Below are 63,731 nucleotides of genomic sequence, written 5' to 3'. Positions count from 1 at the left end.
GAATGCAAGTCATGGCAAGACAGGAGTGCTTCCTGCACAAGACAGGGGTGCTCCCTAAGACAGGACTGCTCCCTGAGCAAGAAAGGGATGCTCCCTAAGACAGGAGTGCTCCTGAGCAAGACAGGGGTGCTCCCAGTGCAAATTCCGTGGTGTGGGTTTGACTATAAATCCAAAAGGACAATAAGGAACAATTAGAGCTCTCGCTTCAGCACTTTATAGGACATCCCCACTTCCGCAGCTGCCACAGTGTGAGTCTGATTCCCCGCTGGCTGGGAGGTGCCCCAGCTGCACGGTCTTTCATCCTGGCCTCGTGACCCCGGCTAGTGCCTGACCCGCCATGGGCCAGTCCGCATCCCGGAGGCAGAGCCCACTGGTGTGCTCAGGGTCTGTGTCTTTGGCCTGGGGTGGGGGAGATGCAGCTTGAGGCCCCCTGGTGAAGGGCCTCCCAGTTGAGAGCTCTGAGGAGCTCTGATTGAATTTTTTCAGGATTGTGTCTGGCCTCTGTGTTTAGGGTGGGATGGGCTGTGCACCCTCTTGATCAGAGGGCTGGAAGATCTGACCCCTGGGGTGGGGCCTCCTGTGCTCCAGAACAAAGGTGAGGGGTCTGGGTGGAGATGCCCCCCGCTGGGCAGGAATGCTGCACTGAAGGCCCCTTCCTGGAAGCAGAGCTCTGGGCCGGGATTGCAGCCCCCCCCCCCCCCACCGGGTCCTGCTGGAATAGGACGGATGGGTTGACCGTTGACTGGAGACAGCTGTCCCCCGGATCCGCCCGGCTGTGCTCACAGTGGAGCACAGGTTGGGCTCCCCAGAGAGGAGACGCCCCTCTCTACGCTTTTGGGGAGCCGGATGGTTGGTTTGAGTCTCCGAGAATTCTAAGGGTCCCGGGATTTCCCAAAGGACAACCGTGAGCCTGGGTGAGGTGCTCTTCTCTGTGACCTGTGGGGCAGGACCACCTGGCCCAGCGTCCTGAGCGCTTTGGCGGCTCCACCACGTGGCCAAGCAGGGCATTGTGGCTCTGAAACAAGAGAAAGCTGTTCAGCAGCCAAAGGCTTTGGGTGTCAGCGACTAAACGGGGGACGTGTGCTGAGGGAGGGGGGTCTCAGGCAGCCGCAGCCCTAGATTGCAAAGCCCTCAACGGGACCTGGCCCACCCTCCCCTTTATCTCCTCTCTAATCTGTCTGTCCGTCTTCTGTGTCTATCTATCTATGCCTGTTATGTCCGTCTATCTAGATATCTCTTATCTTCTATCTATCATCTATCTATCTCTCTATGTCTGTGTATCTAGGTATCTCTGTCTATTTATCTATCTTCTATCTATTATCTATCTAAATCAATAATCTATCATCTATATCAGTTAATCAATCAATTGATCTATTATCTACTATCTATCATCTATTTGTCTCCTTTTTTAAAAAAAATTTTTAATGTTTTATTTATTTCTCAGAGAGAGAGAGAGAGACAGTGTGAGCAGGGAAAGGTCAGAGAGAGAGGGAGACACAGAATCTGAAACAGGCTCCAGGCTCTGAGCTGGCTGTCAGCACAGAGCCCGACATGGGGCTCAAACCCAGGAACCGTGAGATCATGACCTGAGCTGAAGTCAGATGCTTAATCGACTGAGCCACCCAGGTGCCCCAACATCTATTTGTTTCCTTCTCTCTCTCTCTCTAGATATCTATTATCTACTCTCTATTATCTATCTATCATCTATCTATCTATCTATCTATCTATCTATCTATCTATCTATCATCCATCTACCTATCATCCGTCTCCCTCTCTCTCTTATATCTATCTGACCATTACCTACCACCTGCTTACCAATTGATCTGTTGATCTGTCCATCCATCCACCTGTCCATGTAATTTGTGGTCAGGTGTAGCTCTGGGCTGCAGCTGTGAACAAGGGCTGGGCTCACAGGGGATTTAGGCAAGTTAATGGGGGACTGTGATTAACTCTGATCATTGCTGGGTGGGATGTGCATATTGAGGACCCTCACGAAGACTTTGGGGAGATGTAGAAGGTTCCAGTGAAGAAGTCATAGCCAAGCAGAGGCCAGAGCTGGCTCACCTTCTGTCAGGTGCGCAGACTGGTGGGAGAGGCCGCCAAAGAGCAGGAGCTGTCTGCTCAAGTCCAGACCATGAGCACAAGGCTTCAGCTGATGCTTTTAACTTGAGTGTGGCGATAGGGTTTTAGGGCAGGAGGACAGTCAGGAGGCTGGGTGCCCACCTCCCCATGGCAGACACATCTCTGTGCTCCCCAGCTAACAGGCCTACTTGAGGATTTTTGTTTTTAAATGAATGGGGCCCCTGGGTGGCTCAGTCGATTGGGCGTCAGACTTTGGCTCAGGTCATTTTGTGGGTTTGAGCCCCACGTCGGGCTCTGTGCTGACAGCTCAGAGCCTGGAGCCTGCTTCAGATTCTGTGGCTCCCTCTCTCTCTGCTCCGCCCCCATTCACGCTCTGTCTCTCAAAAATACATACATATTTAAAAAATAATAAAAAATAAAGAAAACAAGTTTCCCTCTCTCTGTATTTCTTTTTTTAAAAAATGTTTTATTTATTTCTGAGAGAGAGAGAGAGAGACAGCATGAGCAGGGGAGGGTCAACGAGAGAGGGAGACACAGAATTTGAAGCAGGTTCCAGGCCCTGAGCTGTCAGCACAAAGCCTGATGCAGAGCTCGAACCCGTAAACTTCGATATCATGACCTGAATTGAAGCTGGACGCTTAACTGACTGAGCCACCCAGGTGCCCTTTAATTGGGCATCTTGATTGATCAAAGATTTCTCTGGCTCACTTTGCTGAAGATTCACTTACTGAATTTTCCACAGAACTGAAATCACCATGGGAATTTACACTTTCAGGATGCTGAGCAAAGAGCGTGAAGCCGCGTGGGCCCCTCAGAGCGCACGCACGCAGGGCTGGCCTGCCCATGCTGTTGCCGGCTGCGTTCTCCGGAAGTCCACCCTGTGCTGGAGTTCCACATGCATTGTATTACCGGGATCAGTATCTGTGGGTGGAAGGGGAACAGACGGTCTTGGTCACAGGGAGAAGTCAAACGCAACACAGTTGCGACGGAGATTCAGCCAATCCCACAGATGCCCTGGACCAACCCGGGCCCAGAAGCGATGTGAGGTTAGGTCAGAACCTCTTTACAGGCTCATGCCTCCCAAGCCCTGGGTGCGGCACCCCCATGCAGGGAGTATGGTTCCCCCTCTGAGCCCCTCTATGGTCCCCCAAGTTGTAGACTCACCTGGCGTGAGGACATACCCTTCCCAGGTGACCCACATCCTTCGGGAGAGAATGCGAGCAAACCGAATGCAGCTGTATACACGATGATAGCCACAACCTGCAACACAAGGCTGTGTGTTTCCCTACTTTGGCTATTGTCAATAGAGCTGCTATAAACATTGCCCCGCAGACCCTGCCCCAACCTCCTCGTTTTATCGTCCGTAGGTGACGGCTGCTGAGACCAGCATCCCACTGAGGCTGCAAGCCGTTGGCTCGTCCAACTGTCTCTCACCCCTACCCTTATTGGCCGCAATTCTTCTGTAAAGAAAAGCGGTGCTGGGGTGCCTGGGTGGCTCAGTCAGTCAAGCATCCGACTTCGGCTCAGGTCATAATCTCACGGTTCATGGGTTCAAGCCCTGTGTCGGGCTCTGTGGGGACAGCTCAGAGCCTGGATCCTGCTTCAGATTCTTGGTCTCCTTCTCTCTCTGCCCCTCCCCAACTTGAATTCTGTCTCTCTCTTTCTCAAAAATAAATAAACATTAAAAAAAATTTTTTTAAAGCATTGCCCAATCAACTATTTAATCCAAAGCACATTCTTTCCCTTTATCAGTTTTCAGAATGAGCGAGTCATGTAAAGATAAACATAGGTGTAAATATTCTTTATCAGAAAACAGCTAGCGGCCACCCTCTGCGAACAAAACAGGAAAGCGTGAGTGGATTGCTGCGGAGACAATGCTGCAGGAAGCGCTGGTTTAAGGAGTCCCCGAGGCTGGGGGTGGCCCAGGGCTCCGGGGGAGCAGAGACCAGCAGCCACAGCCCCTTTACAGACTCCTCACTGCTGAGCATTGTTACTCCCAGCCCTTGTCTCGGCTAGAACGTCAGGGGGCGCGAGGCCACATGCAGGTCATGGGTGCAGGAGAAGTGGGGGGCTGTCCCTAGTGTCCCCGGTGTCCCTGGTGTCCTCAGTGTCCCCGGTGCCCCCAGTGTCCCTGGTGTCCCCAGCCCATGCTCCCTGCAGCTGGAAGAGAAGGGTCTTACCTCCATCAAGCAGCAGGAGCCCAGCAGCAGTCCCCCCAGTTCAACCCCCATTTTTCATCGATTGTTTGTCTCTTTAAACAGTGTCAATATAGTGTCTTGGAAAAGCACAGGGGCTTTTAGGAAAGACAAGCCTGGGTTCAAATCCCCCACCTGTAATGTAGGACTGGGTGGTGCAGCTGTGCTCTGGTCTGTGACACCTGGTTGGCACCGGCGGCTGTAGCACAGACAGGGGATGATGTGAGCACAGGGCTCAGCCGGGGCTCCGCATGTGGCACGTGTGTGCGTGTGTGCGCGTGTGTGTGTGTGCACGTGTGCACAACCGCGGGGTGGAGCCCTGATCTGGTCCCTGGGGGGTGGGAAGAGGAGCTCTGGATCTGGTCACAGAAGGCGTGGCAGGAAAATTTCAGGCGGTGGGCAGGGGGCGGGGGGCCTCTCACCCTCAGTTCTGCCCCAGGAGCACCTGATGGGGCTGCGAGAGCATCAGGTGGTGAGGGTCCCGGTGCCGACCCCGGGACATGGGACATTGAAGAGCCTAAGTAACGTCATTTTGAAATTAAGGCCTCCATTAAGAGCAACCTCGGGCTGCACGTAGCCCCAGTTCCTCAGATTGCTCAAGGCTAAAGCCATCCTCGGACTGCCCTCAGATCAGCTAATCAAAAAAACATTCCTGTGGTCTGAGTCAAGGCTGGGAACTGTAGACAGTTATTCTGTACAAACTAGCCAATTTCTCACCGCTTGCCTGAACCCCACGTGGGTCCTTTGAACTCACCTCATAATTGGTCATTTTCAAAGGATTCTCAAAAGTCATGATTGGGTCCCACCAAAAGTAATGAACACCTCACAGATACTGATTGGTCAAAGCTGTTACCAGGGGTGCTGGACAATTGTAACTGGTGCTTATGTGATGATGCTATATGTACAACGTGTGCACTGTAACACCCCCGTCCCTGACCCCATAAAAACCCTGCTCGCTGTTGTTCGGGGCTTCACCTTCTGCCACTACACCGGTAGGCGGGTGAGCCCCTGCTCGAGCTTGTAATAAAGACCCTTTTGTACTTGCATCGGTGTCGGCTCCTTGGTGGTCTCTGGGGACTTGCAAATCGGGCACAACAACGTCATCCTCAAGGCAAGCTGAGGGGCCCCGAAATTTCTCAGGTAACAGAATGATCCAGACATTGGAGGGATTTGGGAAGTCTGGGAGGCTGCTGCTGCGATCTGGGCCAGAAGGATAGAGAATTGTGCCGAGTCCGTGGTGTGGGGTGCAGGGAAGGGAAGGGACGCTGGTGATGATATCGAGGGATATTCAGGGGAAAGACCAGATGGGACGTGTGTCCTGATGCCCCTCTTCCCCATCTGAGGGTCCTGGCGGGGTCCCCAGCCCACGCACGCCACCCCTCTGCCTGCTGTGTGGTTTTGTGCTTATGATCAGTGATCAAAACTGGATTAATTATAATCCTTGATTCACAGCACGTTCTCATCATTAGTCCATGTCTGGCTTTAATGGCTTGCTTTAATTAATTTACTATTAATAGTGTGACAAACTGCTATACATGTATCCACCACCCCACCAAGACCATTAGCTAAAACTCACATCTCTCTCTGCTTTTCCTGTCCCAGTTCCCCTCCTCAAGATGGAGACCACGTTTCTGATCTTTGTGTTTATCTTTCCTTTTTGGTGTGTTTTATTATTTATTTTTAAACATTTTATTAAGGAATCTCTGTACCCTACGTGGGACTTGAACTCACAACTCTGAGATTGAGTCACATGCTCCACTGTGTGCCCCTGGTATGTGTTAATTCACATATTTGTATGTATGTGCCCCCCCCCCCCACATTTGAAGTTGCCCCACTCCTTAAGAACTTAAAAATAGAACTACCCTATGACCTGGCAATTGCACTGCTAGGTATCTATCCAAAGGATATAGGGGCACATGCATCCCAATGTTTATAGCAGCGCTATCGACAATAGCCAAAGTACGGAAAGAACCCAAATGCCTATCGATGGATGAATGGATAGAGAAGATGTGGTATATATATACTGTGGAGTATTACTCGTCAATCAAAAAGAATGAAATCTTGCCATTTGCAACTACATGGATGGAACCAGAGGGTATTATGCTAAGCAAAATTTGTCAGAGAAAGACAAATATATGATTTCACTCATATGTGGAATTTAAGATACAAAACAGATAAACATGGAGGAAGGGAAGGAAAAATAAGATAAAAACAGAGAGGGGGACAAACCATAAGAGATTCCTAAATACAGAGAACAAACTGGGGGTTGGCAGTGGGAAGCTGGGTGGGGGTTGGGCTAAATGGGAGATGGGCATCGAGGAGGGCACTTGCTGGGAGGTGCCTGGGGGGCTCAGTCCGTTAAGCGTCCTTTTTGGCTCAGGTCATAATCTCAAGGTTTGTGAGTTCAAGTCCCGTGTGGGGCTCTGTGCTAACAGCTCAGAGCCTGGAGCCTACTTCGGATTCTGTGTCTCCCTCTCTCTCTGCCCCTGCACCATTCTCTCTCTCTCACTCTCTCTCTCGGCTGACAGTTCAAGAGAACATGTCATGTTTCTGCTTCTGCATGTCACCAAGCACCCGAGGGCGCAGGTCCCCGTGAAGGCATTGCTCTGACAGCCTGGAACAGCGAGGCCTCCAGCAGCGAACCACGGGACCAGCGGACAGCACCTCGGAGCCCATGTGCGTGGAGGTGGTGAGGGGCTCTGTGGGGTCTGGACTGAGCATGGACATCATGCTGCATGTGACCCATCTGTCAGCCTGGTCAGCGACGCAGGACCCGTGGGCTGGACAGGTTCTCTCTAGGGACCTGTGCCGAGGAGCACCAGAAGCGTCGCCTGCAGGTTAGTGGTGGGCTTGTCCTCGACACACCAGAGACAGAGCTGGAGCGGGGGTGGCCCCGGTGGCCCGTGGGGAAGTCCCGGCCCTGCTGGCAGAGACAGCGAGGGCTCCGAGGAGGCCGGCTGGTCGTGGGGTGGAATTAGAGGGCTGCCCGGGGCCCAGGCTTGCTTGGTGAGGCAAGGGCAGTGGGGCTCACACGTGCTGGCGCCGAGCCGGGCCGTGCGTATTCCATCTCCTGAGAGCCGGCTGGGCCTCGTGGCTCTCCTGCCGGTGGGCGGGACAAACCAGAGTGCGAGCTTCGGGTCGTGGAAGGCCCCGCTACTTTCTCTCAGGTCTAGGGGATCCCCTGCCCTGGAGGAAGGAGGCTGCATGTCACGGGGACACTCAGGCAGCCTGCGGGGAGCCCGCGGAGTGAGGACCGGAGGCCTCCTGCCCACGGCCACGTGCACGCGCCATGTTGGAAGCCATCTGCCGTGGCCACGCCTTCAGCCGATGGTGGCCCCGGCGAAGCCAGCCCTGACTCCCTCACACACAGAAATCCCAAGATGATACATGTTTGTTGCCCCAGGCCGCTGGGTTGGGGATGGTTTGTTGGCAGCAATAGACACCGAACACGCGCGCTGATTTGTCTCACTTTTCCATGGTGATCGGTAACTCGGCTGGGCTCATTCACTTCCTGGTGACCACACTACCCGTCTCCTGTGTCTCTCACGTAATGTCCTCCTCTCCTATGTCCAAGAGTAAACGTTACAGCCACCTGAAAAGAACTTCCCAGGGCCCCCCTGTCTGCCCTCACAGGCATGCCTGCCTTCTCTCCTGTGAAGGGACGGACCGTGCATGCTCCCAGGAAGATCAGCCTCCCTGCCTCGGGCTCTGGGTCTGAACTCAGGGACACCCTCATGCAGGTTTTCTTCCTCTCTGTTTCTAGAAGGACAGAGCGTTGACCTGTATCCAGTGAGATGGAGGTGAGGAGTAGCCACTGGTTTGGCAACATGAAGGTGACGAGGACCACTGGCCGATGGCCTTCGTGGAGCATGTGACTGAGTGGTGGGAAGAGAGGACTCGGCTCTGTGAGGGTCGCCCCTCTCTGGCCAAACTGCATTCTGTGTTGTAACGAGAGAGGGAAGGACAGGGGTGGGGTGCAGGGCAGCACAGGTTAGAAACAGGAGACGCTGAAGAAAAAAGTCCAGCCAAGAAGAAGCCAGACAATGTAGGGCGCCCATGGCCACAGGCAGCGGGCTCCGAGTGCAGGGAGCGTGTGACACCGTGATGCAGTGACAACACAACCACCTCAGAGAATGCGCAAGCAGCGCCCAGGTCACATGTGGTGCTCTGTGTGGTTAACGTAACAGACTTCACATGTACTGGACTCCTGTCTCCCGTGGCCTCATCTCTGAACAGGCCAGGTTGGGGTTCCCCGCCGGCCCAGCCCCTGCCACTGGCCCACGTGGTTGCCATCAGCTCTTGTCTGGTTTCCAGCAGCTGACTCCCAACTGCGCCTTCCTTCCGGTCCCCCTGCTGCTGCAGCCACTCCGGACATTGCATGTGCTGCCCTCAGGTCCAGAATGCCCCCCGTTATGGCCTCTGTCAGGACCCTCAGTGCCATCCAAGTCTCCCGTTCTTCAGGGTCCAGCCGCAAGGCCCCTCCTGTCTCTGGGGGTTGCTCTGTCTCTCCCACAGCACCCACATTCCTCGGGCAGGACAGGCATTTGTCTGTCCTTTCACCTGTCTACCCTGTGTCCACCTCTGCCCAGGTCAGGGCTCCCTTCCAGCAGGCAGGGCAGGTCCTGTGTTGGGGCAGGAACGTGGAACTGGAAATCAGAAGACCTGGGGTCATGTCTGCCACGAAGTGACCATCTACCTGTAGACCTTCTGTGGGTCTCTGATCCACCGTGGACCTGCAGGGGCCACGTCAACTTGACCTTTTAATCCCTTGGTCATGCTGGGTCAGCAGGATCTAGTTGGCCACTGGAGGGCATGTCAGCAGGGGTGGGGCCCTGGGGTGGTGAGTGATCCCACAGGGTGGGAGAGGGACTGGCCTGCGCTCCGGACCCCCCCTTCTGCCTCCTGAGGCTGGTGGGACAGGCTTGGTCTCCCCCTGGGACCCTTGCTGTGCCAGCGGATGGGGCCAGTCCTTCCACCGAGACAGGTAGCGAACACGTGGATTACATCGTGTCTTCTCTGCCCTACTGTTTTCTTTCCTTTTAAATTTTCTATCGAGACGAAATTCACCTGAAACGAAACTCGCCATGTGAAAACACACAATTCTGTGATTCTTGCACTCTGTGCTGTGCACCCGTCACCGACATCTAGTCCCAGGAAACCCCCACCGAAAGGAAGCCCCTGTCCCGATGCCCCTCTCCCGCGAATCCCGGGCTCCAGTCATCTTTGCTCCATTCCTGTGGATCTGCCCATTCCGGGAGTTTCTCATAACTGGAACCACACGTTCTGTGGCCTTTAGGGACCGGCCCCCTCACGTGGCCCTGTTTTCAGGGTCACGCATGTTGTAGCATGTGTCGTACCTCCTTCCCTTTTACGGCCTTCTGTCGCTTGCCTCTCCGGGCTGCCTACCGACCCCTCCATCAATGGGACTGGGGCCGTGCCCTTCCTCATGGTCCCTGAGGGCTACTGTGAACAGTGCGGTCAAGAGTGTTTGGGTGCACATCTTTGTGTGGACCTGTTTCCAGTTCCCTGCAGTGGAGGGTATGTGGAGTCACCGTGTGGCATCTAGATGGCCTGCAGACTGTTTCCCTGAGTCCGCACCACCTCACACTCTGGTCAGCAAAGCCGGACAAGGGGACCTGCGTGACTCAGGTGCCGTGTGACAACCTTGCCTGGTGTCCCCAGCTTCCGTAAGGGACCCGGGCTCCGTGGAAGGCAGCTGGCGGGGGTGTTGTGGGGTCTGGAGCACAAGGCTGTGGGGATATCTGTCCCTGGAAACAGGCTGCTTCCTCCAGGCATCCACTGGGTCACAGACACGCTCGCTGTCTGCTCAGGAGGTCGGTGAGGGGACTTGCCCCGGGGGCTTTGTGCGCTCCAACCACATGGCACCGCCAGCAGAGGGGGCAGGTAGAGGCCCCCGGGAAAGCCTGTTCCGGGACTCTAGGGTCGGAAGGATGAGCACAGCAGGTGCACAGCCCTGGGGCCCACATTCCCGCACCAAAGGACAGCCAGTAGGTGGGGAGGGGAAGGGAAGGCCAGTCTGCTCATCCAGGAGGCCATGGGGACCCCTCCTGCCTTGCTCCCCTGAGGGCAGCGGGCAGCCCCTGGGGCTTTAGCTCTGAGCAGCAAGGCCAGTTTGTGTTTGAAGTGAGAGCTCAGGTCAGTCTCGGCTTTGGATACTTGGCTGTAGATTCAAAGCTGAAAATGCATATTTCCCTTCCTTTCCCAGAGAGACTTGCTGGATTCTCCTGCAGCCCGATGTACGCTGCAAGGTTCCGTGTTGACTGAACGGAGCTGCGGTCCTGGTTCTGCAGGATGGGCCACCGGGAGAGAGCAGGGTCACCGTCGGGGGAGGAGAATGGGCCGGTGGCAAATCCAGGGAAAGTGGGTGTCCAGCAGTGAAGGCAGGGCCCCCGAGGGGCCTGGGCCGCAGCCCAGTCTTCCTGGGGAGGCCGGACAAACTCGGCCTTACTGTGGGCACCGGGCCGCTTGCCCAGGCCTGCCCGCCTCACTGAGAGCTTAGTGCACAGACCGTCCCAGCTCAGAAGTCAGGACTGGACACTGCAGAGGTCCGTTGGCCCAGAGCTGCCAGAGTGTGGTCCCCGGCCCCTGCGTTGGCACCGTATCTGCCAACCCGGGTCCCGCCTCAGACTCTCTGACTCAGAACTACTTTGGAGGGGGGTGGGGAGGGGAGAGAAGTAGGGAGGGGAGAGGGGTGGGGAGGGGAGAGGGGTGGGGAGGGGAGGGTGGTGGTGGCAGGGCCTCTGGGAGGCCGCATTTGGAGCCTGGTGTTCCGGGGGTATCTTGCACTCACCGCGTGGTTTCCGGGGCTGCTGTTAGCCATGACCACGAGTGTGGTGGCTTTAGAACAACAGAACCCCATTCGGCCACAGTTCTGGAGGCCGCAAATCCACATTCTGTTTCCCTGTGGCTGCAGCCAAGGCCACATGCCTGCAGAGGCCCCAGCAGTCTGTTCCTGGCTGCCCCAGGGGTCTGTTCCCAGCTCCCCCAGCTCAAGGGCTCGTGGCATCCGTGGCCTGTGGCTGCGACGCTCCAGCTTCCATCCCTGTGGATGCATCCCCTCCTTTCTGTTCTTGACATGTCTGCCTCTGCTGGGTCCTTGAGGACACTCATGATTGCATTTAGGGCCAGGATAATCTCCCCATTTCAAGAGCCTTAACGTAATCTTATCTGCAAAGATCCTTTTCCAAATAAGGTGCTGCTCACAGGTCCCAGGGATTCCGTCTCCAGGCCTTTGGGGACCATTCTCCAGGCTGCCACACACGATAATGTTAAAAAAATCCCTGATGTGTGAGTGGGTGGGTGGGGGGGTCTCTGGAAGGGTGGAGGGAGGGAGTGGAGGGAGGGGGGTGGGGAGCAGTGCAGGGGTGGAGGGAGGGGGTGGGGAGCAGTGCGGAGGTGGAGGGAGGCAGGCTTCCAGTGATTGTGAGTGCGCCTCAGGGACAGGCAGCATGGGGAATGGAGTCAACAACGTCATGATGACTGTCGGGTGGCAGAGGGTGACCTCACCCACCGTGGTAGCACCGCGGGGCGCAGAGAGGTGTCAGGTCAGCCTCTTGTGTGCCTGAAACCAGCGTAATGTGGGCGTCGACTGCACTTCAACAGTGAAAGTACGGTCACGGACGAGGTCCACGTCCTTAGGGAAGACCAGGCCCAGGGAACTGGAGCCACGAAAAAAGTGACCAACCCAAGGTCATGTTTCCTTTCTCAGCAGAGAAGCCGTGACTCCTGGCCCTTCCCTTCCTGGACCCCATGTCCCCAGGAACAGCGACAGCTGACCCTTGCTGGGTGCCTCTAAGCAAGTCCCACACCTCATCTGGTGATGCCCCATCTTGTGACATTCTCAGCCCCACTATTATCTTCCATTTTACAGATGAGAAAATTGAGGGGGAGGAGGTTGAATAATTTGCTCAAGGCGAGCTAATTACTGGCAGATATGGGGCAGACACCCGGGCGGCCACCACAACCATCCTTTGCATGTCGGGTGGCCTTTGCCGGGCTCCCTCTGACATTTCCGACCCCCAGCAGATGAGGAACCAAACTCCGGGAGGAGAGGAGCCCCTCCAGCCCGCGCCCTGGTCCTGCTCTGAGCCACTCCCCCAGGGCCCCGGCAAACACTCGACCACAGGACTGGTCTTCCCACCTGGGCCAGGCCTCAGGGCCAAGGGCAGGGGACCAGGCCGTGCCCAGGGTGGGGGTGGCTGTGATGCTAGCAGATCTCCTAGGGAGGGTTCCCAGCCTCTAAGCGTTTGCTGAAACGCTCAAGGGGAAGGTGGGTGAGATTCATTAGCACCTTGGGTACATATTTGCTCCACGGTGACTCACTTCCCAGGGAGCAGGCCCCTGGATAAAGGTTCACGGCAGCCCCACCTCCCCATGGCAGGTGCCCGAGAGCGCGGCACGGCTCTGCCCTCCTGTCCCTCGCGGGGCCCACAACCATGTCGGCACTGGCGACCAGTGTATTGAAGCAGCGGGCGGCAGCTCAAGGTCGTGGCTCCCACCATGAAAGCGTCAAGTATTCGGGCCAGGACTTTGAGACCCTGAGGAGGCAGTGCTTGGACTTGGGGGTCCTGTTTGAGGACCCTGAGTTCCCAGCGTGTCCATCAGCCTTGGGCTACCAGGACCTGGGTCCATACTCCCCCCAGACTCGAGGCGTCGTCTGGAAGCGGCCCCCGGTAAGCAGGCCAGCTTGTGGCTGAGGGTCATACGGATGGAGGGTCCGCGCGCCTGGTTGGAAGTAGTCGAGGGAGAAACCATGGGCCCTAAGTTCTGGGTACCCTATTTTAGAACACCACCCCTCCCCCACAACTTTTTCACAGGCAGTGAGGTGTGGAGGGAAGAGTTCACACGGGCTTTGGGACCAGACACGTTGGATCTGAGCCCTGGCTCTGTCTGTGTGGCCGTGTGCAGATAACCTCACCTTTCTCATCTGTGAAATGGTGCTTCAGGGCGGAGGGTGCTGAGCCATCCTCCCCAAACCCAAGCTGTGATCTCCTACTTCAGGGACCTAAATGGAAGGATGCTCTCCCCCGCCTCCCCACCCCCCCCACCCCAGGGTGAGGGCTGAGACAAGGGCTCCGTCCCGTGTCTGACATAAGGCAAGTCACAAGGGACCACGCACGGTGGCCCTCGGCCCGGCACCCACGACAGGAAAGCCAAGGCGTGGTAGCTGCCTCCTGTGCAGCGTGAGGCACGAACGGCGTGTGGACGGGGTCAGAACCCCCTCAGGCTCCCGCTGCCCCACGGTTTGCTTCCTGCCCAGTTTGTAGGCCAGTTTCTGCTGGAGAAACCTGTCGCTGGGCTTGCTCCTGCCCAACCCGGCCCCGCCTCCGTCGCCCCTGAGACCTGAGGGGCTAGTCGGGGTTTGTAGTCTTATTCCGAGAGCTGACAGCCGTTTTGCTTGCAAGGACGGGTTTTTGAGCCTGTGTTTTGGGCCAGGCGTCAGCCCCGCGCTGGGGAAGGTGGTTGGGGAGACCCTGAGGAGTGAGCTGTGGTCCCAGCTGTGACCAGGGACTGACGGAGGCGCTGCCTGGGTTCATAAACCCTGAGCCAGGCGACCCGGGGTGTCCGGAGGGGGCACCCTAGCAGAGCTGGGGACCTCAAAGGGCCCATGGACGGACGAATGGGGAGGAGGGGTTTCGCTGGGAGACCAAAGCCATGAATCAGTTAGCCTTTGCCAAGTTTTTCTCCTTTCTTTGAGATCCTCAAAGCTCTTACCTCCCCGACCACTTTGTTCTGCCTAAACCGTGTCTTCACTGGGTCTCACTGTCCGAGTAAACACAGTCGCTGTAGAGCAGACATGCGGGTTGTGCGAGGCTGTGCTCACACACTGTGCAGCACACCACAGGTCACAGTTTATCCTCTGAGACCCCACTGACGGTCACACAGACACTCCTGTTAGAAACGGCCCTGATCCTGACTCTGGGGAGCGTGCCCTGGAACGGGGAAAACCAGCCCGTCCGAGATGCCGGCTCCCTCCCCGGACACCTCAGGGCCCCTAGAAGGTGGGCGTCCCAGCACGAGCTGCACGGGTGGGTTCATTTTCCTCTTCCTCCCCCTTCTCTCCTTCTCTCTTTCCTTCCTTTTCTTGCTTCTGATTGTGATAAAATACACATAACATGAAACTTACCGTCCCACTGTCTCTAGATTCACACCCTGAGCTCTTACACTTTTGTGCGCAGCAGGCACACCATCACCCCCCAAACAGTTTGCAGTCTGCAAAACGGAGCCTGTGTCCTCATTAAGCACTGTCCGCCCCACCTCATTCCCCACCCCAGCTCCGAGGACCACTGGGTTACTCCAGGGACCTCACGTATGTGGCACCACATGGTATCTGTCCTCCATGACCCGTTTAGGTCACCCTGTGGTAGCAGGGGTCAGAATGTCCTTCCTTCTGGAGGCTGAGCACTATTCCATTGGGTGCATATGTCATGCTTCTCTCACTCATTCCTTAATCAAGGGACATTCGGGTTGTTTCCACCTTCAGGGTATTGTGGATCGTGCTGTTACAAACACAGGTGTTCAAGAATCTCTTTGAGACAGAGCTTTCGATTCTTTTGGGCGTCTTCCCGGATGTGGAATCTCTAGATCATATGGTAATATTATTTTTAATATTTTTAAAGAAATAAAATGTATTTTTCTAGTTTATTTTTAAAAAATATTTATTTATTTTGAGAGAGAGAGAGAGCGCACGAGCAAGCAGGAGAGGTCAAAGAGGGAGGGAGTGAGAGAGCATCCCAAGCAGGATCCGCACTGTCAGCACAAAGCCTGATGTGGGGGCTCGATCTCACAAACCATGAGGTCGTGACCTGAGTTGTCCAACTGAGCCACCCAGGTGCCCCAGGTTTCTTTACTCTTAAAGTTTTAATTTACATTCCAGTTAGTTAATTTTTTTAAATGTTTATTTATTTTTAAAAGAGACAGAGAAACAGAGCGTGAGCAGGGGAGGAGCAGAGAGAGAGGGAGACACAGAATCCAAAGCAGGCTCCAGGCTTTGAGCTGTCAGCACAGAGCCTGATGTGGGGCTCGAACTCACAAACTTTGACATCATAACTTGTGCTGAAGTCAGATGCTTAACTGACCGAGCCACCCAGGCGCCCCCCAACAAGTGTCCTCCTTAGTGCCCATCACACGTTTAGCCCATCCCCCCACCCGCTTCCCCTCCAGCGACCCCAGTTTGTCCTCTGTATTTAAGAGTCTCTTAGGGTTTGCCTCCTTCTCATTTTTTACCTTATTTTTCTTCTCTTCCTCTATGTTCACTTGTTGTTTCTTAAATTTTATATACGAGTGAAATCATATGGTATTTTTCTTTCTGACTGACTAATTTCACTTAGCATAATATACTCTAGTTTCATCCATGTTGTTCCAAATGGCAAGTTTTCCTTCTTTTTCATCGCCAAGCAATATTCCACTGACATACACACATCTTCTTTATCCATTCATTGGTCCATGGACGCTTGAATTGCTTCTGTATCTTGGCTATTGTAGGTGATGCTGCAGTAAGCATCGGAGTGCATGGATCCCTGTGAATGAGTGCTTTTGTATTCTTTGGGTAAATACCTAAAAGTGCAATTAATGGGTCGTAGGGTAGCTTTATTTTTAACTTTTTGAGGAATTTCCTCACATTTCCCACAATGGCTGCACCTGTCTGCACCATTCTCAGCAGCAGTGCCCGAGGGTTCCCCTTATTCCACATCCTCACCAGCACCTGCTATTTTCTGTTTTCTGACAGTGGCCGTCCTAGTATATATGAGGTGACCTCGCCCCGGGGTTTGGTTTGTTTCCCTGATGAGCGATGTTGAGCATCTTTGCATGTGTCCGTTGGCCACCTGGATGTCCGCTTTGGGGAAATGTCTGTTCAAGTCATTTGCTCATTTGTCAATGAGTCAATAAGCTCATAAATTGACTTATTGGCTTTTTGGTTTCACTTGCTGCTTTTGAGGGTGACGCCTGAGTCCATTAGTCTCTGGGGCTTCACCCCAGCCGCTCTGCTGTGGCCCTAATGATCCTGCTTCCCACCAAGGTGTTAACTTTTACCTGACCTTAGGAGAAGCGGATGGAGTTAGTGGATGGCTAACTACCTATGTATATATGCCTTCACCCCCTTGATGGGAGACGATGCTGGCTATTTAGATGTTTTCTGAAATCATAAAATTTGGCATCCTGACCCTTTCAGGGTTTTTGCCTGTTTTTTTTTTCTGTTTGTTTGTTTGTTTAGCCTATTTTTAAGTTGCTGAGCAGAAGGTCTGCTTGGGCTCTTGTCCCGGTGGTTGAAGACAAGTTTGCCCAGATTGAAAATCTTGGGGCCCAGCTTGTTAGCTCAGGATGAGCTTTGGCTATCCACGATCCTGGCGAGGTTTTCTCTGCTGGGGTTGCACACGGACAACAGACACCACGTGGCCATGTGAGACCAGGGGCTTCCCTGTGGGCCCCCACATCCTGATGGCCCCGTGGCACCCAGATCTGTGGTCTAAGGGACACACGGCATGTGCAGCCCATTTGACTCTGTTCTTCTCCATCCATTTGTTGGCTGTGGGGCAGTTCGTGGGTCCTGAGGAGAATGGCAGAGAGTGAGGAGTCATGTCAGCTGTGTAGGGAGGACCCGGGGGTGGCCGGCCCAGCTCAAGGCGGTGTGGAGGGAATGGCCTTTGGGAGGTTGGGGTGCAGATGAGTGGCCACGCCTCCCCCTGGGCCACCACGCCCCCTCCCGCTGCTGCCTCTGGACTAATGGAGTTGGAATTTTCGATTCGGCCGTGTTTATTAGTGTCGGTCACACACAGATGTGGCGTGGAGGCTGCTGGAGCCTTCTCTGGTTGGGGCTCAGGCAGCATTGCTAAGAGCCTGGGTCTGGGCATCAGCACATCAGGATTCTGGTTTCCTTGGTGCCATTTACTGGCCGGTGACCACGAGTGAGATACTGACCCCCCCGGGCACTCAGTCTTGTCATCCACAAAAGGGGTAATACTATCACTTAGTTGGCGGGCTTACCGGAGCCTCGGATGAGGGAGTGGGAGTGGGTTGAACAGCACAGATTTTCTCCAACTTTTCTGTGAGGGTCAGTCCTGGTTTCCCGTGTCGGCCGGAAGCACCTTGAGTCTCAGGGTCATTTCTCTCTTCACTCCCACCTTCCCCTCCTGCCCGCCTGCCAAGTGCAGTAGTGCTGTGCACGGAGCAGGCTCCCGGACAGGTCCTGCTGGGTAAAGGGGAAGGAAGGACACCCCGCCAGGCCCGTGGCACTCAGGCCTGATGCCACGCTGACGGGTGTGAACGCAGGAAGTGCACCACCGAGGGCTGTCGTCTGGGGTCACTCCCCACGCTGCAGAGCCTGGCTCAGCACGCGCATCACCTTCACGCTGCCAGGCAGTTAATGAGTGTCCGCAGGTGCACAGCGCTGAGCTGGGGGGGGGGACGCTGTCTAATCCTCTCTGTAGGTAGGGGTGCTGCCTGAGAGGTGAGCTCCCGAGCCACCACAGTATTGCCTTGGCCTCTGCCTTTCACCCCTCCTTGCCCTGCACTGCCTTTCACACCCAGCTCGGCACGGCCCGTGCAGTGACACCAAGGGTCGGGCTCCTGCCTGCACCCCTGCGTGCATCCCTGCTCTGTACCCTGGCTGCCTCCTCCCTCCACATCCCTGCTCTGCACCCTGGCTGCCTCCTCCCTCCACACCCTTGCTCTGCACCCTGGGCACCTTCTCCCTCCACACCCTTGCTCTGCACCCAGGCCGCCTCCCCACTCCCTACCCTGCTCTGCACCCTGGCTGCCTCCCCCTCTCCCTCCCCACTCTGTACCCCTGCTCTGCACCCCGCCCCCCGGGCCGCCTCCCCCCTCCTCCAGGCTGCAGTGTCCTCTGCAGGTGACCTGGGCTCCTTACTGGCCGAGCTCTGACTGTGACGCCCCTGTGGCCCTTGCTGCCTCCGGTGCTGGGCGACTCGTGACTGTGACTTGTGTTTGGTCCCCTGGCTTTCAGGAGCTGTGTGCCAGGCCTCAGTTTATCATTGGTGGAGCCACGCGCACAGACGTCTGTCAGGGAGAACTGGGTGAGTAACGGGGACATTCTATTTGTTCCGGGTCAGGGTGTGTGTGGACGCGTGATGAGTAACGGGAGACGGAGCTGTTGGACCTGCCGTCACCTGTGCGATTGTCCGCACGGGTCTGCATTTCTGGGCTGGTTCTCGTCGTGGTGAGTGTGCACGGCTGGGAGCGTTGCTCCCCAGCGTGGTTTCCACGAGGCACTCAGCCCCTCCTAACGCAAGAGCCACGAGCTGTGATGGCGGGTGCCCAGCGGCTGCCGTGCTGCAACGTACTTCAACGCTGGTTGCCTGTAAGTGGACATAGTTTGCCCACAGAATGGCCACGTCCATATAATTGTGGTCTGTCCAAGGGATGCTTCTAAAATTCGTAGGAAAACAAGAGTCCCACTTTCTCACCAAGCTGTGTTTTGTAGCCGGAGTCCTGGAGTCCCTCGTTCCCTCCGAGTCAGGAGATCATTTATTCTACATCTTTGCTAAGCCCCAGCCTCCGGGGTGGGAGCCGAGGCTCCCCTTGATAGCGGCTCAGCCCCGCGGGGTGTGCACACCACGCTGCCCGACGCTGACATCTTAGGGGACGGGGTGGCCCTCGGTCACGGGGCTCCTGACAGCCATCCCGCGCCGGCGGCAAGGCCAGAACTGGAGATCGGGCACGGGGACCCAGTCCCACCCGGAACACCAGCAAGTGAACGCGTCCATGCAGACCTGGAAACCCTGTGCCGGGGGCCCCTCGTCTCCTGCTGGTTCTCGCCACAGGCGCCTGCTCTCCTCAGCCTGCCGGAAGGTTCTAGGAATTCGAAATTCACAGCATTTTATTTTAAATGTTTCCCGAGTTCTGGCTGTCACCCGTGGAGCAGACGCCGCCTCGCCCACGGCCGCGGCCTCCGTGTCCCAAGCCTGTGACTTCTGTGCCCCTTGCACGGGGACTCACGGCCTTTTCACCTGCAGCTAAATGTTTAAGCTAATTAGCGTGTGTCTCAGGGAACCAGCTCTGAACGTTTAACGTTGGGAAAGGTATTTCATAAGTGCCTTTTAACTGTCAGCCTGAATAGAGGCTCCTTGAATAGCTGTGAGCAGGGAGAGAAGAGATTTCCAGAAGAGGCCTGTGTGTTGCTGTGGTGAGTGCGCACGGCCGCAGAGCCAGAAACAGACCAGCCGCTCCTGGGCTCGCCTTCCAGGTGGAGGGGAGGGGAGCCCAGCCTCCGCCGTGGGCACTGGGTGGAGGCTTCTGTGGGGGGCGCCCCGTGGGACCAGGAGCCAGGCGGCCTCGCACAGTCGGGAGATCACGACCTGAGCCAAAATCAAGAGTCAGAGGATTAACTGACTGAGCCCCCCCGGTGCCCCAGAAATTAGAATGGTTTCTGGATCACGAGCTCTGCCTTAGAGCGGGGTGAGTGAGGAGAGCCTCCCTACGAGGAGGCCCCGAGGGGTCCGGGGTGTCTGCCCTGGGCCTACTGCTTTCCCTCAGCCTCGCGGGGGCCGTGTGCACCGGGTGTGGGCTCCCCACGCCTCCCGGGACCCGACTGCCCTCCTCACTCCCCGGAACCGCGTCTTCTTCCTGGCTGTCCTTACTGTGTTCTCGTGGAAGGGGAGTGGCTGGCCCGTTCCGCACGTCTCAACAGAGAACGAGCCTAAATCCGGCTCCTTCTCTGACGCGTTCCCCTCATAGATTTTCTTGTGTAGTCGGCGCTCCCGCGAGGGGCCCACGGCAGAGCTAGTGTCTGCATCTTTGAAAGCACTTTCCTGGACGCCTTTAGATCTGGGGCCTCCTTCGAGGAGAGGGCGAAGGAAGTCAGTTCAGCGGGACCGGCAACCAGGCGGCCTCAGCACGTAGAGAGCCATACCCCTTGCGGACTCTGGAGGGCACGGTCAGGCCTCCAGGAAGCTTGGCAGCTGCAGGCAGCGGTTCCCCCCGGCCAGGCCTGGGCGATGAGGGCGACGTTTGCTTTTGCGAGGGGGGTCTTCTCCTACTTAGGGTGGTTCCCCTTCCTAGTGCTCGGTGCCCCTATGCTCAGACCTACTGTCACATTGTCCTGTCTACTCTGAGGAAGGGGTCCGGGCAATCATTTACACATTAGTATGAATCTGAGCCAGGGGTTACAGGAGGACTGTGTCTCGAGCAGTATTTCAAGAGCCTAAAAGAATTATATGACAGTTTTAGTTATGATAACCCTCAGTAACTTTCTTTCCTTTCCGTATAGATTGAACAATGAGGTACAGTAATAGAAATCACTGATTATTTTCATACCACATCACAGTGGTTGTAAATATCTCAAAATACCATTTCTACTCATCACCACCTCATAATTATGCTGTCATCGAGCCCCGCTCCAAATACAGAACATTAACAAAGAAACACAAACCTGACTGTGTTATAATTAAAAAAAATTTTTTAATAACAGATTCAATACAATTTATTATAGTCCTGGTTTTTATTTTATGCATTTAGAAACACTATTCTACCCTTTCCTCACGAATGAGATGCTGTTCAGCTCCGCCGGGGCCCCTGGGTCTGAGGCCCGAGGCTGCAGCGCCCCCAGGGGCTCTGCCCAGGGGTTGGGGAGCGACACTCACCTAGCTCAGTGTAGGACTTGGTCTGATCCACTAGCGGTGACAGTCCGTCTGGGGTAACCTGGTCTTCCGGACGCGTGTCCCCCTCCCGTCTCCTGCCCGGATGTGCTGGGCTGGCCTGGCCGCACCTGGCGGGGTGTGTCTGCGGTGGGCGCAGTTCCCATGTGGGCCTTCTGCCGCCACGCACCACAGGTGCCACACTCCTGTGCTTTGTTGTGGCCACGGGAGGCCTTGTAGGGCATCTCCCCCCTCCTAGGGCTCGTCTTCCCCTCACCAGCTGGAGGCAGCTGGATCCGTGCAGATGGCCCATCCACAGTGGGCTTCCCTGTCGGCCCCTACGCCCATGCAGCCCTGGGCACCTCCTCCTGGCTCTGAGTTTGAAGCCCCTGTTTCCACTCACCCTGTCTGCCTTCCCAGTAGCTGTATCTGTGGATGGGGTCAGGGTCAAGAGGGACTGGCTCACATCATAGGGAGTGTTAACCAGGAGACTCAACAGGTACCCTGAGAACATTATGTCTTCTGTTAACACTCGCACCCACGTGTGCTTTTACACCCAGATCCCCTTGGGCAGCTGGGGACCTATATTCATATGTCTTCTTAAATAGTCTTCTTGTTACAAGAAAGTCTTTTTGCTCGGTGCCAAATGGTCCCATACAGTGAATCATGAGGTACAAACCCATTTTACAGATCGGAAAACTGAGGACCACAGGAGTTAAGTGGGGGCTGGAGGTCGCACTGCAGACAAGCCCAAACCCATGTTATTTCTGCTCTTCTGAGCTGGTGGGGACCGATTCTCATCCAGCTCATTCTGGTCCCAGTGTCATGCAGACTGTCCCCAACAGTGCCGGGCACGTTGATGACACACAGAGCAGGGCCCCAGCCTGAGGGCAGGACGTCCCATAGGTGCGTTCTCCTGGAGGCCGGGGCAGGGCTGGGACTCTCAGTCACCATGCGACTGTAAGGGCTGGAACGTCCACGGAGGCTCAGGATACTCAGGGCGCAGACACTGCTGGGTTACTCGCTTGCTGGCCCCATGTGCACCCAGCCCACCTGTGCAGACACCGCGACAGAGTGGCACTGTGGTCAGGGAGCAGGTGACAGTGATCGGGTAAATAGGAGCCGAGGCCACCAGAGGCCACGTCCCAGCTGGACCCACGTATCTCAGGCTGCCACGCCTCTGAGCTCTGGGCAGAGATGTGTCCATGGGGCGGAGGCCGCAGAGGAGGCCGGGGCTGTGGTTTGGGGCTCTGGGGACCCCATCCACATCCACCTGGCTATTCCGAGGTTCGGATCTGTTGAGCTTTGTCTCTGCTTGCAGGGATGAGGGCTGGCGGCAGCGTGCGTTGGAGGGAAGGAAGAACACTATAATTACAGGGCTCGAGGGCCCCAGGAGGTCAGGAGGCCACACTCCCAAATACGGGTGGGCCTGAGACTGGCCACACTGTGCCAGGATCTCACGTGGGCACCTGGGTGCAATGAGACCCACCGGGCACAAGCCAGAGCAGCGGGAGGGAGAGAAGTAGCAGGGGAGCGGAGCGGGGCTCCCGGAAAACTCTGGAAGTGATAGGGTTATAGGGATCGTTACCACCACAGGGACCGGTGGACAGCTGGGCCGTGGACCGGAGCCACATAGCCACGCCAAGCTGTCTTGTCCCACCTCCCTCAGGAGGTTCTGGGGCTCCCATGGGCTGTCCTCTGATCCAACCCAGTTCTGATGCTGTCTAGACGGTGTCAGACCCACCGGCTCCTGGCTTAGCCCCATGCAACTATCCCCCGCCTCAGAGTCCAGACTCACATCCACGTGCTGACCTGTGCTTCTGACCCAACGGCTATGAGCACAGAGAACGTGCTAGAGCGGCTCTCAGAGCTCAGAGAAACATTGTATTTGCTAGAGTGCCGTTTCCTATAAAAGGATGCGCCTCACGAACAGCCTGATGGAGGAGAGGTGCCGGGGCCGGTGTGGGGTGGGGGGAGGTGGGGAAGGGGCAGGGGCGCCGTTATCCCTGAATCCACACGTGTGACCCAGCCAGAGCACCGGCCTGGCCTCCGGGGTTCTTGGTGGGGGGTAGGGCTTCCTGACAGATGCCTGATGGGCGAGATCAGCGGCTGCTGGTGATGGGTTCCCAGGTTGGGGAGGGGGATTGAGGGGTCTGTTTCCCTGGTAACCAGTTAGGTCTCCAGGGAGCTTTTCTGAGCCACCTCATTACCATAACAAAAGAGTGACACATCTCCCTCTGCTTAGGCCTGGGTTTCCTGAGCACTGAGCCCACAAACAGGTCCAAGACTGAACCGTCATTTGTTACTATAAAAATCAGAGCAACACAGGCCAGGCCAGTGCTGGTGCCATCCCAGGCTGGTCCCCTGGGAGGAGTCACTCTGCACTGTGCCCAGGCTGGTCCCCAGAAAGTGGGACTCTGTACTGTCCCCAAGCTGGTCCCCGGGAGGTGTGACTGTGCACTGGCCCCAGGCTGGTCCAGGGAGGGGTCACTCTGCACTGTCTGTCCTGTTCTCCTGCTACAGACCTGACCCTGCAGCCACCACAGATCTGGGGGGGGGTGCACCTGCCTGTCCCCTCGTGGCTCCCAGCGGGCACCCCGGCGGCTGGGCTGTCTCCCTCCTCTCCACCCCACCCCAACTCCGGGCTCCAGGCAGCCACTGTCATCCTGTCCCCAGAGTCCCCAGTGCCCGGCAGACGCACCCTCTGCTGCGGGCACCGTCTTCAGCCCTCCTGCTGTTCAGCCTCAACACGGGCCCCCTGCAGGGATGCCGGCACCTGACCTTTCTCAGTCCTCCTCCCGCCTCCTCCCTGCCCATGGCCCAGATGCTGCTCTGCTTCTCCCTCGGTGTCTGAGTTCTTCCACCTACAGTTTCCAGTGACACTAGGTGTTCAGACCTTCAGGCTTTGATCCTGACACGTCACAGGGGTTTTGATCTAGCAACTACTGTGGTAGCAGAGCCTGACTCAGGATGGCTGTCTCTTCCTGGACTTAAGACCTCTTTTGACAGAGCACCTCGTCAAAGTTGGGGCTTGGGTCTGCCTGCTGTTGCCTGGTGGCCCTGAAGTCCACAACCGCAGGGGTGGGGGACCCCATGGGGTCATGACTTCAGTGGGATAAAATAGTCACTTTATTATTTTGATAGACATTGACCCCCTTATAGCATAACCTGAGTGAGCGATGGGGGTGGTTCCCCGACTTTCCCTGAGGTCAGTGCCCCGGGACCCCCCAGATCCAGCCACTTGGTTGCTCTAAACTCTAACCCTCCTGCGGCTAGACTTTGCTGGAAGGTGGATGGCCAGGAGGACTTGTCCGTCATGATCTCCCCACTTTCCCGCTCTCCTTATTCATCGCCTCTGAAAACCGATCATGGCCAGAGATCAAAGCTGTGTCCCTGCTGAGATGCATGCGGCTTCGGCTTCGAGGCAGTTCCCCAAACAAGTGCCTGGAAAGTTCTGAGCAACAGAATAATGTCCACCCCTCCCTCCCTCCACCCCCCCCAGGAGGCCCATCTGAAGGGGCACATGCTCACTGGGCATGTTCCGTACAAAGAGCACCTGCTCATACCTGACCGTCGCTGGCAAGAATACTGTGACCCCCGTGCATGTGCTCCAAGCTCTGCGCGGATGCCAGGGGGACCCAGAGATGTCACGTGGGAGGCAGACAGAGGGGCAATTGAGCTCCTCCAGGTGGGCAGCCCTGTTTGATGTCAGCCATGGAGGGACAATTCATGTCGTGACTTGACTCGGAAAGTCTGAGGTGTTCGAGGCAGGCATCCCAGGGTGGCTCAGCCCGGAGCAAGGAGGTCAGTGCCAATGGGGGGCTGTGCCCAGCTATGAGGGCACCTGCCTCCCGGAGTGGTCACCTGTCAACCCCCCAGGGGCACAGGAGGGGGTGACTTCCCTTGTTACCTCCCCCTGACCCTCAGGTTTAGGGCCGAAGGCCCCGTGTCGGGGGAGGTGAGGTCTGTGGGCCCCAGCATACCCTCTGGGGCCTCACTGCCCCACGGACTGGGGAGATCCAGGAGCAAACACGGAAGGTGCTACTGGGATTTGCACAGGCAAAGAATGTAATCGGTTCATTTGTTTGGTCACTTGCTTATTTACTTTTATTTGTCAAACACTTATTGAGCCCCTACTATGTGTTAGCCACCTGGGGGGGATGCCAGATGAGGAGTCCACGTCCCCATGGGCGCTTCAGGAGGGTGCTTGGCCCGAGGGGGGAGGCCGGGTCACGGCTCTGCTGAGCACCTCATGTGTAGGAGGAGCTCTGAGTCCATGCTGGGTGCCGGCTGTGACCCCAAGGTGCACAGAGAGGTTTAGATACGTTCTTTGGGAAACACAATGGAACAGAGATGTGTGGCTGGTGGTGGGGAGGCCATTGCAGCGACTTGCAGGCTGCGGGACCCAGGGACAAGGGGTCAGCCGCCCAGGGGGGAGGCCAGCGCACGCTCCTGCACATCCGAGTCTGACCGGAGGTCAGGTTCTTGGTAGGAGAGGATGGAGGAAAGCTGGAGACGTGTGTCAAGTTCACGTTTTTTGTATTTCTGTTGTCGACCCCCTGATCAGGTGTTTGGAGGTGACCCGGTCAGTTTTCAGGGGCAGGGGAATTTCAGGGATGGGTTTTTTTTCCAGGGATGGGGGGGTTTTGGGGATGGGGGTTTCAGGGGTGGAGGGTTTTTCAGGGGTGAGGGGATTTCAGGGATGTGGGTTTCAGGGCTGGGGGGAGTTTCCAGGGATGGGGGCACAGAGAATTTCCCATTCGGAGCACAGGACTCCCAGTGAAGCTGCAGGGGCTGCCCGTGATCTTCAGATGCTGGAGGACAGAATCCATCTGACCCAGAATGGGGGGACTGAACAGGACGATGAGGGTCAGAGAGGGCAAGGACCCTGTGGCCGGCCTGACCAGCATCCCTGTGTCCCAGCACAGGTGACTGCTGGCTCCTGGCGGCCCTCGCCTCCCTCACCTTGAATGACAAGCTGCTTTACCGCGTGGTCCCCAGAGACCAGGACTTCCAGCAGAACTATGCAGGGATCTTTCATTTCCAGGTATTGTGCTTTGTTCGTGGGCCTTGAACAGCGTGGAGATCGAGGTGCAGCCAGAAATCTGTGTATGACTTTGGCCCCCCACAAACTCACTACTAATGGCTTACTATGGATCTGATATAAACAGTCGATTCACACATGGTTTGTATGTTACATGTATTATACACTGTGTTCCTAGAAGAAAGTGAGTCAGAGAAAGGATGTTATTAGGAGGATCATTAGGAAGAGAAAACACATTTTCAGGACTGTGCTGTATTTGTTGAAACCAGTCTGCGTATAAGTTGTTCTCACTGTTCAAACCCCTGTGGCCCAGGAGCCCCTCCCACGCCAGACCCATGGAATCAGATACATGCCAGGGGCCCGGCGGTCCCTCCACTGTGCACCTGCTTTCCCGGGCTGTGTGGCCTTGAGGAGGAAAGCCCCTTTGGGGTGAGGGTTGCCCGCTGTGTGATGGGGGCAAGTTCGCTCCTCCTGCGTTCCCTGCTTTCTCGTGGGTGCAGGAGTCCCGAATCCGCTCTTGCGGGAGCGGGGAGCTCAGGGGGCCCCGCTGCCCTGTGTCTGTGCCCGCAGTTCTGGCGGTACGGCCAGTGGGTGGACGTGGTCGTGGACGACAGGCTGCCCACCAAGAACGGAGAGCTGCTGTTCCTTCGCTCCGGGACGGGCGGCGAGTTCTGGAGCGCCCTGCTGGAGAAGGCCTACGCCAAGTGAGTGACTCGGGGGGCTGGGCCCAGTCCTCCCCAGCACCTGGCCTTGGGAACCCGAAGAACAGACCTCGGGGCCAGGAGTTCGTGGCTCAGCTCTGCCCCTGCTGATCACGTGAATTGGGGGCGAGCCCCTCGGCTTCCGTGCCTCATTTTGTCCTCTTGGGACCCCAAGACCCCTTTTAGGTCCACGTGTGTTTTCACAGGAGTGGTGAGGGCACTTAGATGCTGACCCCTGCCCCGAGGCCACCCCTTCCCGCGGGTGCTCCATGTGTGATCTGACACATGTCACTTTCTGGCTTCCTGTCCTCAAACCCTCTTCCTTCCCAGCCCTCTTCCTGAGCAAGCCCCCTGAGGGACTCCCCGCCTGAGGGTGGGTCCCCCTCATCCCTGCCCGTGCCCCCTCACCTGCAGGGTTGGCTCTGCAAAGGCTGAACTTTGCTTTTTAGAGGGGTGGGTGAGTGACTTGGTGAAAGGTGGCCTGACATTCGTTCCTGCGAACGTGACCGGAGCCCCTTGCTGGTCTGGGGCAGAATCAGCAAAGGGTCCTCCCTTACCTTCTGGTCCACGCCCAGCACCAGCCCACGTGGCCCCCCCGCTTGTGGATGGTGCACCCTTTCCCTGTTCCCCCACAGGCTCCACGGCTCCTATGAGGCTCTCACCGGGGGGTCCACAGTGGAGGGGCTTGAGAGTCTCACAGGTGGCATCTGTGAGTTTTATGACCTAAGGACACCTCCGGCCGGCCTGTTTCAGATCATCCGGAAGGCCCTACGCGCGGGGTCGCTGCTGGCCTGCTCCATCGATGTGAGCCAGTGCGGGCCCCCGTTCCCCTTGTGCGTCCGTCAGGGGTAGGGCCGGGTGGGCGAGCAGCCGGGAGGCTTTGGCCCAGAGCAGCACCTGGGCTGAAGGGGCAAATCTGGTGACACACAGGTCCTGGCACATGGGGGTGGGTGGGACCTAAATAGTGGCTTTCTTGTGGGATCCCCTGGGGTAGCAGGGACGAGGCCCTGAGACCAGAGATCTGCTCCCCCCTGTGCTGCCTCCTTTCTGCTTAGTCACCGTGGGCACAAGACGGACATACTCACTGGGCTTTGGGGCCCCCAAGGAAAAGGGATGTGGTTCCGGAACAGGGTGCTGGCTGTCCCGACCCCCAGGGTAGTGTGGGCGTGGGGGCTGGTCTGTTATCGCTGCCCCTTCTCCCACCCTGACCTGGTGGTTTCACACGTGGACGCACGTCTCCGAAAAGTCTCCACATAAGTGTGTGTTCAGTGGAGAGATGGTGGGGGGCCTGGAGAGGAAGGGGAGGCCCACCCAGTGCCAATACTGGAGAACCAGGCTCGCCATCTGGATATATGGCACGGGGTCACCCTGGGGAAGCGGGTGAACCCCCAGTTTCCAGGGCATTTAAAAGCTGTGAGCTTGGCGCTGTGGGCCTGCTTAGAGGGGCTGGATAGGGAGGACTCTGCTCTCTGAGGTCACTGCTGCACCTGCACTCCAGCACCGCACGGGGCCTCAACAGAGTTAGGGTCAGAGTCAGTGTAAGGGTCAGGGTCAGGGTCGGCTACTGGCACTGGACTTTATTCCCAATCAGGTCTCCGGTGCAGCCGAGGCGGAGGCAGAGGCTACCACCTGCCAGAAGCTGGTGAAGAGCCACGCCTACTCTGTCACTGGAGTCGAAGAGGTAGAACCGTGCAGGGGAGGTGACACTGCACACATCCAGGGCGCCCTGAGAGGGGCCACCACTGAGAGGTTCCCTGCCTCCTGAGGTCCCTCTCTGGCTGCCCCTGATGCTCATTGCAAGGGCCCTTCTGACTTACCTACTTGGAGATGGATAATGTGGCCTGTGTGAGCCACAGCTCCATGGACTCAGAGGAATTGCAGGCCCCCTTCTGAGATGTGACCTGGGGGGGGGAGTGTAGTTTGGGGGGAGGCCCTGGAGAAAGTGTAGAAATTGCCAGATTCTACCCTCATTCTAAGAAGCATGTGTGTACAGGTGAAGTGGTGGAAACCTGTAGGATCCCAAAGGGGGTGAGGCAGTGATGTCTGCTCTTGGGAGGGGCTGTAACAGTGGGAAAGAACACTGGTTTCCCTACTCTCCAACCAGAGCAGAAAGCACAGGCTACAGTTTCCAGTATTTTTATTTACTAGACTTTGCCCACTTCCTAAAAGGATTTGCAGCTGTTTACAGTGAAGAGCACACACACAGACAAACCACACCATGAGGGCAGAACACACCAGACCATCCAGGCAAAAGACAGTGCTACCATTGAGAAATGAACTTTGCTTTGGGTCTCCTGATGGCCAAGGCAAAAAGGGAAATGAGATGGGTATCTCAGTGTTTGTGTTTCACAAATATCCTCTTAAGTAAAGCTGGCCCTCCAGTACAGACTGAGCCGGAGTGTGTAAGCACAGGGCTGGGGCATGATGGGAGACACAAACAAAGGAAAGCAGGACCTCATGATTCACTGTGTCTATGGGTGCAGATGCAAAGTGCAGGCATGCAGGCTCCTAGTGAGTGTTCAGGAGCCAGCAGGGAGGCCGGAGGTGCGGGCTTGGAGACAGCTGCCTGGGTGCCCACCCTCCCTCCACCACTTGCTGACCTTGGATAACAACCCTCTGAGTCTAGGATTTCTGAGCTGCAGAATAAAGGTGCTATCAGCACCCAGCTCACAGGACTCCTGTCAGGTTAAATGAGGCGATAATGCCCTTGGACTGCTTAGCGCCCTGCCCAGTCCAGAGCCGTGCTCTGTGAATGCTGACCGTCATGCTATGGGTATTTGTCTGGAGGGCATCTGTCATCGTTGGGTCTCTGTAGTAAGAGCAGAGTTCATCTTTGTCAACCATGAAATCTAAATGCGAGCTCTAGCCGACACCAACTTGTTAGACGCACTAGGTATTCAACCAAATTGTGGGAAACAGGCCGGTGGCTGCATCCTGAAAACATGTGACAGTAAGGGTGTGGTTCTTTAGGCGAATTTGAAAAGTTGAGTGCAAGCCCCCTTGGGACAGGTGTGTCTGGGGCTTGGGAAAGGCAGTCCGGACACAGCGGCTCAGGTGCTTTTGCGTGTGGACCTTGCAGGTGGATTTCCGAGGCCATCTGGAGAAGCTGGTCAGACTCCGGAACCCATGGGGCGAAGTGGAATGGACGGGGGCGTGGGGTGACAGGTAGGTGCTCCCTCCCTGACCTCACCTCCCCCTGCAAGGGCGTCATGAGGACAGGGTCCTCGTGGGACTGAAGGCACAGGGGGGTGTAGTGAGCGCGGTGGTGCGTTCCCTCCACGGACATCCTGTTCGGAGGATGCTGCGTGGCTCCGGGCGGGGCACAGATCGAGGCACTTGGCTGGCGCCTTTGCTCCGAGGTCTCTGCCTGGTGTTTGTAGGTCTGGCAGCCCTGGAATTTTGCGTGTCCTTGAAGGTTTGCCTGTTTCTCACCTGCCACACTGTGGTGGCCCCAAGTGAGGCCAGACCCTCAGATGGACTCCTCCCACCCCACAAATCCTGGTCTCTGGCAAAGGCCAAGCTTGGGAAGTGGGGTCTGACCCCTGGGGCCAGCAGGCAGCAGTGGGCGGATGTGAGTGGCGATCTCACTCACAATGGGACAGGGCTTGGTCCTTCTGACAAGGTCATGAGGGCTCAGACAGGCTCCCCTCCGGCAGGCCTCCCGCCGTGGATGAGGAGTTACCGGAAATGGGAATGAATCCCGCCCCATATGTCCTCAACCTCGGGGGAGCCGTCGTGTGCCTCCCATGCTCAGTGATGGCGCTGGGGCTCTGGAGGGCCTTTGTCATGTGCAGCCACGTGTCACCACCTATGCCACCAAGACACAGGTGTCCCTGGGACCACAGATTCTGATGCTCCTGCCTGAGCTTTAGCAGAACCCACACCTCGCTCTGCCAACTGCCCGGAAAGGGCGTCAGGGCCGAAGGAACCAGAACTCCAAGTTCTGCCGTTTTGGCTGACGGCTGTTTCCCAGGCTCCCCAGAAGGCGTATTTGAACCCATCTCCTTCCCTGACACCACCCCCCACAAGGCTCTCAGAGGCTGGGGCAGCTCCAAGGGGGAGGCATGGGCACAGGTGAGAGCACTGGCATGGACATGGGTATGGGTGTGGACACGGGTGTAGACACTGATGTGAATGAGGGTATGGACAGGGATATGGATTCAAGGTACGGGTGTGGACATGGGTGTGACCAGGGGCATGGACACCGGCATGCATGCCTGACAGGCTGTCTTAGGCCTCCTCTCTCTGACCACTCTGCCTCGGACCAGGAGCCTCAGACATGGGTAGGGGCCCCAAGAGTGAACTTAGGGCAAAGTCCGTGCCGCACTAACGGGGTCACCCCACAGGTGCCGTGGGGCCTGTGTCCCCAGCCGGCACCCTGTCCCAGGTGCGCCCCCACCCCCACTGTCTGTTCTGCCCCTGCCTGCTGGGCTCTCACATCTGTCTGTGGCCCTCAGGGAACATCTGTCCCAAACAGCGTGCACCACAGCTGACCTTGCTCGAATGATCACCTCTGCCTCCATTTAAAATATTTTAGAGGCGCCTGGGGGGCTCAGTCAGTTAAGTGTCAGACTCTTGACCTCAACTCAGGTCATGATCTCACGATTCATAGACCAATCCCTGCATTGGGCTCTGCTCTGGCAGCGTGGAGCCTGCTTGGGATTCATTCTCTCTCTCTTTGCCCCTCCCCTGCTCATGCTCTCTCTCTCTCATTAAATAAATAAACTTAAAAATACCCTGATTTTATGATTTCCCCAGTGCACCAGAGTGGAATCACATAGACCCCAGGCGGAAGGAGGAGCTGGACAAGAGAGCAGAGGACGGGGAGTTCTGGTGAGCGCTGCCTGTGGGAACATTCCGAACGTTCTGGAACGCTACCGGTCTCCTGGGGGCTGTTCTCCGCCCCTCCCCACCCCTCCCCATCCCCGCCGCCTTACTCCCGTGCCTGCAGCATCCAGGCCACCTGTCCGGGCCTGTCGTCCCGCCTTCCTGCCTCCGTTCACCAGGCAGAGTGCTAAGTTGACTTTAGCAGCAAGATGGAGACTCCCCCAGTTGGTGGGCGGAGGCAGGTGACAGGGACAGCCATGAACTTGACCGGCCCGGGGATATCTCCAGGGGGCATCGCCAGAGTTAAGTTGGAGGATGCGTCTGCAGACTCCGAAGTGGCGGTTCTGTCTGTGGTCCATACTGCGCAAAGGGGGTTCCCGACAAAACAGGGGCGCTGACCTTAGCAGGGACTTGGACAGCCGCCCCGTGGGGGTGGGGGTGGGGTCAGACCGGCCACGCCCCCTCTCTGTCCCACCCGCCCGCCCGGCTCCCCTGTGTCGCCTCTCTTCTGCAGCCTGGCTCTCTTAACCCGGAGCCCCCGCCCTTCTGCCCCCAGGATGTCATTTTCGGATTTCTTGAGGCAGTTCTCGCGGCTGGAGATGTGTAACTTGTCCCTGGACTCCCTGAGCGGCGACCAGCTGCACAAATGGAACCTGGTCCTGTTCAGTGTCCGCTGGACGCCGGGCTCCACGGCCGGGGGCTGCCTGAACTTCCCGGGAGAGGCGGAGGGCCGTGGGGGCGCGGGCAGCAAGGTGGGCAGTGGCCCGCCAGCCCCCGACCCGAGGCCTGAGTTCAGCTAACACCGCCCTTCTGCGCGTGAGAGGGGTCCTCACTTCCCCCACCCGCCCCCTGGCCCCTCCTCGTTCACCGTGCTCCTGACTCCCTGTGCGGAGGCCGCCTGCTCCCTCCCCAGGCTCCTCCCCGGCACCTGGCGGACACGCCTCCCCGACTCCGCCACCCCCTGCTGCTTCAACACCCGGTATCCCCAGGGCGGCATTCAGCTTGGCGCGTGTGCCCGGGCGGGCGGTGGACTCGGAGGTGGAGGGGCCTGGGTGGGGGTCCCGAACGGCCCCTCCTCGCTCTTCCGGGGGCCACTGGGGCCCCACCCTGGCGGGGACAGCCTGGTGCAAACACCCGCATCTGCACCCACTCGGGCCCTCGTGCTGCTGCGGGTGAGAGGTCTTCCCGGTTCCCAGGACGTCACGGATACGCCGGCGCCAGGACGTCACCGGTACGCCAGCGCCAGGACGTCACGGATACGCCGGCGCCGGGATGTCATGGATACACTGGTGCGCAGGCTCCAGGTGCGGCAGCACCCGACGGGGAAACTGAGAAACCCACCCCATGTCTCTAAGGAGAAAGGAAGGAAAACAAAGCCCATCTCCACCCCGCGTACGTCCCCTCGCCCTCCCCGCTCTGAGGCGTCGCGCCGGCTGGTGTAGACCCTTAGTCCGGACACAGAGCTGGGCGCAGGGCTGTGTCCGTGCTGTGCGAGCGGCCGGTAATAAAGTCCCGAGTGCGGGCAGGCCCCGTCTCCTCCTCGGTCCCCACCCGACCCAGGGCCCCACGCTGGCGGCCGCCGCTGGACTGAATAGCCACCCGGCCCCAGGTGGCTCGTTTCCCTTTTCCGAGCTTGTTTCTGGATCCTAGCCGTAGGGTGATAACACCCACCTCAGAAGGCGCTTTGTAAACAGGTTAGTGTTATAGGAATGGGGTGTAGAGTGTTTTTACGGGTTGTTCTCTTCCTCTGGTGCCGTTGAGGAGTAAGCAAAAAATGTGGGATTGTTGTAAGGTTGTATTTGCGAGAAATTAAAATATGTTCACCATTAGCAAGCTCTTCGGGAAAGCTAGGAAATTTGCATGGATCACTTCGGGGACTCAGGGCTGTGGGGGGACCTGAGGTGTCTGCACACACAGTCACCATCACTATCCCATTGGCATCGTTCCTGCCCTTTGGCAATGGTGTCAGAGGCCACAGATACTTGCCGTTGAAATCCACATACTTGGGCCTCAATAAACAGCCCTGACATTGAGATGGGAAGGTGGGGTCGGACAGGTAATATTACTACTGATCATCAGTGGCTCCTGGTCACCTGCACATACCTTGTCATTTGGTCCAGGTGGGCCCTTCCCAGAGGATGTGAGGTCCCTGCATCCTGCCCTCCCGCCCCCCCCCCCCCCCCCCCCCCCCCCCCCCCCCCCCCCCCCCCCCCCCCCGCCGCCGTCCTCTCTGCCTCCTGGGCCTGTCCTGAAAGGATGTGAGACGCCCCACCCCATTCCCTTCCCCCGGGGCCCAGCCCCCTCCTCCCTCAGGGAGCCTCTGGGGTAAAGTTTTTGAGGGCCCTACATGGAGATTCCCGTTGGGCCCATCTTCGGTTGGGGTCTGCCCTTCCCTCTGTCACGGAGCGCTGTGTGCCCTTGGATAACCCATCTGACCTCTCTGTGCCTTGGCTTGTGTAGTCACTGCATTGAGAGAGTTTTAAGGTCATCTTTGAAGTGAAGCAGCCTTTTAAAATACCCGTAGGTGGTGCCACAGTTGTTACCCCTCATGTGTCATCGAGTGAGAGGGAGCGTGTCTCCTCATGGCAGCAAGACCACCGCCACGGAGGGAGGCCCCCAGAGCTGCTTCCGTTGTGATCTGGGGCAGGGGCCCTCTCTGCGAGGGGACAGACACCCATCAGACGGGTTGTCTCTGTAGCCTGTCCTGGGGCATGACTCCCCTGTCCCCTTCACAAGCCCCCTTCCTCTGGGAGGTGGTGTCTCCACAGGCCAGGAGTTGAGAACAGGGGGTGTTAACCGATCCCCTGGGAAGTCATGGAGGTTACTTGTGACAGTCCTGGGTGGCCCTGGAGACATCAGGCCTCGAATAGTCCCAGTCCAGCATGTCTGGTCCCCCCGGCTGCTCAGAGGGACCCGTGCCAAGTTTCCCAATGCTACCGGATGGGTCCGCTGGTGTGTGGGAGGAGGAGGGGAGGAGGGGAAGGCTGACTGCCCCGAGAAGAAAGCTCGTGGGCGCCTGCGCACACGCAGCCGCCCGTTCTCCGGGATGAGCGAGCTCCTCCCCTGTATTATCCTGCCCCTCCTCACCCACCACGGGGGCACCACCGGCTTCCCTTCCCATGACTTCCAGCCACTCACTGGACTAATCCGCAGTTCCGAAACCATCTGGACGAGGTGGATGGCAGCCTGCAGGGGGCGTCGGTGAGCCTGCTGTCCGGTGCTGCCAGGTCTGGTGCAGAAGACTCGCAGGCGAGGGAAGAGAATAGGACAGGGCACGTTCAGAATTGGCTCTAGTGTCTACAAAGTACTTTTCGAGCTGGGTCGTCCTCATTCCACACTGGGTGTCTTTGCCTGGGACGTTGTGGCCCGTAGTTCGGGTACATCTTTCCTATCACTTGAATATTCCTCATGAAGTACACTTCTTGCTCCCCTAAATGCCTCTCCCAATAGCCTTACTGAGGCTTGAATTCCACCATTAGAGATTCATTCCTATAGCTTACACCTCTGCTGTTAACGTGGAGATATGTAATTCCTTAAACTTTGCCTGTCATCAAGGGCTCAGTGTTAATGCGCTTTCCAAGTAGAGGCTTCTCAGGGGACAGGAGGCGAGAACATGACACACATGACACACGAGGCACTTGAGTGGGGGGAGGGAGAATGGGTGTGGGAGCCAGAGACACCTGTCCTCCCACGCTGGGCAGCCTTGAGACTCTTCTCAGAACCCACAGGCCTGGGGCGTCTGGATGGCTTAGTCGGTTAAGCATCCGACTTACGCTTGGGTCATGATCTTGCGGTTTGTGAGTTCATCCTCTGTGTCCGGCTCTGTGCTGACAGCTCAGAGCCTGGAGCCTGCTTTGGATTCTGTCTCCCTCTCTCTCTGCCCCTCCCCTTCTCATACTCTGTCTTTGTCTCTCTCAAAAATAAATAATACATTAAAAAAAAAAAAAAGAACCCACAGGCCTGGCTGGGGTGAGGGGAGCCACATGGCCACCTTCAGTCCTCTCTCTGGTTGGGGACCCCCTCTGTCTCAGGCGGTGCCCTGCTCTGGTTTGCACCAGAAACTGCTCCTCTGTGACTGCACAGCCTTGCGGGTTACATTAAAGCAAAGACTTGCTAGCAATGCATCAGAATCTACTTTTTTATACAGGCAAAGACTCCTTGTAGCAAATCCCAGAGGGTTAGTGGTGGCTGTTTTTATGTAATTTTGTTAAGAATGAATTTCTTGGGAAAAATGCAATTTCAATTGAGAAGAACACGAGGAGGCCCAGCACCTCAGAATAAAGTAGCATACGAGAGAGGAAGCCCATGGCCAGCTCCTACCCCCTGGCCCCCTCTTCCTCTTGCTCTAGAACGTGAGGCTTTGCAGTTCAGGGCTTAGTACGTATGCATGCTTGAGAGCGGGAGTGTGCCCGTGGCCAGTGGCCGGTGGGCTGATGGCAGGAGACAAGAATGTGGACTAAAGGGGCCCCCGTCCCACCCCAGCTAGAGCGTACAGAGCCCCAGCCTCACCTCCGGGCCTACAGGGGTGAAACTGCGAAGGCACTTATGAATGCGTGTCACTTCCATGTGTTTTACCAAGTGTCTGCTTTGTGTCCGGTGTTGTGCTAGCGGCTGAGACACGGTCACTGCTCTCAGGGGCCATTAAAGCCCGAAATTCAGCTGAGTGGACGTTAAAGATGGTATTGGCTTTATTAAGTGACTTGTGAATTGGACTGCGTCCCATTTGGCAAGGAGGAAGGAGTGCTGGTCATAGGCACAACTGGGATGGGGGTTTCCGGGGAGGAGTGGGTCAGTTCAGGCAAGGTCACCTTCCTCTGGGGGACAGTTGCTATCTGCCAGGCTAGCTACCTCATTGTGTGGCCCAGTGATTACAGATGAGCTGGGTTAAGATTCCATCGTTGTAAGAGGATCAAGGTGTCATTTAGTCAGGTATCAAGTGTCACTGGTTGTAGGGAGCACCTGGGGGTGTGGGGAGCCTCTGGGGGGTGTAGAGAGCATCTGGGGGTGTGGGGAGCACCTGGAGTTGTGGGGAGCATCCAGGAGTGTGGGGAGCACTTGGGATTATGAGGAGCACCTGGGGGCGTGGGGAGCATCTGGGGTGTAGGGAGCACCTAGGGTTGTGGGGAGCACCTGGAGGATGTAGGGAGCACCTGATGTTGTGGGGAGCATCTGTAGCTGACTCTGAGGACTCTGTGTGTGTGTGGTCTGGGGGTCTGTGTAGGTTGAAAGCTGACATTGTTTGAGAAGCAGCCCTGACACCCTAAAGGCTAAAGAGCCCTGGTGTCTGTCCCCTCTGTCCCCTGTTACCTTCCTGCTGTGACAACAGGCTCAGGCCAGGCAGGCTTGTCATTTGCACCTAAGATCCTGCACCTCTAAGGTGACCGTCCCTCTCCTTCCATGGGCCTCACTTTTCTGGGTCTGTGCTCTCCGAGCTGGTCTGTGAGATGTCGTCCGCCCCCGGGGTGTCAGTCCTGAGGGATGTGGGGTCCCAGCCTCTGGGGGTGTGGGTCCTGATGGACCTTGGGTCCTGGCAGACTGTTTAACCAGAACACAAAGTAAAAACCTAGAGCCTTTTCCCCTTCAGATTTCTAGGGTTTGGTGTCCAGACGGCCTTCCCATTGGGGACTTTCCAGTGTCAGAAATGCACAGTCTGTCCGCAAGACATGGGGAGGGTCACAAGGCACGGGCCCTGCCCTGGCAGGTCACCGCTTCTCTTCCGCCCCGCAGGTCCCCAGAGAGGTAGGCGAGCACTGGCAGAGGCGTCTCTCCTTTGGGATATGGTGCCTGCTTCCTCCCACACTGTCCCGGAGCTGCTGACCGTGGTGGGTGGCAAAGACCAGGTCGGCTCCCACCCTGCCCCCGAGTGGGAGACAGGGTGACCTTTGCCCCTGTGTGCCTGTGACCCGCTCTGAACCAGGTCATTACCAAGGGCAAAGAAATAAGCGCCCTGATCTCTGATAAAAGACAGAAACACAACTCTATCTTTTTGGCTCCCGGCTTTTCCTGCACCTCCTCGGTGACGCGCCTACTCAGTTGTCATCCTCATGCCTGGGGTTCCTTCCTGCCGCTGGGTTTCTCCCCAGCTCCCCATGTGCTGGGCCAGCCGAAGGGAGAGCCCCAGATAGATGGCGCCTCTGGGGAGGTGCCCTGCCTGGCTCGCAGAGTCTGGCCCCTTCCAGCCTCTCCTGTGAGCCCCTCCTGGGCTGCGCTCAGGCCACACCTGGGAGCTGTAAAAACTCGGTGTGTCCGGGCTGCACCTCAGACCTACCACAGCGGGATCTCTGGGGTGACCCCAGTGCGCAGCCGAGGTCGAGAACCACTGCTCTGTCTGCGGCCCTCAGGGGTCGACTGCTAATCACACCAAGGTGCGGTTTCCTGCGGCATCATACCCCAACTTTCCTGGGCCGGGCCAGCTTCTCAGGCCCCAGCGTGCGCTTCATCCAAGGCAGCAGACACCAGATCCCCACCTGCCTGCTGGCTCCCAGCCATGTGTCAGCGATTATGGGTGTCATGTGGAGCCAGCATGGAAGGTGGGGAGCCCACAGCTCTTCCTACAAGGAAGTAACTAAATCCAAATCTGTGTCAGGTTTGGGGACTCTGGTTCCCATTGGACATGTCCCCTTTGTTAGAGAGAGAGGTCACGCAGGCACACAGTGTGCTCTCCGGGGCCCTTCACAAGTCACTGTGGATCCCGTGCTGTTAGTCCCCCTGGGTCTGCAGCCTGGGCCCCCCTGCGTTGTGAGAACACCCCAGAGTTCCCGGTGCTGCAGGTCTGGGGGTGGCCCGAGATGGTGCACTTCTGACCCATCCCCAGGGACGCTCCTGCCAGCCCTGAGCCTACCCGCGGTTGACCTGCACTATTGCTCCCGGCTGGGCCATATCATGATGGCACATGAGGGCCAGGGGCCTCGGGCACGCACCTGTCTGGGGCCCCTAGAAGGATGGAGGGGCCCCTCTTGCCTCAGTGTCCTCCAGGTCAGACGCTATGGCTCCGTACCTGCCGCACCGGGCTCTAGGATCATGTGTCCCTTTCCCCACCGGCTCAGAAAGAGTGTGCTTCCCCAAGTCAGCTTTACTGGCTACCTTTCCCTGCTGGTCCCCTCCCCCCCCCCACTTCCCCTGCCCCCCGGTCATCAGGGACACGAGAATGACACCCTGCCCTTGGCTGAAGCCTGCTGGCCGCATCCCTAGCGTTCTGAATATGACAGTTCACAGGGCGGGGTCCCGAGCACTTCGCTGACCTCAGACCCGAGTGGGCAGGGCCTGCCTGGGGAACCCTGTGGAGTCCTGACCCGGCAGTGGGGGTAGGCGGCCCCGCTTTCCACCTTGGCTTAGCAGACCTGTGATCTAAAGAGGGTCTGGCGACCGTGGGTGGACACTGTCCCCTCTGGGGTGGGTGCTGCAGGACTGGGTCACACACAAGTCACAGCCCTGCAGCATCACAGGTGGGCGTGAAGACACGGAGGGGTGGAGGCTTAATCACAGCGGTCCCAGTGGGGCACCTGAGGCCACTAATTAGCCTGCGTCACACACCAGCCCCTCCCACCACAAGTAGATGGGTCACCCACCGGGTGCACCCTGCCTCCAAGGACAGCCAGGGGCCCTGGGTGGGACTGGAGGCTCACCCTGCCTGCATCCCCTTGACAGCCTGTCAGCTTGCAGCGAGCAGGTGCTCCTGGGTGCTTCTGCTGGCGGAGCAGGATTTAAGCGCCCCCCCCAACCTCCCCGACACAGTCCTGAGCTGGGGGCTCAGCGCCGCTGAGTTACAGCCGCAGAGAAGGGGCAGTGGGATGGGCAGGGGCTGGTTTGTGAGGACAGACCCCAGCAGGAAGGATGGGGTGCCCTGGAGACCCTGCTGTGCTTCACCTGGGAGGGGGCCGCGGTCTGTACCGTGGCCCGCCCCCCCAGGTCGTGCCTCAGACGTGGTGACTGACACGGGTGAGTCCCCGGCGGAGTCTGGGGCCTCCCACTTCTCAGCGCGGTGTTAAAGGTCAGCCATCCCCAAATCCCCAAACCAGACCTCGACCAAACTCTCAAGCCCCCCTCCTCCACGATCCGCCTCCTCCATGATCCTCCTCCATCCTCCCGGACACTGACCCCGCCCCGCTTTGTGCAGGGGCAGAGCCCCGCCAACGACTCGCCCCTGTGCCGGAGCTTCTTCCTGGACTGGAACTTCTTCCTGGGCCGCCAGCCCGCTGCGCGCTCTGGGACCCCCACCGCCCTGCGGGAGGTGACCCGCCGGCTGCAGCTGCCCCCTGGGGAGTACCTGTGCCTGCCGTCCACTCTCCAGCCCTTCCAGGACGGCGACTTCTACCTGAGGTTGTTCTCGAAGGATAAGGGCAAGGCCTGTGCGCTTCTGCCCCTCTGCGGTGGCGGGCAGGCAGGCGGGGGAGGGGGGCGCACAGGCCGGCAGGTGACACGCTTGGTTCGCCTCCGCTGGTCCCAGAAGGACCCTGCAAACTCCCTGTTCCCAGGGGCCCTTTACTCCGTCTACAGGGTGTATGCTCCGTAGACTGCTTAAAGACGGTCAAGGCTGGAGAGAAGGGGCACCAGGGACATCTGTGCTGAGTGGTTTCCTTCAACAGAGAGGCCCCTGGGTCCTGAGAGTGGGAGCCTCCACAACCCGCCTCCCTTACCTGCACACACATACATGTGTGCATACACACGCACACACAGGTGCACACACATACACACATGTACACGTACTCACATGCATACACACGCACACATATATCCTCCCCCGCTATGCACACACCACCTACATGGTCACAGGTGCACACAGCCTGTGGCCTTGCCAGCTTCTTGCCCAGAGATGGTGACTACAGGGACTCACAGAGCTGGGTCTCCAGGGAGGGGAGAGGGACTGGGTAGGCAGAGAATTCTCCATGATTGGGGGCCACCAGGGCCAACATTTCAGAATTCATGAAGGGTCACTGGCATTTCCTGTCTGGTGATGACCCAGGTGGGGTGGAGACTGGGGGTTGAAGGGGGGGATGCTGGTAAAGATTTGGTTTATGTAGCTGGGTGCCAGTAGGGTCTGAAGGTCTTAGGTGGGAAGTCAATCCTTCAGAAAAGTGAAATACTTCCTGAAAGAATGTGGCCATCAGCTGTGCATTTTACTTACTGGTGTTTGTTTTTTCTCCTTTTTTGTGTTTCAGGGAGATGGGGGACATGGTAGCTGGAAACCCACAGGAGGTAGGAGTCTTTCAGAATGCCGAGCTCTGTCTTGTTGATTTGTAAAAGTTCTTTATATGTTAAGGATCATGACCTTTAATTTATTAGGACCACAATATTTCCTAGGCTCTGGTCTTTTCTGCCAAAGACCAGGCGGCATCAGTGGGACCCAGGCTTGGTGGCACCTCCTTTCCTGGGGGGTCAGGCCATATGTCCCCCACATCCAGGGGGCGGGACCCTCAGAACAGCCTGTGTGCCTCAGCTGTTCTGTGCAGGGCAGAGATGGGGGTGGGTGGGAGACAGGCTCCGGGCTTTCAGGGACAGATGGTGGGAGCCTGTGAAGCTGGTGAAGGAAAGCTCATCCAGAAATGGCAGACATGGTCTCAGGCTGCGTGTGTGGGGTCGAGGGGCCTGGGGTGAGCACTGGGTCCGGGGACCCCACGGAGGGGTCAGTTCAGGGCCGACGTCAGAGGAGGAAATGCGTGGGATTTGAAGCGTGGGTTTGTCCTCCTCACTCCCTTTACCTGCTGTCTCCCCCGCTGTGCCCCATCCTCTGTGCCCTGTCCTCTGTCCCCTGTCCCTTTTCTCCAGCGGTGGGTGTGGGGGCACCCACTCCAGCGGAGGGGCTGCTCTGTGAGGGGTCCTGTTGCAGAGCCACACTGTCCACGCCCCCTGGGCACTCAGGGTGGGCAGGATGGACTTCGGGACACTGCCAGCAGCGCCCCACGCGTGGGTGTCTGCAGGTGTGCACGGGCACCCCGCGGCTGCGAGTTGGGTCTTGGCTGAGTGGGGCCGGGCAGACGTGCTCTGTCGTTGGCACCTGTCGATTTGTGAGCTCGTATTTCTGCAGGTGCAGGAGAAGCCTGGGCTTCGTTCGTTCACTTGTTTGATGCTACCTTTTTATTTTTACCCCAGTAGAGTTCACACACGCTGCCAGGTTAGCGTCAGGAGAGTTCGTCAGGTGTCATGAGTCCATTAGACAGACATGCCCACCCCACTGCCCGTGTTCCCATTCTGGTCCACGCCCCTGCCCCCAGAGGCCCTTTCCCTGCTGCCCTGCCCCCGCCCACAGGTAGAGGCCCAGCCTCCCGGGGGGCCTCTCTCCCCAGCCACCTCTCTTGCTGCCATCCCAGGGGGTCAGAAAGGCCTGGGTGCCATGTGGAGGGTGTGGATCTGAACCTGCAATTCAGGTGGAACTCTCCTTCCAGCTTTTTTTCCTTTTTGGCTTCTGTTAAGTCAACTCAGACTGGCCCCACACAGCCCCCTGCATCAGGCTGGTGGGAGTTCAACTCCAGCGACTGTGGGGGTTGCCCACTGCTCCTCTAGAGATGCCCCATCAGCTCATGGGTGCTGCTCCAGGCTGCTCGGGGGGGGGGGCTTCTGCACGAGGTCTGGGGCTCCCACTTTGTGAACCAGGAGCCCTTAGGCCTGGGGCCCAGCCTTCTTGCTGAGGTCCCGGGAGCCGGGAAGGGTTCCCAGGATCCCAGGGCCCCACGCGCACATGCACGCGGGATCACATCTGCAGGGGCCTCAGGACTGACAGAGGAAAGGGACAGTGCTTGCCTTCAAGGACTTCCATTCTCCTCCGTCCAGGAATCTCCAAGTCGTGACAGTCAGACGTTCAAGGCCCTGACTGACCTCCTGGAGTGGGGGGAACAGACACACTTGGGGTTCAGATGTGTTCACTTTAGATGTTCCCAACGCGCAACACAGTAGCAGTGAGACAGCTGCTCGCGCAGGAGCACAGAGTCCTCTGGGGGTGACAGGTAACTCCACCATGAGAACAAGGACCACATCTTACCACTGCATCTCAGACACGGACACAGACACCCAGAAAATCTCTCTAAAGGCACAAGCAGGCGTTGTGAGAAGGCACGGTTCTCATTCCCAGGATCCAGAAAGTCCCCTGTGCTCAGAGCTGCCACCTGGTGGCAGAGTGACTGCCGAGTACCGGCGTGTTTCCACATCCACATCCCGGGTTTGTGGTTTTTGTGGTTTGGTATGTAATTTTATACTCCACCCCCCACCCCCCAAATAATAGAATATGATTTCACGTCCAGAATTGGTGGTATATTATACTATAAGAACAATGTGTGTTTATTCTAGAAACCTGTTTAAAGTCACATACGTGTGATGGGAAGTGTCCACCATTTTTTCTTCTAAAAAGTTTAGGTCTGTTCTTGGAGTTGCTCTTCACAAGTGTCAGCAGCGTGGGGTCATCACTGTCCCCACGCGGCCCGGAGGGGTCCAGCTGTCATTGGGCCCGAGGGCATCTGCTCTGGTCCTCGGACGAAAGGTGACCAGGTATGCGGTTTGAACCCCAGCCCCCAGACTTGCTAGCGATGTGGTCCTGGCTTCCTGGGTGACACCATCGAGCTTGGTTTCTGCACAGAGAAAGCATGGGCAGGAGTGAGGTGGGCTCCACGGAGCGGTCATGAGTCGTGAACAAAATGCGCCCACAGGTGCCTGGGCCGCAGCGGGTGGCCATCGAGGGCGTGCATTATCAGCGCTCTCGCACACAGCGTTGGGTTGCGTTTTTCTGAGCGGTGGTTTTAGAAAACTGACTTGGCTTTCTGGGGACTCCTGGGGACGTCAGGCAGCTTGTGACTGTCGGGTGGTGATGGCTGGGGGGAGAGCCCTCGTTGGGCCCGAAAGTCTGGCCAGGCCCATTTGTGGAATGACCTGTCATTGTCACAGGACGTTGGCCTACAGCAGCTCGCACGTGCTTCTCTGACCCCAGCCCCCAAGCCTGGTCATTTAACAACAGAGGGAGGAGGGAAGGGGCCCCCTGGGGTTTGAACTCCCGTCTTCTGTCTCCGACTCCCACTCCTTCCACCAGGCTGTGGCCTCAACGACTCTCCAATCCTGTGGCTATTTGAGGGCCTGCTGGACGCTAAGAAAACACGTGGATGCCCCACAACGTGTCCACACTGCTTCTGGGTTCACAGACTCCTGAGGGTCTCTGGAGGGGGGGTTCTCTGAGATGGAGATTCTCTGCTGTCATGTTTCTGTCCTTCTCTGAGAGCAACTCAGGGTTGAGACGGGAAGTTCAGGGCTGGCGGGATTGCCTCCTGCAGTGGAGCGGACGCGCCCGCCCCTGGCGTGTGCAGCAGGGACGGGCGGCGATGGACATGGCGCCCTCGCTCTCCCAGCGCCCCCAGCCTGACCTGGTTGTGCTTCCCGCCAGCCGCACGCCCAGGAGGTGGAGCAGGAAGATGGCTGGGGGGAGCCTGCTGGGAAGGTGGGTGGGGCCCCACGACCTCCCGGATGGGCAGGGGCGTCCACGAGCTCAGGCCACCTCAGCCTTTGTCCCCCAGAGTCCCCGTGAGCCCCGTGTCCCCAGCTTCTGTCCGCTGCCTCCTCCTGTCTTAACAGCGGGCCCCTCCCTGCACTGCCGGGGACACAGTGAGCCCCAGGCCCCTTCTCTTGCTGGGTTGACTGACTCTCGAGAAAATGGAGAATCCGAATCTCTAGGTCCTGCCAGAAGCAGGACGGCAAAACGTCCCTAAGTCAGTGTCCTTCTGGGGGGGGCCCACCTGCCCTGGGGACACTTGCCCTCAGCCATGGGGTTCAAGCCTGGTCCGGTGCCCAGGGCACTGGGGTGTGCGCGGACCCTGCCCCTCTCCTTGCCATCCTGTGTGTGGATGTGGGTTTACTGTGGCTCCAGGCCTGTGGGGCCAGCGTCAGAGCAGACTCAGGACTCTGGGCAGCCCCGTAGATGCAGCGAATGTGCCGCTCTCTGAAGGACACTGACGCGTACAGAGGGCGCTGGACGGTGCTGGCTTCTCCAGATCCGCAGGCGGGACTGCGACGTCTGGGTGTTGCTGGCCGGGGTCTGGGCAGACCCCTTTCCTGGCTGCAGACGGCCCCTCCTGGCCCCTCCTCGCTGTGCTCTCCCTGTAGAGACAGGGGTGGGGACGGGAGGGAGACTGGGGGGGCGGCTCCACCCTCATGGCCTTCTCACCTCCCACAGGCGCCCCCTGCTGATACCATCACACTGGGCTCAGGCTTCAACAAGTGGATTGGGGGGGGGGCGGACACAAACCTTGGTCCTTAACAGAAGGGGAGAGACAGTATTCTCCACCCCCAGGGAAGTTCAGGAGCCCTTTTTAAATGTTTTTATATTTTATTTTTGAGAAAGAGACACACACAGAGTGTGAGCAAGGGAGGGGCAGAGAGACATAGAATCTGAAGCAGGCTTCAGGCTCCGAGCTGTCAGCACAGAGCCCAATGCAGGGCTCGAACTCATGGACCGTGAGATGGTGACCTGAGCCAAAGTCAGACGCTTAACTGGCTGAGCCCCTGGGCGCCCCCAGGTGATTAAAAAAATTTTTTTTTTAAATGTTTTATTTATTTCTAGGAGAGAGAGAGAGAGAGACAGTGTGAGCAGGGGAGGGTCAGAGAGAGGGAGTCACAGACTCTGAAACAGGCTCCAGGCTCTGAGCTGGCTGTCAGCACAGAGCCTGACGCGGGGCTCGAACCCACAAACTGCGAGATCATGACCTAAGCGAAAGTCAGACGCTTAACCGACTAAGCCCCCCAGGCGCCCCCCAGGTGATTTTATTTTTAAGGCCCGCAGGCTTCAACTACTTTAGTGGATAGTCTGCTAACGAAAAAAATAGTCTCGTCATAAAGCGGTGTTGGCTGTGGGGGTCTCAAGTCCCCGGTATGGGCTGTGTGGGGGATGCCTTACCTGTGCAGCCCGGGAGGAGGGTGAAGGTCCCAGCACTACAGTGCTCGCCCCTCACACCCCTGCGAGCTCGCATTACGCTCCTGTCTCCCCTGGACTGAGGTGGTGGGAGATGTCGCTTTTCAGTGTGGCCCCTTCCTTGCTCCTGGGTGAGGCTGCGTGTCAGCGGGTCGGCTCCTGGAATCCGGGGCTTCTTGGCATGGTCCCCTGGAAGGCTCCCCCCTCCACCTGTCACCGCGTGCTGTCCCCGTTCCCCAGAGTCCAAGATGGTGCCTGGGACAGCGTAGGCACTCTGAAAACTTGGTCCTTCGCTAATGAGGAGGGTCCCCTGTGGAGAGGAGGGGTTTGCTGTTGCTCCCAGCAATCCGTGGGAACAGAACCCCGGGGCACTGGGGTGCAGACGCATCACCGCCAGGCCCCTGTGGGAGTGTAGAGGGCAGGGGGCCTGCCCAGCTCCATGACACCAGCAGCGTCGGGGGTCTTTGATTTGTGCAGAGGGTCCATGGGAGCTCTCAGAGCCCCGCCTCCTTCTCCCATGGGAGACCACGCTGGTGGTGGGCCGGGCAGCGGCTCCGGGGTCTGGCCCTTCCTCCGTGGCTCCAGGCCCCGCTGCTGCAGAGCCCCGTCGCTGTGCCCTGGAAAGGGGTGCAGCGTTTCCTCATGGGACACACAGGGAAGCACGTGCGCACACGCAGCCCCCAGACTGAGCTGAGGGCCCTGGGAGCACGGAGCCGGCGCTTGGGTGGGAGGCGGCAGGTGCGCTGCCTGCACGCAGGGCCCCATGTCAGCTTTTTCCCGATGGCCCTGTCCTGACTGTGCGTGGCCGCTGGAGAGGCTCGGAGCCCGTGTGCACCCTGCTGTCAGCAGCCACCACGTTATGGGCGTGGGGCCGCAGTCCAAGCAGGCGCAGGGAGAGGCGTCCTGGAGACCGTCTGCCTTCAGTCCCATGTGATGGGCCAGGTGCATGTCCAGGTGTGGGGTCTTTGTGAAGGATGACAGCAGCCACTTGCTAGTGGATGGCCCACCAGCACCGGAGCAGAGGTGGCCCCCGGAGCGTGCACGTTGTAAAGGCAGGGTCAGATCCTCGTGTTTCCAGAGGCCTGAGCATGGCTCACAGATGATGAAGTGTGCAGGGCTTCATGGGGTGGACATAAGGGACGTGGTCTGGGCCATCGAGTCACTGGAAGTGTCCTGAAGGCTGACGATGTGCCTCCTGGTGCAGGGCTGCGGGGGAGGGGACGGGGCTGAGTAGGGGGTTGGCAGAGACTACATTTCTGCCCGAAAAAACTTATGTTATTTATATTTATGTGTTTTTATTTTATACAATTTTCTATTTACGTTATTTATTATTCATTAAGTTATATATACATTTGTGTATTTATTTACAGTTACATATTTATGAAATATTGATTTTATATAAATCTGATATAGATAAAAGTGAAGAAAATGTATCCCGAAACTCCATATATTACCATTCTTTACTGAATAATTTTGCTGAAGTAAGTCACTGATATGACATTTTACCCTAAATTGTGCGCTTCTGGGAAAGCACACTGTATTACAGCCACAATATTGTTATCCCACCCAACAAATTTTATTTTGTTTTATTTTATTTTATTTCATTTCATTTTATATTTATTTTGTTTTATTATTTTATATTTATTTTAATTTAATTTTATCGTTCTATTTAATTTTAATTTTATTATTTTATTTTATTTTAAAGTAGGCTCCACGTTCAGTATGGAGTCCAATGCGGGGCTTGAACTCACAACCCTGAGATTAAGACCTGAGCTAAGATCAAGAATTGGCCACTAAACCGACTGAGCCACCCAGGCACCCATATATCCCACCTAATAGTAATTCTTTAGTCATGCTTAATAACCAATCTATATTGAAGTATCCGGGCTGACTTTTCTGATTGGTCTGATTGAATGAGGACTCACCTAAGCTCCTCATCGCTTCTAGTCTAGAGCCATGCTGTTGGATGATCCGTGAAAAAATGAACTTTTAATAAAAACTCGGGGATGTGAATCTGCTCTCTGTCTAAATAAATCTCATGCCAAGTGCCCGTTCCTCCCGCCTCCTCCCTCTCCCCAGGGCCACACGGGCTGGCCAGCAGGGCACTGGAACATGGGGGAAGGGGCCTAATTTCCCCCCACTGTGCTGGCCACCTGCACACAGGGTCTTGGGAGGTGGGGCCTGGCCGTGGCTCCATGTCTGGGCCCTGGGGGCCTCCCCTTCCCAATCCTGCCTCCTGTACTGGGGCCCAGCTTTCAGAGAAGAGACCCCTGAAAGGGGGTTCTGCCTGTTTGTCACATTTGTCTGCTGAGCCAGAAGGCGCCCGGGTCGGCCACTAGCTGACAAGAGGAGCAGAAGACTCACAAGAAGAACAGCCTTGAGACCTCAGTGCCCCAGTCTGTGTGTGCATGCGGTGGAGAAGGGGAGGCAAGGCATAGGGTGCCCTCTGTCCTCTCCAAAGGGGTGGGACCCTCTGGGCCGGAAGTTCATAGCTCTCCAGTTCTGCACGAATCAACACGGCACCCACCTGTAAGCATATTTCTGCACATTCCTGGACTGTCGTCTTCGTGCAGGCCTCTCTCCCTCAGCTTCCTCATCTGTAAAATGGGGTAACAATAATGGGTGTAACCCCCAGAGCAACACCCACTCGCTAGGATATAGGCCATAAATACTGGCGATTGTTACTGGTTTTGGGCTTGTTTTTGTTGTTTGAGGCTTAGTGTGGGTCTTGTGACCTTGAGCTTTGCCCCTCCCCCTGGGTTTTAGACCAAGTTAGAGGGTCTGAGGTTCAGCCGTGTTTCCAGAGTCATCATGCCATCATGACTTGAGGGTGGGGTGACCCCAGTGACATCAGGCAGGGAAAGCATGGCCAATGTGACCTGTTTCTGGGTTTTCACCAAGAGGAATGGCTCTGTTAGCAAAACACGGGAAAGCAGGTGGGAACTCTCCAGGTTTTAGGAGGTCCTGGAGCTCTGTGCTTAGGCAGGCCTTCAGTTCTGGCTTGAATGGAGCTGAAATCAATGAGGAAGAGAAGATTGGGAATTGAGTGAAGTTACCTGGTGATGAAATACAAGCCAACAGGTTGTGTGGTCAAGGTCATCTGCCTACACTCTAAGAGGTGTTGGGAAGGAAGGAAATTGCCCTCTGTCCAAGACTAAGAATTAAATTGACAAGAGGCAGATTAACAGAAAATAAAATTTAGTTTGGTACATATGGGAAATCCACGTGAGATTTCACAGACAGTTGGAGGAAGTGAGTTGCATGTGACATCCTGCGCTAAGGAGGGGATAGGGGCCTGGGGACACTGGAGGGAGGATGGCCCTTCGAGGGAGGTGAGAGGTGCCCTAATGCACAGAGAAGTTTCTTAAGGTAAAAAAGAATCTGCCAATAAGGCTCTTCCTGGTGCAGGTTCTTTAGAGAAATTCCTTTTAAGGATTGTGTGTGTGTGTGTGTGGGGGGGGTGACAGTTCAAAATTTCTTCCTGAGTCCTTTGGGCCTTGATTGATTTTATCTTAGAATAGCCTACATTTTACTGTGGCTTGTCTCGGGGTGGCCAGCCCTTGGTCCCTACAGAGAGACTGACACGGAGGGTTCCAGAGGCTCATGGACACTCACGCGTGGATGTGCACAGTGCGCCTACCCAGAGGGCACCGGGGCTCCTGTGTCGTCCGGGCTCCTCCTGGTGACCTGGAGTGGCCTCTCTTCCCCATCCCCAGTGGTAGGGCGGTTTCACTCAGGAATTCAACCCATAGACGTGTCTCGAACATCAACCACGCATGAGGCTCTGCGCTGGCCCTGGGAGCTGCCGGGCAGGGTGGGCACCTGAGTACGCCAGGTCCCGCCTCTGACAGCTTCCTGTCTAATGGGGAGGCAGAGTCACAGACAAGTAGCGGCAGCTAGAAGCAGCGTGGTTTGTGGTGCAGAGAAATCGGGTCACAGGGGACGAGAGCTTCATGCCACTTCAGGACAGGGAGCTTCGTTGGACGGGGGGCATCTGACCACTGGAACTTCCTTCATTTAAGTACATACTTACTAACCACCAGCATTACCCTAGGCTTTGTGCAGCCACTGGAAAATGAGAGGGCAAATGGCTTGGGTGGAGGGAACAGCATGAGAGAAGGCGAGAGCCCAGGAAAAAGACGGAGTTGTTTGGAGAAGGCTCTTCTGGAAGGTTCTGTCACTCTAGCCCTGTGGGACACCTTCCTTGCTTATTTCTGTCTTCTGTGCTCCGATCCTGGCCAGGGTACAGTTTCTCTCTATGTCAGAGGGAATACTTCCAGACCCCTCTCTGGAGAGGGCACGATCTGTGGCCTCCCGAAGTTCAGGTCACTCAGTGGCGTCCACACCCTCCATCCCTGGGCTGGGAGGACCTGCCTGTAGAGTTGGTTTCTGTGGCTGCTGCCTGGTGGCGGGGGGTGGGGGGTGGGGGGTGGGGGCAAAAGGGGGCGGAGCCAGCTGTGGCTCCGAGGCCATGTCCTTACTGTCCAGAGAGAAGAGGCCCCGGGGACAGGCCTTCATGGGGAGCATCCCTGGGCAAGGCTAGAAGTGCTCCCCTGAAGCTGAAGTGGGATCCTGAGGTGCAGGGGGGTGGGCGGGTACAGCACACCAGGCTCCTGTCCCTGCGTTCCTGAAACGTACACCACATTTTAAGTCACACCACAGCGTACTCCCTGATCCCACAGGGGACCCATAGCAGCTCTGAAGGGTTATCTGTTGCACAAGTGATTCTAACAGATGCTCCTCCAGAAATGGGGGCGTGGGGGGAAGAGGAGGGAGGTGGAGACCAAGGAGGGAGGCGTGGCTGGCCGGGGCTGGGGGCCGGGGGGCTCGGCAAGCCATCTGTCCCCGGAGCTCAGACGGGAGCGGCTTCCTTGGGAACCCCGCCATGGAGCAAACACAAACACTGACATGGAAATGATAACATGCCCAGCATCGTGGGGGGGGGGGGGCGGCACTCGAGGGCACTGGCCACGTGTCGCGTCTTGAGTCCCATGTTGCGCTGTGCTGATTAAAGCAGGCTCTAACATTTTCCTCTTTTTATGTTTTGTGGGGTTTTTACTGACACATGGACCTTTTACCTTTTTTTCTCCCTTCTTTGGTATTTATATGAGGTTGGATAGCACAGACAAGTGACTTTCATACCGTGTTGGAATAGCTGAGTTATCAGATGATTGTCAGGCTCAGCAAGCATAACTGAACACCTACTGTGTGCAGGGACGCATGCTAGGCGGTAGCAGGGCTACAGGCGTGATTGAGATATGATCCCTGCCCTTGGGTGTGCGGCTACGGTGTGAGGAGAGGGACAGGTGTGAACAGGTGTGGACAGGGCTCCGACACGACGCTGTGGGCAGCGGTGGAGACGGTGGAGGGGCCGTCCCCACTCCCGAGCTGGCTTGCAGCTGCAAGGCTGTGGGCAGTGGGTGGTGATCTGATCACCAGGTCCAGCAGGATACAGGAATCACAGCAGCTGTCTGTGACACACTGTCTGAGAAGAACGCTAATGTGACACTGAATGTGATACATTGTTGCCGTGTACAGTTGTAACGAGGAAGTAAGTGCAGCAAAAGCACTCACACGTGCCAGGGGGTAGCGGCAGCCACTACCTGTGGGGTTCATGAGCAGAGGGAGGACATGAGAGACCCCACTGGACTGAGACTCAGCCCCGCAGGAGCAGGTGCCTTGCGGGGGAGCCCGTGCCCCAGGGAGGCCCCCTGGGTGTGGGAAGAGCTGCAAAGTGGGCTCTGCTGTGGCTGGCGACCTGTCGGCCAAGCTCGCTGTGACTTGTGACAGCAGACACAGACTCACAAGGGGCTCGTCCGGATACTGGAGGTTCACTCATTTAGCACAGATTCCCGAGTGGCCACAGGACATTAGGCACCCAGTAGCTTGGAGGCAGGACAGCAGACAAAGCCCGTCTTTAGGGGCTGCAGTCTGCTGGGGGGAAGCAGACAGTGAGCAGAAGCAAATAGGTAGATGATACAGTGTCTCCAGCAAACACAGGGAGAGAAATAAAGTGAGGGGAGGGAGGCACCCCGAGAATGTGGCTCGGAGAGACTGCGTGACGCAGCAAGGGGAGAGCCCTTCTCAGCCGGGTCCTCTTGAGAGGTCACGGGGACCAGGGCCCCCTCAAAGGCCGGGCACGGGGAGCATGTCTGCGCCCAGTGCACACGGGCCGGTCTGTCTGCAGGACTGATGAACTCCACCAACGAGATAATTGGCAGGACCAGAAAGTCCGCCAGAGCTGACTCCTTCTGGAGTGCGACCTAATTAATCTAACACGACTTACTCGGTGGAATGGTGATGGCGAGGCTCCCGTTGTCTCCCCAGGCGACAGGCCTACTGGTTGTTTGGGGGGAGGCAGGTCGTCAGCCGGAGGACCTGTGGGCCGTTTGCTGGGCGGCCTCCCTGCCTCCGCGGCCACCACCTGGCACTCGGGGTCGGCTGTATCTCACTGGGTCGGCGCCCTGGGGACGGCCCGGGTGTCCCGTTGTACACGCAGCAGGTGACACTGCAGGTGGCCGGCCGCGCCTCTGGTTAGGAAGAAGAGCCTAGTCCCGGAGAGTGACAGTCAGACCAGGAGGCGTCTCCTGGCTGAGCAGCCTTCCAGCTCCTCCCCGCCCACTGCTCCCTCCCTCACTGGCCGAGGAGACTTAGGGACAACGTTCTGTCCCCAGAGCCAGGACTTTGCAGCTCATGTCCTGTTACCTCTTTCTCTTTTCGCTTCTGCTCTTAATTCATGCCAGTTGGTTTTCTGTGTGGACTCTGCAGCTTTGAACCTGTTTCTGGAATGGAGTGGAAGGTAAATAAATTACGAGTAGGGGTGAGGGTTAGTGACCCTGGCAGAGTGTCGAGCACTTACAGGTGTCCCTCCTGCTCTCCCTGCGGGACCCCATTATCTGCATCCCACTCACTGTGGGGAGGGCCACTCCAGGGGCTGCCAGGATGGGGGCCACCAGGACCGGGGGAGCCAGGGGGGGTGGCCGTCAGGACATGGGGGCCAGGACGGGGACAGGAGAAGCAATGAGCTGAGCCTGGGGTCCGAGGTCTGAGACCCAGGTCTCCAGGGGGGCGAGTGGATCAGGCAGAGCCGAGGAATGGAGCAGGCTGGCGGCCGGTGGGCAGAGTGGGTGGTGTGGGATCCTGGGTGGACGTGCTCTCAGGGCCCAGGTGGGACCCCATGGGCCAGGACGCATGAGGGGGTGTCTGGGTCCCAGGGCCCCTGGCTGAGCCCAGCCGCAGTCCAGCGGGCACCCCAACATCACCCCTGGCTGAAAACAAGGGCCGCCCAGCGGGCTCAATGCGGGGAGCTTGTGGCTCTTGGATGCGTAAAACTAACCTCAGAAAGTGATTAGAGGAGGGGGTCTGGGAGCCATGACGGTCGGGCCTCTGCCCCTCGGAGCTCACAGCAGCCCCGGCCACTGCGGTGTGTCAGCGGGAGGGAGGCCGCGCAGGGGACCCAGAGAAGGAGCAGCCACACCACCCAGCCAGGCCTGCTGCGCTGCAGGCCTGGGCAGGGGTGAGGAGGGGCCTCCAGGGCCATGGAAACCGTGAGTTACTCGGGAGGGACAGCAGAGCCCTGGGGCGGGGACAGGGAAAGACAGGCTTCCGGAACACAGAGAAAAATGGAAACAAAGGTAAAGCTGCTCGTTCAGCGTGGTGGTGACAGAGCGTGCTGTCTCCTCCGGACGACAGTCGTCCTGTGGGGGCATGTGCACATCACTGTCAAGCCCCACAAGCATGGCCACGCGGTCAGTGTCTGGGATACAACCCCTACTCTACCAGCCAGCCACTGACTAAGTAATTGTGCTTGGCAAGCTGTCCGGACCAGCGGCCCCGATAAATGCCATGGGCGTCTATCTCCTGCTCGCACGCCTGTGGTTTCGTGGGGGGGGGGGGGGGGGGGCGCTCTCGGCTGAGCTAGTGGGCCTTGACCACAACCCCGAGCAGGCCTGGGGCCCACCCCACCTGTGTCTCACCCCCAGCCGGGCTCTCTTCCCAGGGGAGTCCCACCACACGCAGTGACACCGGCCTGCCCAGCTCCTGAGGGTCCCTGAGGATTCAGGACCAATAATTCAATCTACTGCAGACACCAGGTAAAGTCTCTGGCCCAAACGTCCTAAAAAATCAGGATGACGTCAGGCCTTTCAGTCTTGGTGACCCAGGGTCTCCGCTGAGCAGGAGGGCGTGTTGGGGGTCTCTGTTGGAACAGCGGTGGGGACGCCTGGCCTCCCTCTGCTTAGGGATCCATAGAAAATATGTGGGTTCCTGAATCGTCGGGGCCAAGCTGCAGAAAGAGGCTGGTTCTGTTTGGGCCCCGCGGGCAGGACAACCCCGCTTAACTAAGCTCTGCTCCCGCCGCCTTGAAATAGGGTTTCCTTTCCACTCTGGCCCCCGGCACCTATGTAGCCAGAACTGTCGGGGGCTGCAGGCTCCTGAAGAACTACGGACATGGTCCAGCCTTGGGGACTGGTGTCTGCGTCCTCAGACCTGGTGCTTCAGCAGCAGTGACAGAGATCACAACCCCCATGACACCCCCCCCCCCCCCCCCCGCCCCCGCCCCAGCACTGCCAATGCCAGTACGGCCTCACGGATCTCAGCCCGAACCTCACATCAGACTTGCAAGCTTTTCAGACACGGAGGCTGAGTGTCCTGCTAATAGGTAGCTCGTCCGACGGACCGCCAGACCCTGACCCCACCTCCCCTCTGCCCGTGTCCCTCCACAGAGACTCTGCTGTGGATACACAGTACAGCTCAGACCCGCGGGGTTCACGGTCTCACCTATGGCTGCAAACACCTACATGGCACATGCCCTGTGCCAGACACTGTTCTAAGTGGCTCATGTACACTAACTCACTGGTCTGCCCCAGATGACCACAGGAGGTAGGTGCAGTTACTTGCCCCATTTATAGATGGGAACATGGAGGTGTAAAGGACGCAGCTACCTGGCCCCCGGTTGCGGGGCTGGCAGACAGCGGGGCCAGGCTTCGCCCCCACCGTCTGGGTCTGCCCTGAGCACGGCCTCTCGCCCTGGCCCAGCCAGGCCCACCTCTGCCCTGATGACCAGGACGCCACATAAACGAGCTACTGAGACCCATCCAGGGGTTCTCACGCTTGGCAGATTCTGGGGTGGACAGAGAATGGGGCACAGCCCTGCCCTCGAGGACCACCAGTCAGACAGGAAGCGCATGGGGGGAACCCACACTAGGGGCATCTGGGAGGGAAGGTGGGCATTAGCCAGGAGGAGAGAGGGAAGGGGCAGGTGGGAGATGCCCCTGCCCCCCGCCCCCCGCTAGCAGGGCTTGAGGGTGGGGCTGGGAGGTCTTTGGCAGGGGTGCAGCCAGCTAGGCCTGCGGGAGTGGGGGTGGCCTGAGGAGGGAGAGACAGGCTCCTCAGAGGAGCAGGCCATCCCATCAGAGGAGACCCTCCGGCCGACTTGTCCGTCTGCTGCTGTGGGCCTGCCCAGGACGCAGAGGAGACGGCGGCCTGAGACTAGGGCCGTGGGGTAACCCGTGGGTGCTGTCCCAGCCTCACACCTGGGAGCATCATGCCACAGCCCGGCCCCTTGAACTATACCCTGGGGGTGCGGAGGGGGGCAGTGCAGCTGAGGAGCTGCCCCAGCAGGATCCATGCACAGCTCTGGCTCTCAGGTCCGTTCTCTGTGCCCCACCTCCACCCGGGTGCAAGGACTTTGGCCAAGTGAGATCACGGGTGAGGGAAGGAAGGGAAGCCGGGCCCAGAGATGGAGAGGGGCAGGCCGGCAGGGGAGGCTGGGGAGTGAGGGGGGCTGGGCAGCGGGTCTGGTCACTTGGAAGCCGACGTGGGCACTGCGTTTGCGAGGTTTTCATGGTTTCCTGTTGAAGACGCTCATGCTGAGTTTATGAGGCCTCTTGCCCCAGTCAGTCTTGTAAATGTGAAGTTATTCCCAAAGGATCTTATCTGGCACGACAAATGGACAGCATTATTGAATTTATTAACATTTAAATTAAAAAGTCTGAGACACATGGAGTTTAATTAACCAGTTTGCAAACAGTCCCCCGTCTGGGCCCCGTAAGATCACAGTCGTCTGGCAACAGCAGGGATTGGAGTCGGGTTACTTTTGGACAATAATAGTATTTTCAGGGCGGCTCCGACCGGAGGAGTTCCGCGCTGTCCCACCTGTGGTTGTTCCTTAGAGATGTTCTGAAGCTGGGGGATGGTCACTGTCTTCTGGGCCTCCTGGCGAGAGGGAAGGCAGGGCGTCTGCCCGCGGTGCCGGTGCCAGCCGGGGCCATGCAGGGCTGCGTGCGTCCTCAGACCCCGCTCCTCCCGGCGTCCCCGAGCCCGTCTGGCTCCTGCTCCAGCCTGTGTGTTGTTCACGCACCCCCACCCCCACCCCACGGTGCCCAGGTGAGCAATCTGTCCCCCTCCCCCCCACATGGTCTCTCACCGGCCAAGAAACCAGCTCAGGGGAGCCGTGGGCGCAGGGGAACGGTGGGCAACAGCACAGTTCTCTAGAGAACAAATGTCAGGTCCTGAGGCTCCAGGGCCGGGCGAACGAGGGCAGGAAGCGACCCCGCGAACCCCTGTCCTGCTTCCTCTTGCAGCGTCCCCGCCGCTGCCAACCTCGCACAGTGGCGGGGGTGGGGGCAGGGGGGTCGTGAGGTTCCTGCAGGCGGTCACCGCGGGGACAGCTGAGGTGCCCGGAGAGGGCATCGTCATCACGACAGCCCCCTGTCCCGGAGCGGCTGAGCCCGGCCCCCGCCTCTGTGTGGACGTCCCAGAGCTTTTAGGGCCTAAAACGTGCCAACAAGCAAGACACGGCGGCATAGTTGTGTGGGTTCCATCCTCCGCTCTCCCGGCAGCGTCCGACCGCTAAGCTGCCCGTCCTTGCCCACGACTCATGTGCCCAGGAGGCCGTCCCCGAGCTGTGCTGGCCTCCCTGGGTGAGCACCGTACGTGCCCCCCTCCCCTGCACCCCCCCCACGTGGACGTCCGCACGATGCCGGGGGAGTCAGGGGTGCGCCTGGGCTCTCAGGTCAGGACCAGGATGTGGGTGCCGAGACCGGGGAGGGCTGGCCTGCTTGCCGGGTGAGGGCTCTAGTGAGCATAAGGGGGAGGCCGTGGCCCCTACCCCGCCCCTTGCCGCCCAGCAGGGCACGGTCACAGTCCTGGGTCCCCTGCACCTCATCCCCATGGCTGTGGCACATCCTTCCCGCACCTGGGCCGCTGGGTTGCTGGGTCAGCTAGAAGCAGGTGGGTCCCCTCTGTTTGCTCCCCTGTCCCTGGGCCCCCTTGTCCCGGATCCTGCTGGTTCTGGAAGGTCTGCCTCGTGGCTTGAGGGCCAAGTTCCACTGTTAAAGAACCGTGATGCCGTCCTTGCATGGGGACTCCACCGGGGGGCCGACTAGGACTTTAGGAGGCCACTTTCTCTTGTCTCCTGACCTCCTGACCTCCCCTGAGAGCTTCAGGGCTGGGACCTCCAGTCAGGGTGGGGGTCACGGCCACCAGAGGGACAGGGAGAACCTGGGGCCCAGGGCAGTGGTTCCTCTCACGGTGGGTGGCAGAAATGGGGGTCCCAGACTAGTGTTGAAGGGAGAACCTCCTGCCCCTGCCCCCTCCCCCCTACCTCTTTCTCCCCCTTCCTCTATCCCCCTTCCTTCTCTTCCCCATCCCCCCTCCCATCCCCACCCCTGCTCTCTCCCATCCCCACCCCTGCCCTCTCCTGCCCTGCCCTCTCCCATCCCCACCCCTGCTCCTCCTTCCCCATCTCCCATCCCCTCCTCCCCATCCCCTGCCCTCCCCAATGCCATCCCTACCACCTACCCCACCCTCCTCCCTATCTCCCCTGCCTCCTCCGCCCCCTAAGTGTCTGGGTTGATAAATGGTACCATCCACTGGGATGTGGACACTCTGGGGGCTGTGGGTTTGGAGAAGAAATGGTCTCTGACCGCCCCCCCTCCCCCGGGTCTCCAGTCCATGGAGGGGGGTGGTCTCCAGGAGCCACATGAGGAGGGTGCTGGCTGGAGCCACACGTGGGGGGTGGTCCCCAGGAGCCACACGTGGGGGGTGCTGGCTGGAGCCACATGTGGGGGATGGTCTCCAGGAACCACACGTGGGGGGTGCTGGCTGGAGCCACACGTGGGGGATGGTCTCCAGGAGCCACACGAGGGGGGTGCTGGCTGGGGCCACACGTGGGGGGTGGTCTCCAGGAGCCACACGTGGGGGGTGCTGGCTGGAGCCACACGTGGGGGATGGTCTCCAGGAGCCACACGTGGGGGGTGCTGGCTGGAGCCACACGTGGGGGATGGTCTCCAGGAGCCACATGAGGGGGGTGCTGGCTGGGGCCACACGTGGGAGGTGCTGGCTGAAGCAGGCGCTGCTCCTGGCTGCCCCCAGGCTCCTGGTTCGGGGCAGAGACGCCAGGCAGGTGTGGATCTGCTCAAGTCCTCAAAGCCTTATGGCAGGAGCTCGTGGGATCAGGGCCGTCCGTCCACCCAGCTTCTCCCAACGCGGGCTGAGTTCCCCATCTCCTTACACATTCAGTTTTCTCTGCATAAGCTCTCCAGGCAGGGCCATCGCACCGCATTACGGCTCTGCCTTCATTACCTCCGCACGCTCATCCGTCACGCGGCCGTAGATGACGGAGGCCCCAGTCATAAGGCCCCGCACGTCCCCGCTCACAGCTAATGAGTATGGAGCTTGGGGACAGACCCAGCTGGTGCCGTATTTCTCCTGCCATCAGGAAAGCCTGCTCCCACCAAACCCGGGGCAGGATGGGGCAGGGACGGGGTCAGGACCAGGATGGGGCAGGGGTGAGGGTCAGGACCAGGATGGGGCAGGGGTGAGGGTCAGGACCAGGATGGAGTAGGAATGAGACACTGGAAGCTCTCCGTCCCTCCATCCCTCCTTCCCTTTTATTTTAACAATTATTTATTGTGCACACACCCCACAGTGCTATAAGAACACCTTAAATTTCAGGCATCCAATACTGGGATTTCCTTATTCTGTGTATAAGAGCAACCAACTCATCACTCAGTGCTGGGTCAGTGGACGGTGCGTTAGCCCCGACTGGCCAGGAAGACCACAGCCCAGCACCCACGGGCCACTCCCATAGTCCCTGGTGCCCGGTGGGGTCTGGTACCACAGGGGATCCCCCCACCACCAGGGGAGGGTGGGCTTCACAGTCGGCCTAGCGGGGGTCTCTGATCAGGAAGAAATGAAGGTTTCTGGTTTCTGGAAAACCAAAAACCGGTTCTGAAAACACACATTGCACCTTTTCCAGTACTGCTGAGAGCACCCAGTCATGACCAAATTATGGCCGTGGAGGTTTGGGCAAACACTCTACTTCCTAGACACCCGTTTCCCCCCCCCCCCCCCCAGTTCTCCTACTCTTAAAACGAGAAAGTTCTCAATTATTCTGCTTAAGAGAATAAGGGCTGTCCGCGAAGATTTGGCTAGGAGGCTGCCTCCCAGCTTTGATTGTAATAGCAAAATACGGGAAATCATCTAAATGTCCGTCCATACCGGGAAGCTGGCAAGGTTCACGATGGGGCCTCGCATATGGATTGAAACGCCGGCCTCAGAATAGGTGGCAGCTGCTTTATCTGTGTGGGTCTGTCATCTAGCGAGAGAGGGAGTCACAGCAGAATCAGCTTCCAAAGCTCACGAACGAGGAGGTACAGTGCATTCTGTCTTGTTTACAAATGTGAGTCTGGCCAGATGGATTCCTAGAAGGAGAAAGTGCCAGCAGGACCGAGACGGAAGACGTTTGGAGAGAGAAATAATGTTCAAGGGGCTGTCTCAGTGTGGAGGCTAAGGATTATGCTGATTTGCATTAAAAAAATTCTTTTTAATGTTTATTTATTTTTGAGAAAGAGAGAGAGACAGAGTGCGAGCAGGGGAAGGGCAGAGAAAGAGGGAGACACAGAATCTGAAGCAGCTCCAGGCTCTGATACAGAGCCCAACGTGGGGCTTGAACTCACGAACTCTGAGATCATGACCTGAGCTGAGGTCAGATGCTTAACCGACTGAGCCCCCCAGGCACCCCTTGATTTGCATTTTTATTTCTCTGCATTTCTGACTTTTCTACAAGGAGCATGGGTGGCTTATGTAATAAAACATTAAAATTAGAAAACGCTGTAATGCATGCTAGTGCTCCGCGAAGCACCAGTCCCAAGAGCACAAGGTGGAAACGGCCCCATGTCCATCCACAGATGACTGGAAGACAGTGTGGTGTCTTCCAGCAGAGCATGATTGAGGCCGAAGGGAGAATGCAGTTCCGACACCTGCTGTCACACGGACAAACCCAGGAGACGCACAGGGAAGGGAGTCCGACACGGACAGGTACCCGTACGCGGACCTGGATCGGCGGGTTCTCACAGACAGAGGGGTGACAGAGGGCCGAAAGCCATGCGACCTGGCTGCTCTTAGGGAAGATGGAGCCCTGTAGGTGGATGGCGGGAGTGACTGCGCTTAGTGCCGCTCAACTTGCAAACAAATGGTTAAAACGATAGATTTCACATTTATGTATGTTTTGCCACCAAACAAAGAGAATGACAGGATACAAGGAGGGGTTTTCCTGGTGGCAGCCCTTCTCCAGGTGACGAAGGGAGGAGGGGGTGGCTCACCTCGAGGGACGGCTGTGGGCCAGGTCCCTGATGGCCCAGAGACAGGGCCCTGCCCCCCTGCATGCCGTGGAGACCTGGAAGCTGGCCTTGTTCTCACAAGGCTAATTAACCAAATGTGTTTTCCTTGTGTGTGTCTGTGTTTTCACATTAGGGTTTGCTGTGAAGAGGACATTAACGCTAATTAGACTCACAGCTTTGGACGGATCTCTGACTAACTGGTAAGTGATCCCTTCTGGAAGTGCCCCGGCCGGCGTGCTGCCCTTTACATCGAGCCACGCGTCTGTGTCTGGACTCTCTACACCCCAAGGCTTCACCGTGAGAAGATGTGTGAGCCCACCGGAGACGTGACTCCAGAATCGTCTCCTCCTGCCTCAAAGAGTTTGTAAGGCTCAGGTCAAGCTGAACGCCCACCGCCCTCCATCATGAGCCCTTTGCCTCAGTCGGACCAGGTCCCCTTCCACCCCCTCCACCCTGGGCCCCCTCCTCTGCCTGAGCTCGCCCTGGGAGACCCTTCGAGGGCCTCCAGCCTGCCCGGAAAAGTGCCCCCCCCGAGAAGGGGGCGCTCTGGCCAGGGCCCTAGTGGCCCTGGCCTCCCGGGCCACGGCTGGCTGGCTTTGGGTAGACTCATACCCCGAGAAAGCCGCCAGGGAGGCGGGGTCAGGCCAGGTCTGCCCCCTGGGACTCTGGAGGAGAAACATGCAGACAGTGGCTCAGGTAGCATCAGGCTTTTCCTGGTGCGAGTGAGAGACGACCCTCGCTCACCCCCAGGGCAAAGGTTTGGCAATTATATCGATTCTGGTCGATGTAGGAAGAGAGGCTTTGGGACTGACCGCTGCCCAGAGCAGCAGGGCTTCCACGCTGGCCCCATGGGAATCTCCCCCATGACTCCATGTCCCTCTTTTCATAAGTTCACATCCGCAGGGAAACTGCCAGCTCAGCTCGGGTCAGATGTCTACACAGGGCCCGTCAGCCTGGCCAGCGGCAAGATCACGGGCAGGAAAGGTCTGGGGGCTCACACAGAGGCTCAGGGGTCTCCCTAGAGAAGAGGGCACCTTTGGCCTGATGGTCCTTTGAGAGGCGTGGACCCGGGCAGCTCCGGTGGGTTTGGAGCCCAGGAGGGCCGTCTTGGAGGGAGGAGGGACCCCTGTGCCCGGGAGCCGCAGGTGCAGGAGGTGAGACAGAGCGGGTGGGAGGGTCCCCCTCAAGGCGAGGTTTGGGGTGGGGCTCCCACCCTCTGTGGCCACCCCCACCTGCCTTGGCGTCAGGGCTCCTGGAGACTGAAGGTCAAGGACTCTCTGCCCCTGTCGCGGGGGCCAGGCCAGCGTCCCTCTGGGAGCAAGGTCTGGGGAGCTTCACCTCCGTGGTGAAGGGACCCCGTTGTTCCCGGAGGGGTCAGCCCTGCTCACCGTCTGGCCAGTGACTGCCGTAGAGGACGTAATCCCCGAATTCTCCACAAGCTGCCCGTTAATGTGGCAGATGAGGTGGGGACAGGGTGGGAGCAGGGAGGTGGACAGACACCTGCCCCTGAGTCCATGAGATCCTTCTAGAATATCCTGCATTCCCAGCCGGGCTGATGTTGCCCCTGAAGAGGCAAAACTGAGGACGAAGGGCTCAGCTATTGCGAGACTTGTGGCTCACAGGCCACGGGACACAAACAGGTTCATGGTAAATCTGTGGCATTAAAGTTTCATGAAGTCAGGGACCTTGATCGCCACAGTGAAATGTCGGAAACGGTTCCTGAGGGGGTGATGGCAAAACGAGGAGAGGGCAGCATCCACGGATTTCCCTCCCACCCCTTTTCCCTGACCAGCTCGACCCCTGCCACCTTTAGTCCCCGTGCCCTGGCTGAGGCAGAGTCCTCATCCAGCGGCTGGAGAGCTTTGAGGTCCTGAGAGAGTGAGACCAAGGGGGCGTGGGGATACGGGGACACTGGGGACACAGGGGCAGCGGAGACACTGGGGACATGGGGACAATGGAGACAATGGAGACACTGGAGACACAGGGGACATGGGGACATTGGGTGCATGGGGTACTTGGGGACATCGGGCAGCAGAGACACTGGGGACATTGGGGACATGGGGGACACAGACTTGGGAGACACTGGGGACACAGGGAACACTGGGGACTTGGAGACATGGGGGACATGGAGACACTGGGGCAGCAGAGATACTGGGGACATGGGGACATAGGGACACGACATGGGGGCAGTGGGGACACTGGGGACATGGGGACACTGGAGACACGGGGACATGGGGACATTAGGGACATGGAGGACACTGGGGCAGTAGGGACACCGGGGACCCTGAGGACACAGGGACACTGGGGACACGGGGACACAGGAGATACGGGGGACCCTGGGGACACCAGGGCAGCGCCATGGGTGGGCCAGGCTGGGGACAGACTGTGTACCAGACCAGTGGCAGTGCCAGACAGAGAAGCTGGACAGGGAGAGAGGTCCCTGCCGAATACAGACATCATGTCGGTCGGTGGCTATCAGGACCACAAGCGGAGGCTGACCTTTCCCGCCTCTCTCCACGCACAGAGCGAATTCCTGGCCAGGAAAGGTCAGCCATGAGGCGTGTTACGTGCCTGGGGCTGGTGCCCTCGGAGCAACAGACGAGGTGCCCTTGAGGTGAAGCGGCACCGGGGAGGGGTTGCGGGGCAGCTCCTGTATTCTTGGTGTCATTTCCCGCTCTGGGCCATCCTCTGGGCAACAGAACCTTGGCTGCCGGAAGTCCGGCTGACCCCGGAGTGGGACCCTCAGACCCGAACGTGGTAGGGCTTTGCCTGTTGGACGCCGGGCCTTCTGTGAGAGGTGGCATTTCCAGAAGAATCCAGGACCCATGCGCCTGCTAATCCATCTGCCCAGTGGCCTTGACTGCCCCACCAGCTGGGGTCTGGGGGAGGCCCATCCGGCAGCGAAGACTGACTGAGAAACAAGACACACAGGAAGGCAGAAGGAGGTCAAAATATCGCCGTCAGTACCGCTGTGAAGGGCGGGCCAACAGGCTTGTTAACTGAGCCTTCAAATCAGGCCACCTGACCCGGTCATGGGGGTGCCAGACGCCCCCAGCCCCTCCCCAACAGCAGGGCCGGTGACACCATCGGTGTCCCCCAGAGATAAGGACACAGGGCTCAAGCCCACTAGGTTCCTTCCCACATAAGGTGGCCTCTCCTGCTTGGGGTTGGGAGCATCACACCTCCACCTGGGAGCCCTCCGCATTGCAGGTGCAGTCATTAGCTAACATGGGCTCGGAGTCATGACGGCACTTTCATGTCCATTGGAGAGTTTAGTTTCACCAGGTGGACGCTCTTATCGTCCCCATTTTACCGAGGAGGGACCAAGGTGCAGACCCCGTCCAGGGTCACATGGCCGAAGTGGGTGGAACCTTGGGATCATGCAGGCAGCTGGCAGTGTCTGCTTAGCCTCCAGCACCCTGGCCGCGGCTCCTGCCTCAGGGTGGTGGGGGTGACATGTAAGGCGGCCTTCCTCACGTCACCGGACTTCCACAGATAATCAGAAAGGGAGTCTTTCCCCCAGAAGGTTCGAGGGCTTTATCACTCTCCTGCAGCCCTCTCCTAACTGTTAGGTGCTCAGACTGTGTTTTCTAACCCCTTTCGGTGCCATCGTTGACCTTGATGTTCTGTCAGCAACGGCAGGAGACTGGATGTCTCTGTGTCACTTTTGTTGCCCTTGTGATGCACATCGGCCCCCAGGGTCCTCATTTGACTTTGGAACCGATTTGGACATGTGTGCGGGATCGTTTGGCTACAACAGCCC

General features: G+C 57.9%; 1 protein-coding gene across 1 annotated transcript; it reads left to right on the top strand.

Moving 5' to 3' along the window:
* The first annotated feature begins 12,733 nt into the window (after positions 1 to 12,733).
* Positions 12,734 to 44,045, top strand: LOC120234131 (calpain-8-like). The gene is given in 17 exon segments (XM_039235795.1): positions 12,734 to 12,970; positions 18,262 to 18,331; positions 25,819 to 25,937; positions 26,505 to 26,638; positions 27,271 to 27,439; positions 28,227 to 28,316; positions 29,715 to 29,800; positions 31,394 to 31,468; positions 32,019 to 32,194; positions 34,593 to 34,653; positions 34,655 to 34,839; positions 37,190 to 37,284; positions 39,579 to 39,781; positions 40,621 to 40,657; positions 42,230 to 42,282; positions 43,824 to 43,877; positions 44,012 to 44,045. Coding segments are annotated over 17 exon segments (1,878 nt in total).
* Positions 44,046 to 63,731: the final 19,686 nt, after the last annotated feature.

The sequence above is a fragment of the Hyaena hyaena genome, unplaced genomic scaffold, assembly GCF_003009895.1.
Source record: "Hyaena hyaena isolate Hyena2069 unplaced genomic scaffold, ASM300989v1 scaffold_103, whole genome shotgun sequence".
Taxonomy (NCBI): Eukaryota; Metazoa; Chordata; class Mammalia; order Carnivora; family Hyaenidae; genus Hyaena; species Hyaena hyaena.
The sequence above is the reverse complement of the archived record's forward strand: the minus strand, read 5'-3'. Positions and strand labels throughout refer to the sequence as shown.